This window comes from Melozone crissalis, unplaced genomic scaffold, assembly GCF_028551555.1.
Source record: "Melozone crissalis strain CALT ecotype California unplaced genomic scaffold, PUWL_Pcris_2 ptg000005l_1, whole genome shotgun sequence".
NCBI classification, from domain to species: domain Eukaryota; kingdom Metazoa; phylum Chordata; class Aves; order Passeriformes; family Passerellidae; genus Melozone; species Melozone crissalis.
Window position 1 is genome coordinate 58,467,610 of NW_026535783.1, and position 67,377 is coordinate 58,534,986.

The following is a 67,377-nucleotide window of genomic DNA, read 5'->3' on the forward strand; positions in this document are numbered from 1 at the left end:
TCTTTGTGACATTTTCCCCCTTGTTATATTTAGACAAGGAGAAGATGAAGAACTACAAAGCAGTGAAGAAAGATGAGAACCGTAATATGTCATGTTTAGGAACTTGTTTGCTTCACCAGGACATGAAGTACTTCAGTATGACATATGAAATTCGGAGAAAAAAAATATATACAATATATAATATATCTAAAATAACATTTTATTTTTATGTGCAATATCTGCCATTTTCCTTTTCTCTTTGGGTCAATAGAGCCCAAAAACTTTTGAGCCAATCCTGCTTCCAGTGAAGAAAATAGTAAAGAATTCTGTGACTGGAAAATAAATAATAGCATGCCTGCAGAGTATGAAAGTGTGCAGGAAAGTATGAAACTTCATATGCTGTTTAGCAGCAGAGCAGGAGTCACTGCAAGAAAAAGAAACATTAAACCAGGGTTAAGCATTCAATGGACTGAAATGCCATTGCATTAATCTTTATTTATTTGTGTTTATTAGTTGGATGTTCCTTACTTTCCTGCATGCATGTGAAAGCCCTTACTGAAGTTTCCCAATTTTTCAACCATCTCTGCCCTCTGGAATGCTTTGGATTTGCAGCCAGGTCTTTGTTGTGAGTAAGGAGTAGGGTCTGTCTATTATCTTGCGCAGGGAAAAGAGTTGGTGTTCTTTTTAATGAATTAAAATATGTGTTCTCTATTTAAAAAACACAATATATCCTTACTCCCTGTAAACAATCTGACCTTCAGGTGGAATGCAGCCAGAGGGGCTATAAATAGCACCCTTAGTAAGAGAGGAGACAGAAGCATTGAGAATTCAGCTGGCAGTGCTCACACAGAGAAATAGCAGATGAGCCGCCTCTTGATTTTGTTCTCTGAAAAACTCAGGTGCCATGTCTGTAGGAACTTGGCTGAATCTGTGTTAGGCAGGTAAGAATATTTTTCTCCAGCAAACAACAACATGTATTACACAAAATTTTTGTCCCTATGTGTTGCTTCCTCCACCATTTCACAAGTATCCTGCAGTCCTTAGTGTGTTCCCATGGCCACACTCACAGACAGAGAGGCACTACAGGCACTGAAGGCAGCAAGTAGAGGGAAGAGGAGGCCAAGCTTCCCACCCAGGACCCCACTGGTACTCTGTGCCAAGGCCAGGACTCTCGCCAGCTGTTGTGGGTACCAGTCCAGTGACCTACCTATTGCATCATCTTCTTTCATGAAGTGCTTTCTAAACACTTGCAAGGCACACCTTCAGGTATCTTGTGGTTCAATATGAAGAGGAACGCCAATTAGCTTTATTTCTCTTTGCTATAATTTGGTATGGAAAAACTTGATTATGGTGCAAGGTGTGTACTTTTTCGGTATCGTAAAGCCTAACAATTTTAATGAAGAAGCTCCGAGCATGAGACTGCTACAATTTATTTACTCATCAGAACTCTGCAAGTTTGTTCAACAGTCATGAATGTTTTCTCTGTCTCTGGACAGATGTTTGCATCCAGCAGGCTTGTGCATCTTTACAACCATTTCTCCAGAGAGACTCATGTGAAAACATTTTTTTTCACACAGGTATTTTGGGAACTAGCATTTTTTCACACAAGTATGTTTGTATATAAGACAGATGGTGCACATGAATTATACTGACTGCCACCTGCAATTAAATTTTATAAATTTCTCAAGGAATATAAATTAAATCACAGGAAGATCCTCTCCATAGCCTCTGCCCACATATCTCTCTGAACCTGCTGGGACTGTAGAAGCACTGAAGTCCAGAAGGACAGATAACTCAAATATCAGTTCCTGTTATAGTTCTCAGACATGCTGCAAAAACACTGTATGTCCTAGGTTTTATTTCCCAAACTCATTTCAGTGGCATGTAAATGTGGAAGTCCTGCTTCCCTCCTCAAAACCAGGCCCTCTTCTCTTACAATGGAAACAACATCCTTCTCATCAGAATGAAACTGAATAGACAGACCATCAAAGCCGTGTAAAAGCACCAGCTGCCCGGACACATACCAGGACAGCAAAACTATTTACCCCGGGAGCCTTTCAGAGGATTCAGGTCAATTCCATTGTATGTGGAGTTGACTCACGTAACTTTGAGACCTCATTGTCCCTTTCCCTCTCTGCTTCCCTCCTTTTGTTTCATGCCATTGTTTCTAGGTGGACATTAAAATGCTCTGGGACAAAGACCATGTCTTCCTGTGAACTTACACAGAGTAGAGTACAAAGAAGTCCCAGTACCGCGTGGGACTGTGGAGCCCCACACTGCTTTGAGAAAACCACACACATCTAGAGCCAGGCAGCTATGTATGCACACGTGCAAACACCTCGACTTCAGATGCTGGCTATGGTTAACAGTGCTACAGTGTTTACAGTGATGTATCACACCTGTAGCTCACAACATAATTTCAATATCTCTGTTATTTCCTCTATGACTCTAAGGCTTAAGCTACATAGAAGGAGGATCAGACAAGCGGTATAACTTTGTATGTGGAAAACAGGGGGGTCATCCAGAGAAGCTGTGGATGCTGCACTCCTGGAAGTGTCCAAGTCCAGGCTGTATGGGGTTTGAAAGACATGACCCTCAGGTTTCCTTCAAACAAAACCATTCTGTGATTCTATAACACTCCTGTCTCTATTAAAGTAGCTCTTTGAGCTCCTATTTAGCATTCTCTTGTTGAATCTTGCTAGGCTAAAGCAAATTCAGCCTCACTACTATGCTAATTGGTTTCTTCCTGACTGCAATTTAAAAAAAAATTCTTATTATAAAAAGTTCTTCTATGCATTTTTATCACCGCAGATATTTTTCCACGTGGCAATTAAAAATTTGTTTCTCAAATAAAGAATGTTTCATTCTTCTCCAACTCTGTAAGACAAAATGACTTGTCATTTTAAAACCTGTTATATTCCCTTTCCCACACAACAGGTTTAAAGAGTTTGCTTTAATTATACTTATAATGTTTACTTTATACTATTTCTGTCCAGTTCTTCTTGGAAGGGTAAGTTTCTTTCCATGATCTGAAACATGTAAGAAAGAACAGAAAAAATAGAAGAAATATTGAGCCAATATTGAGAGCTGCGAAGCTTTTAGCACTGTAGAGAAATGACTATGTCCTATACTTGTGATTTAAAAAAACAGCCATATTTATTCCTTTCATAATGGCAACATCCTTATCTCTAAAGCACATTTCTCTTTCCTGTATAAAAATGAAGAAAGTAAGACTCAATAAACCTATGTGACATAGCCAAGGATACCCACCAGAGGGGGAGAAGTGGAAACAGGCTTAGGTCTCCTGCTAATCCTTGTGGTATTGAAAATAATTTGTCACTCTGCCATCTAGCTTATGTCTTAAGATTCTCCCCACGAGGGTGAATATACTGTTTCTGAAGTGCCTCCCCAATGAGTGCTTAAAGAAGGGCAAGTGTGATTTCATACATAGGGTGTAAAGCATGCAAGAATGAATCCCTTGACCATAGTGTCAAATTTCCAAGCAGCAGCTTAAAATGTCTTCAGAATTTTTCCTTGCCTTCATGCCTTCATGAAAAGTAAATATTTTTCTTTCTGATATGTACACTTAGCACTTGCAAATGTTTTCATCAGCCACAGGGTGCTGTCTTCTTGCTTGAAAGAAATGATTCAGTCAAAAGTTGTATTTGAGAAATAGTCTATTACTAATAAAGTATATTTCTAAAAGAGCCAGAAATCTTTTTTAAACTCAGACACTCATTACCAGAGGTATGGGAAATCTCTCTATATGCTTGAGAATTTTATCTACTACTTTTTAAATCAAAATGAGGCATCATTTTCAGAAAATAGCTTTCTTCATGCCAAGTTGGAATTTTAAATTCCAAATACTGTAGAGTACTTCTGAGTTTGGGAGAAGGGTCCTTGCCATTGAATTCACACAGACACTCAATCTTCTAGGGAGAAATAAAAGCAAGAAAACATAAATCAAAAGGAAAGAGAAAACCATAAACCTACACCCAGCGATGCTTACTGCAAAGCTGTGGCTTGTCTTGCCTAGCAGATTGTGCCTTACTCAGATCCTGTCTGTCTCATTACTTCTCTCTACCTTGGTTTCCTTGTTTTCTTTCATTCCCCAGGGTGTGACTTCTCTTCTAGTGCTTTGGTCCTCCCCCAGGCTGTGTCTCCCTCGTCTCAGGCACACTCCTTGCTGAGTGCTACATACTTCCTACGCCTTTTTCAGGCTTCTCATTCACAGCCCTCCTCAAGGTGCTCTGGGTAGAGCCATATGGGCAGTGTGGAGGTTATCCTTGAGACCTGCAATACAAACCTGCAGTCATGGTCCTTCCTCAGCTGAAGATGCTGCCTCTGAGGGCCAACATGAGCATGACCAGTAATACTGGTACAGGCTAGGCATGTACAGACTAGGGGATCGAGGACCCATAGAAGCAGCTTGGCAGCTGCCTGGCAAGTCCTTCTGAAGTCTGCTGCTCTTGCAATCTGAATCCATTTTTTAGACAAAGGGGGACAAGCGGGGCTCACCCATCATCTTGGCAGCTGTGCAGCACCAGCAGGGCATGGTGCACCCACACTGTTGGGCTGCCTGCACGCAAAAGACTTTCTGTTCCAGCAGTACTGCCAACATTTCTTCACCTGAGCAAGAGAGTACATTTGTTGGCGCTGCCTAACCCAGTTCAGAGTGGAAGAAACTCAACTGACAGGAGACTCTTTTACGGGAATAAACTCATAGCCACTAAGATTTTCTTGGCAATTTTCTTCAGACTCACAGCCAACACTACCATGATGCACCAGCCTGCTGGTGGAGTGGCTATTTGCCCAAATGATAATGTTAAAGAATCCTGATTTCAAGTAAAAGAGCCATGTGCTCTGTTCACTTCTTGTTAAGAAAGAAATAATTTCTCTACCTCTGTAAACTTCACTGGGATTGTGCTTGTAGTCAAACACCTGAAAATTTTACTATTGGCTGAAAAAGTGTTGCTTAGCTCTTGCTGATCTAAATCTCTTAATTAAATATGATTTTACTGGATGGAATCTGAGGAGTTAAAAGTGCAGTGCAATAAACCAATTGGAATCAAATAAAGAATCGACAAATTATGCAACCTGGACATTTTTAAGAATTACTGTGTTAAGTTTTTTTCCTTAAAGCAGTAGCAAAGCGCTTTGGGAATATTGCAGGTTTGGATTTGATGAATATTTGTTTTAAATTGTAGCTTGGTAAATTTTATGTAAAATCCAGATAAAAAATAATGAAAAATGTACATCTTAGTATCACGCCATATATATATGTATATATAGTCCACTATAACTGCAAGTAAGCACTTTGTACTTTAAAATGAAGTTCTCTAAGTAAAATCATTGCTTATTACGCATCAAATATTATGAGTAAAATTGATGAGTAAAATTGTTATGATAACATATTATGTTGTTGGTATTTTCTGAAACTAAGAACTATCAAGTGACATCTATATTATTCTTCATTTGCTCCAGAATGTTGTTGGTAACATTAATGAGTGATTTTTGGTTATCATAACAATGGATAATTATTTAATTCTGGGGAGAAAAAAAGACAACAGATAAAGGCTTTTCTGTTTCTCTTTTCATTTGTTTGTTTTGTGTGGAGAGGAAGAGTTTAATATGTTGTATTCTGAGCCAAAAATTGTTGTAAAATGATATTGGCACAAATATCTGAAAAATGCCAGAGAAAAACATAGCTTAGGAAAAGAAAGAATAAATATTTTTCAAGAGGAAAGATAATGGGCTTTTATATTTTAAAAATGCACTCTCTGTGGTAGACCTCACTGGCTGTGAGCTCAGTTCTCACATGAGATCAGTTTTCTGACTGGTGTACTTAAATTTAGGAATATAAGTAATACTGTAAACTCTATTCCATCATGCAGCTTTTAAAACACATGGAAATTTCCCTACATGACACACAACTGAGATTCATGGGATTCTGTAGCTATCTCTGGGATAAATGGAGAGGCTGTCTGCACACAATTACTCCCATTTCTTGTCAGTCTCCTGATTGCTGTGACTCAGCTCTCATTAGCCAAGTACATCATCAGAGGACATCATCACAGCTGAAAGGACTTCAGGACTTAGACTCTACTACCACTGTGTTACATTTTCTTAGCTAAAACATGGATCAAAACTGTTTAGAAATGCCATTTGACCACTCAGGACAAACAGATCTCCTGGAGATATTTCTGGGGACTTGTGATTCTGTCACTGGAATTCTCCTTCCTCCTTTATATATTGGGTTTGAGCAATGTCTCAGTGGGACCAGGCTGCCTCCAAGGTGATGTTAGACAAAATCTTATACTACCTTGGCCAGCGAGATTACAGTTCAAGCATTTACACATGTCCCAGACTAAATTTATCTTCAAATTAATCAGACTTTCATAATAAGGGATGCTGCTCTCTGTTTGCAAACAAAACAGCAGGTAGGAGATGCGCACAATTCATCCATGGGCATTTGCATAACTAAAATCCCACCTGTGTAATTGATCTCTCAAGCAAAAAATACACATCTTAATTGCAAAATTGGTATGTTGTTTAGGAATCTAGTACAGTGTACAGTCCTCTCTAAAGCTGACCTGCGTTTGCATCCTGCCTCTTCAAAGCCAGAATGCATCTGCCATTCCTTGTAACAGTGGCTAAGCCCTCAGAGCATTCATTGCACAGCTCGGAGAAAATCTGTGTCCCCAGTGCGTGCCTCTGTGAGCTTGAGTTCACTGGTAAATCACACCCAGACAATGAACAGTGCTAACCCCCCCAAAAAGATAAAAAGCTCTCAAGGTGAGAAGGGGACGCATACGCAGTACAAGGACTCTGAGCAGGGCTTACCACATCAAAAGGAGATATGCTGCAAACGCCACCAGCCTGGACTAAGAGAGCTTAATGGTGTGGCCAGTTAGTGTGTGCTAGTGCCAAGGTGACACAGGGCTGTGTTGTCAGCCACAAAGCTGTGGTTGACCTCATGCAGCCTTACCTGGAGGGGCAGGTTGGGGTCCAGCCCTCCACTGTCCACTCTAACTACCACTTACACAATTCTTATTTAAAGCGCTCATACAGTTGTAAAGTCATTTGCCTTCCTTCTAAGCCTCTACAATAGTAAACCCAAGTAATTCACAACAATTGTACACACTCATCTGACCCACTCTTGATGTTCTTTAGAGGGTGAGAGGAATTGTCTCGAATAACTTATTATTCTCTATAAATTATGTAGGGAATCTAGGGAGAACAGATCACAGAATCACAGAATACAGAATCACAGAATATTCTGGGTTGGAAAGGACTCACAGAAAAAGAGTAGTTTTCTGCATTGCACTTGTGTGAGATAAGTGAGGTGAACGCTACCTCAGTCTTTCAGCTGAGATAAATAGCACAGCATTCTTCTGGACCCTGTGTTAAATAGTACTTATAGCTATATATATATATTAGATATAGTGAACCATAACATAGTACCAAGGATGTACATTATCTGGCAGTTGGTGAGTGGAAGTTGGAATAGAATGGAATGGAATGGATTGTTTCCGTTGGAAGGGATCTACAAAACCATCTCACACAAACCTACAATGCAGTGGCAGGGAAATCAAGGACCTTTTTATTGTTATAAGACCAGTATGAAGTAAAAAGAAGAAAATAGAGTTGTCATGAGGGAGGTAGAGGAATATGTAAAATCGTTGTTGATTGAATAAATAAGTGCATATTCTGCTTGAAAATAAAATTTTCCAATAAGACATTGAACTATGGAAACAGAAGAAACTTACAAGATTTTGATACAGTTTAGTTTTCTAGAACTTGGATATTTCTGGAAGCAGGGCAGGGTTTGTGAATAAGCTTTTCTACCTAACATTGACCTTTGAATATTTAGTTTTGAATGTTATCTTTGACATTTGGCCTCCTAATTGTGACAAATACGAAAGCAATCTGTTAGTCAAACATAAAACAAATCAAAGTGGCCAAAGCATCCATGTAGAAGAAAAGGCATTCTGATTTAGGGTCATAATTCTGCAATGATCATGACTGATATCTCTGTTTTCAAAAGGCACTTAACAACAACAGAAATAACTTTTTCCTGTGGAATGAAAGAATAATAATAGAAATATCTTGAGAGAGATGTTAAACATATGAAGATCACTTACTGAGGTTTCAGAGATATATAACAAAATACAAGCATCTCACCATCTGGAAATGGCTCTTGAGGTAATTACCAGAAAGCAAGAACTACAGAGAAACAATAGCAACAAAATATTCAATGACTCGGAAAAATGACAGATCCTTTTTCTTCATCTCTCCTGAGGAGTGATCCCAAACACCAAACCACTAGGTGTAAAGAATCTGAAATATTTTGGATAAAATGTAATTCTGACTACTTTCCATCCTGTGTGGTACCTAAATAGAAGATCCAGATTTGTATCTTAAACCCTTACTGAGGAAGGAAGAACTGTGTTAAAACTGTGCATTCAGAGTGTCGCTGTGGATATGAGTAGGGAATTAGGCATTTCCTAAATATTCAAAATATTTTATCTGAGTTCATCTTCACCAGGTCAGCTGGGTCTGAAGGAATACATCAGCTGTATGAGTAAAGGTTGAAGAATACATCAGCTGTACGAGTAAAGTATTAAGCCATGGTTTAATTCAGGCCACACAATTGCTGAGGCGCAACCGAGGGCACAGCTTGCACAACTCGGAGTTGACACCCCAACAGGCGATGTTAAAAAGGCAATGTGTTGAAAAAAACTGAAGGGACTTTGGGACTTTATGGATTCTAGAGGACTATGAGCTGGGAGAGACACCAAGGTCGTGAAGGGTGATATGAGAGAGTGGGAGGTGAACTTGCTGCTGTGCTAGGAACTTCATCTGTTAGTCCTGAGCTTCTCTTGGAATGGAAAAAACTTGACTTGGGGGGATGGCACACTTTTATGATTTGACAGGTACTTGCACTTAATGAAAAACATCAGATAGAAAACTTTGTCATAGCCTGCTTAATAAATAATTTGTGGGTTTTGTAATTTTTTTCACCACAAAGAGAAAGGTATTTTGCCTAGTTTGTGAATTCTTAAACTGATAGCTTTGGGAGGAAGTGCATCTGATGATGAATAAAACGAAACCATTTTATGATCCTATGACGTTTCTTAATATTATATCACATACAGCTTTTGTGAGCTTATTCTTAGTCCTTAATGGAAACAGAATTTGCTTTCAAGGAACCAGTAATGGAGCCAGAATTTGCTTTCAAGGTGTGGAAGTCCACAGGATAAAATGTCACAACTAGAACAACTAATAACCTGAGATTTCTTAGGATTTCCTCATCCAAAAAGCAGCCAGACCTCATTTGGCTGAGCCTATAGATGAGGACAAATTCACAGAAATCAAGTGGGAGCAGGACTGAACAACTTTTTACAGAGTCATTTAGATTACATAGCCTGCTTGGACAGAAAAAATTGAGCAGTTTAAGAAATCACAGAACATCTACATGTTATCCAGAAGTTAAACACTTCAGAAGGAGAAGGTGGTTAAAAATCTTGGTATGAAGTTATATGACATGGAGAGAGACTGTTTACCAGAGCATGCAGTGACAGAATACGGAGGAATGGATTCAAACTGAAGGAAGGTTTTGATTAGATATTAGGAAGAAATTTACTGTGAGGGTGGTGAGGCAGTGGCACAGGTTGCCCAGAGAAGGTGTGGATGCCCCATCCCTGTAATTGTTCAGGGCCAGGCTGGATGGAGCTCTGAGTAACCTGGGATACTGGAAAGTGTCCCTTTTGAACTGGATGACCTCTAAGGTTCCTCCCAAATGAAGCCATTTTGTGATCCTACGACGTTTATAAATATTATAGCACACACAGCTTTTGTGAGCTTATTCTTAGTCCTTAATAATAGCAGCAGAAATTAAGGAAAACAACAGTGTCACACACTCAGTGCAGCACTGAAGTACTAAGTACCAAATACAATAAATCTGCAGCCGCAAATAGGTTGTGGACATGTAGGTTCGACTCTGAGATTTTTCTCTAAATCTTACAGCACAGGTGCTAAGCAAGATGCTATTTAACAATGATGAAACAAAAGTTTTAAACTCTGAGAATTTGGTAATGAATCTGAATATCTACTACATTACTTGAGAGTTACGTTAATGGTACTTTGCTTTAGCCAACAGATCTATCTCTTGGTGGCCTTCCTGGTGTGGGCTCTCTAGGACACAATGTAATTTTGCCTATAACAACAATATTTGTACAATGCTTTGGAAGAAAAAATATCTAGACCTCCCAAAGTTTGGTTTGTTACTAACTTTCTTCGTCATTCTACTGCAATTCCTTATTGCAAAATCAAGATATTTTGCAAAGCTTTTTGGCTAGGAGTGTACCACATATCCATAGAGACAGACATAAAAGTAGGATAGCCAAAACCATTGAAAAACATTTAGAAGCTACATCTTAGATATGTTAGATATCCTGATAATTATACTGGTGACATTTGACACACTGGTAAATACAATTTATATAATAATATTATTTTGCAGAAAGAATATAAGCTTCATATATTCTTAAAGAAAAAAACTTGGCAAACTGTCTTAAAGAAAACATTTTAGGCCATGTTTGATAGTATTTGCTGAAAGGACTCTGGATTTTTGAATTACCTCTGTATCTCTCATGTGTTCTGTATTTCCTCTCAAATGAAAACAGCCCAATTATGTAAATCTACACACACAGATGCAAACTATTCAAGGTTGTCTTCATAAACTTTTGAACCCTTCTGGCATCTAAAAAGGAACACAATCACAAAAGAATTTAAAAGAATTATTAGAATCATTTATCAGAATAGGGGAGCAAGTACTAGCAAACAATAAGCTGTCTTTAGTGTTTTCCAAAGATGCAAACCTAGTTCACAATTCCACATTGCAAGTATTTCTGAGACTTCCAATATGATACCCAAGGACTGTGATTAATGTCATGTGCCTGTTTATTTTTCCCCTGAGAACCTGAAAGAGTAAAAAAAAGATCACAACTAAACAAAAGCATATCAATAACAGGAAACTGTTGGTGAGAAATACCCCGATCTTCCTGTAAATTCACGTCACCACATTCCCCAGGGACAAAGGTGCGTGAACAGCATGGTAAATAATTATGATTTAATATGAGGCCTTGCTATGCTGTTTACAGTTTAACAACAAAAAGGAATTGTTTCTCAAGGCGCAAAATAAGCAAATAATAGAAACACATATCAATATAATCAGGAAATGATGATGTTATGTCTGGGTCAGCTGCTGAAAACAGATTGCAATCTATCAAAGTATCAACCTGATATCCCTGTGCAGCCCAGAGAAACATCAGTGATGGGAGAGAGTCTTTCCCTGGTTTACATGCCAATTATCTAATTTTGATTGTTTTATGAAAGTGCTGGGGTCTTGCAGAAGATTCTCTATGGCTATTTTTGCTTTCTGATGTTTAGGGAATTTGACACTTGTATTTGCAGAGGAATTCCTTGCATTTTGCGTAATAAAAACTGAAAATAAAACAGGAGAAGGATAGAATGGAAGGAACAGTAATAGCTGGTCTCTTTTGAGGACATTATTTTGTTGAATCTAGCCAGCAATAATGAGAAAAAATTACACCGGAGAAGCAAACCCACTTTCAGCAGACACCACTTAAGATTCTTAGGTTCTTATTAAAAATATATTTTAATGAGAAATAAAAAACCCCATAGGATCTCAGAGTTCAGTAATATTTTTCCCTCAGAAATATTTTCAGGGATGCCAAGGCAAAATCAGCTGTGTAGAGGTTAAATAGAACAATTTATCTTTGATCAGAGGACCAATATTGACAGTAGAGGCCTCAAGCATTTAAGCATGCATTCAACCCTTAGATACAGAAAAAAAAAAAATTTCAGACCCTGCTGGTCAGATTTTAAAGTTAAGCAGGGTCAGGTAAGGTCAAAGCTTGAACTGGAAAACATCAAGAATTTTCTTAGTGTTGCCTGAAATAGCACTGATGACTGGAGAGACCTTCCTCTATCACTCAGGGATGAAATAAAGCATCAAGACTTGAAGTCTGTCAGGTACCAGCTTCTAGGATTGCAAACATTCCTTAAAGCTTCCAAGCACAATTAATATTTGAAAAACTCTGGGGTTTTTTTGCCTTTATCCAGACTATTTTCCTTAAAAGTATGCTGGAGCTTAGGATCTACGTAAATGTCAGCTTCTGCTGAAGGAATCACTGTGTGCACGCCTGCCATGAATAAGAAGCCTAGGAAGTAAGCAGCATGCTTTGCACAGCTGCATTAATTCTCCTGGAATTAAAGCATATGTTTTATCATAGCCACTGCAGAATGAAGCCACAGTCAATTTTGTTTGGCTGTGCCTGCTTGCCTTATCCAAACAGATGATTTCTACACTGTTGTCAGAATAATGTCAGTCATCTTAACAGGTGCTTGCACTTTTATCTGTACTCTGCATCACATTCCTTGAAGAGAAGGCTGGCAGAAACAAATAGGTTTTCTGAGAGTAAATAAGAGAACAATGGACAATAGGAGCTGTTTTATACTGCTGGGTGTAAACAAGAACAACCTAGTTCACATGAAATGAAAAACACTGTTTATCAAGATGTATGTCAGTGGCTGGCAGGTGGCAGGTGATATTTGGGATCTGAAAATGCATTAGAGCAGGCCACAGACACTGAGTTTGTTTTAAAAAGGCACTTCTGGGGTTGGATGGAGAGAACAGTACAGATCAGGTTAGTTTTGTAAACCAGAGTAAGAAAAAGACCATTTATGTATTTCTAGAAAACTCAAGACATGTAATTCTAAAGTTTCCAAATAGACTATTTCAAATGATCTTTTGAAATGGCACTTCAGGACAATCAATTGTCATTACTGTTTTCCAAATACCAGATTAGGAAAAGGACATCACTTTAAAAGACATTAAGCTAGTTGTCAGATAGGGTGTCTCTTTTCCCTATAAGTCAGACAGGATGCTTAAAAAGTATATAAGGAACAAGAGAAAACATCTCTGTCCTCTCCAAGCTTTTATCTCTTCTCTCCCCAGCTGCCTTCCTGTATACTCTCAGATCCCAGCCTCTGGTTCTGTTGGAAGACATGGCTGGATAAGAAGAGAAAGAGAGGAAGGGAAACATTTGCCAGAGTTGGATGGGAAGAGGAGGTGTTGTTGGCAATGGAGCTGCTATTTTTGGCTGATGACTTCCTAAAGATATTCTTTCAATTGATACAAGGATTAAAAATCAAAGTTAAAAGATGTGTTTAAGATAAAGCTCAGTTAAAGGTAAGTAAAAAAGTTGTAAGGCTTCTTCTTTCCCTTACTATCCCTTGACAAAGAAGAAATCAGTTTTGTTGTGATAAAATGGGCAAACTCATTTTCACTTGCCTATATGCAAGCATACTCTGTTGCACTGTGCTTGCTTTTCAGCACTGCTGAAAATGAAATAAACGTTATATTAATGGATCTAATAAAATACTTAATTTCACCACACTTTCTTTCCCAAATTATATCCAAAATACTCCACATGAGTTTGCTCCCTAATTGAAAGATAAAATCATTCTCACCATCCTACAAGAATATAACTAAGACTCAGACACTTCAGAGTTAACTGCTTATTTGACTATCCTTGGTGTGTCCAGAAAAATGATAATAAACAATGATGCCATAACTTTAATCCAAACATTATTCTCCATTGTTGCAAGAACAATGTGACTGCCTTGCATGCTTCCTAAGAATGTCTTAAAACATATAGTGAGTTTTACCTATGTACCAAAACAGGTCTGATAATTAGACAGAGGCTGCATATATTTTCCCATTTACATTTGAAGAAGACAAGGTAAGAACAGGGGATGAGTCATCAGAAATATCAGGAATGAATCACATTCACACTGGAAAATTAATCTAAGATTTTGATCTCTTGATAAGAAGAGTGTGTAATATTTCCAAATGTAACAAAATATTTGCAGACAAATAAACTTAACTTACTGTCTCCCTGTATCAGCAAGTGAAGTTTGTAAAAGCCACTTACAAAATATTGTATCTGAATTTCTGTATATTTTTCATATTACTTTTGCTGTTGCTTGTAACATTAATAAGACAAAGAGAAAGTGAGGAACTAGAAAGAGAAAAATAATTAAACTCCAGCATGCTATGTTACTCAGCTCACTGGAATATACCTTTCTCACCATGGTTACAAACAGCAACATGAACTCAAATGCTCAGATGGTATAAATCATCATTGCTACAATCACTGAAGCAGAACTGAGGCAATTTCTGTCTCAGCTGGACTTGGGATCCAGTTAGTCTGTTGTAAGTTTTCACAAGTTCTCTGTGGAAAAGCAAATTACTGTAATGCTCAAATTCCAGTGATTAACTAATGGACATCCATCTCTAAGTCTCAATGGTCTCCAAGGCATCTCTTTTCACAATTCAGAAGTTTTCTCTGCCCGATACTGCAGCGGTGTCTGCCACATTGGTGCTAGCATGTGCCTATCCTTGCTAGCCAGCACAGGCAAGATTACAGAGCTACTCTGTGATTTCACAGATGGAAATAACTGGTGACTTTGTGGTTTCTTTGGCAACACTGACATTTAATTGCAAGTCTTTCCACTGAAAATGAACATAATGAAGGAAGCGTTAAACATTTAATTTGATCATTCAAAACAGCAGCAACTGGGGAATATTAAGTTTCGAGACAGGGACAAAATGTTAAGATGATTGATTAAAATGTGTACAAATCCTAACTCCATCTCCTAGACAGGCGAACAAGATGTTAACTTTTTAAAAACAACTGGCCATGAAGCAGTTTGTTTTGGAACTGGAAGGAGGTGCTGAATGCTTACCTCAGGTAAGAAGACTGGAAGCACAAAGGAAATTCTTTCTGCTGGAGGATAGAGGGCTTAGCCATGCACACTCTGCATTGTGATTCTGTCAAAGGAGAAGAATAACAGAAGAAGTAAATTTCTCCCTTTGTTATTACTTCCCTCTTGATTACTGCTACACAGATGGGGGAATATTCTATAAAGAAGATTAAATATAAGGGAAAGTAGTGTTCTCAATGGGTCTATTTCTGAAGTTATGCTGCATTCAAAGAAGGCTGAGCAGCTGCGAAATATAGTTCCTAGGCTACGCATAACAGAAAAATTCCTGTTTGACTGTCAGACAGAGGATTAAAGCTACCTCCTCAAGCAAACCCAAATGTTAAGGACATTTTTACAATAGATGGATTTTGATTGTCAGAGCAACAGGTATTTGTGTAGCATTGTGTTTAAGGGGAAAAGACTGCAACACAACATGACTCAAATGTCAGCTGTCAAATGACTAATCCTGTTTTTTCTGTATGAAAAATGGTATTCACACAAAGGAAGGCAATGGACTGCTTTCTTTCAAAACTCCAAATTCTTTAATAACTACAACAACAACAACAACAACAACAACAACAACAACAACAACAACAAAATCTATCTTGAGCTATTAAGCATTACACTTTCTGAGAATCAGTGATACAGACCTGAAAACAAAGTTAGGAATGGGATGGAAAAAATTACAGATACACATAAAATATAAAATACACAGTTATGTGGGTCTGATGCTGCTGTCATTGTCAGCAGTGTTTTCAAACACTGGAGTTCAACTAGATTCAGTGGTGTCACATCACTAGGGCTGAGGATGGAGCAGGAGTCCCTGCAGGCAGTCTTCTCTTCAGAAAACAGCTAGGTAAGTACTTAGTCCTGAGATCTCATTGCAAGAATTGAATTAGATTGGCTCTGTCACTCTTAATGAGAAAATCGGGATAATACTGCGAAAATAAAGCTTTCGTAATTTTAGAGTGTTTTGGTCAACGTCTGCCACAAAGGGTTCTCAATAATCACACTAGATCAACAGTGGCAGAAGATGCAAAATGGCATAGATCAGTGTGCTGTGAATACAGAGTGCAGTGGAGATACATATCTGTTTTTCTAATATGTTGGGTAAAAAGAGAAAGGAAGCCAAAATAAACCAGACATGCTGTGTTTAAAAGCTAAAGCGTTTGCAGAAGAAGCATGGGCCAGAGTATGTAACAGTAAAAGTATTGTTCTGTGCAAAGAATACAAATGGACAGCCTCAGAAAATCACCCTTCATTGTGAGCACAAAAAAAATGGAGAGAGAATCTCTCTTTTGAGGGAGAACAAGAATTGACAATTTGCAATTGGCAGTTTGGGCTTCTGTCTGTGAAGTAATTTTAAGGTCTCTGGATTATCCTAGCTTTAGGGGAAACACTGACAGACTGTAAAAATAAATGGTCAATGAAACCTCTTCTGTAATTCATTACGACACTCTTCTTTCTAGCATCTCCATCCCAGTCACACACCTACCACCTGCAGAGCAGACAGCAAGGGAGACACTTTTCCCCTTCTCTTTCCTTTCCACATTTTTTCCTTTTCTGCCAACATTCCTTTCTCTGTCTTCTTTATCCACCTCCCACAATCTTTTCTAGGTCTCCCCAACAGAAGTTGGACTGACCACCAGAATCCAGGCTACCTCTGTTTTGAAGCAACTCATCTCAGTGAAGAATTTCTACTTTGAAACTCCCTGCAGAGTGGGCATATCTTTAAAGAAGCCTGGATATAATTTAGAAAGTAATACTGCCACTCCACATATCTGGCCCTATTTTTGCTCTCAAAGCCAACTCAGACACATTTATACGATGCCATGGTTCAGTAAGTTGCCATGGTCTCCCAGCCCAGCTACTGCTTTCAAACACCATATCACCAGACCCACTCTTCAACAAGAGCACAGGTTTTGCTAGTGCTGATAGTACCCCAGGGGCAGTGGGAAAGCAAGGATGTAGCCTGCCTTGATGAGATCTGCCATTTTTAAACTGTTGAAGAGAAAAATAATTCCCATTCTAGCCTGAAGCACCTGGTGAAGAACAACAGCACTACACAGATCTGAGATGACCAGCAAAGCTTCTCTGGAAAGAGAAACGAACTCTCACAACATTTCATTTTAAAATTTTGCACTGAAAGCAGTGCAGATGAATCCTGCTGACACCTGTGGCTCCTCAGGGCCTAAATGCATATTTCTTCTTCTACAAGCAGACCTAGGTGAACACAAGTCATCAACATCTTTAGATGATTGTTGCCATCTGTGTCTTTTGTATTGAGCCTTCCTACCTAAATAACACCAAGAAAACAAACTTTCATCAGTGATCAGTCTAAAAGAGGTATACAGGATTAGCACAAGGTCTGACAGCTGGACAAAAAGCACAGGGTCACTGGATTACCAATATTGGAGGCCCTGTCTGAGGGGTGTCTGGGTACATGTGCAATAATTGTGGGACTATTTGCAGGTCCAATGGGTGAACAAATGGTCAGTTTTATGGATGACTTATACACCAGATAGGGAAGACAGTAGAAGTCCAGTACCTCCTATAGATTAGTCTACAAGCATATGACCTGGAGTAGTGAAAACACTTGATAAAATGAAGTAGGTACCATGGACACCATTTACAGCAGGGGAGGCCTGTGGCTGGTTTCAGAGTGCATCTTTCTCTCTCCCAGTTGCCACAGGGCCACCCAAACCCCTGAAACATTCTTTGGTAGTAACAGCACAGAGTGAACTGGCTCCAGTTCAGTTGGTCTGGACAATGGAGTGGGATACAGGACTGCTTCCAAAATGTAATCTCAGAGTTGAAATACCACACACCAGAACAAAGTGTTCACACCAGATTTGTTATGGCAGTGAGAGATCAGCCAGACAGGATGAGTCTAACATACCCAAAGTGTCAAGACATTGCTTTACAAATCCACACTGTCTTTCTTAATGAAATTAATGGATTAAAAATGAAAGCAATCTTTCTCTTCTTCATATAAGAAACTGTTGTGGCTGGGAGACACCAGGAAACCTGGCTGCATGACAAGTTAGCCAGAGAACAACAAAAACTGAAGATATGTCAGAACTTTTTCCTGCTGTCTGTAAAAATTACAGCCATTAAGAATCCACTTCTACTGGTGACCAAGTCATCTCGAGACCTCCCATGACTCCATGTTTCTATGAGTACTAAATTAAAAATTTTTTATTAAATTCCAGCTCTGTGAAGCTCAATGCAAATGTTTTTGATAGGGCTAGCAGGCCTTTAGGTCAGTAATACTATTTATCTTTCTGTTCAAGGCCATACATCACTGAATTTTTGTTATCTGCTTCATCACGTACAGTAGCTTTGATGATCTTTCCAACTTCTCTTCACTCAAAAACTCTCCTGTACTTTTTCACATACATCAGATAAGAATCTGATGCAATGCTCCCAAGCAGCAGAGCACCAAGTCAACAGCCCAGCCTTCAAATCCTATTCTTCCAAACTCTGTGGCAAAACTTACACTATATATATAAAATATTAACCTTGTTAATCATTACAGTAACACTATAACAAAGCATTAAAAACCTACATACAGGCTGCCTTTGCAGTCCTGGTCATCATATCACACCTAGGTCCACCATTTCACTCTTTTCTCGTTGTTTATCAGACCCATTTCCTAAACTATTGAGCTGTGACTGTTTTTAAACTGCCCAGGCAGGGAGGAGTACACTACTTGTATTACCCCAGACAATTAAATAACAATGATGCAGCAAAAGAGAATTGGCAGGGAGTTCTCAAGAAAAGTTGCAATGAGGCAACTTGTTTAGAGATGAGAAAACTAAAAGAACAAGTTCTAAAAGGTGCATGAAATTAACAACATAATTATAGGGGTTAAAGAGCTAAAATAGTGATTTTAATACAGTGTGTACACAGGCTCTAAGTTGGAATAAATGTGGTAAACGCTGCTGAGACACAAGGCCAATGCCAGCCATGCTCCTCACATGAGGCATGGGGAGCATAGTTATTAATCCAGTGTTTCCATTGGTCTCATCCATCACTGAGAGGTTGCTATCAGAAAGCCAAAGAAATTTCCAGAGAAATCTGGAGCCTCTGGAGAGCAGCATGGTGGTAGCCATCTCCCTTGCCAGATGTTGCAGCTGTCCCCTCCTTTGCCAGGATTGAGGTGTATGGATTTCTCTTGGATTTGACAGTCTGGTCCACTGTGTAAGAGCCAGAGCACCTGAAGCTATGAGAGGAAAGTGTAAGACAAAGCCTTTCTGTGACCAAATTTGAGTGGCTATACATTATTCTGTTCACCTCTGTTTCTGAAAGGTGGTTTCAAACCAGCAAAGGAGGAGGAGGAGAAAGCTGAAAACAACCGTGAGGGTACTGAGAACTTAACTTGCTGGAAGAGGCTAGATTGACAAGGCAGGTTTGTCCAGCCAGGGCTGATGGGAAAAAGAGTGCTAGCTACAAATACATTGAGGAAAATGTCAGTACATAGAGTTTGCATGTCAGCACATAGAGTTTTTTTGATTCAAAAGTAATGTTGGCAAAAATGAGATATCAATGGCCCATAAAGAACTTCAGCTGAAAATCTGGAGTTTTCATTCATGTTCAGGGGAGGCTTTGCAAAAATTGCATTAGGTAAAGGACAGGGATAAGTCCAAGCCATCTGAATGCTTTTAAGATACAGTTCAATAACTGAGTAACAGCGATTATTACATGAGGTAATGTTTGCAGTAGCTGGAAGGTCTCATTTAATAATACAGGTGGTTCCTTCTATCCTATGTTATTATCACCAACAGCCAACATTGTTCTGTAACCATGGCTAACAGAAAAAAAGGGCAGGATCACATTTCTCCTAATGCGAGTGCTTTAGTAAGAACAAAACAGTCAAAATTGTCAAGGCTGTGAAAATAGCTAGCATGAGCCAGAGGTTGTTTAGCCAGTGCAGCAGCATCTCTGCAAGACAGGAATCCCATCCAGATATCAACAGAGGGTATTGATTTAGACAAAGAGACAGTTTTCTGTATAGCAATGGTATGAACTTACTACAACTGCAGTTTAATAAGTAATCCAAAAAGCAAAGCCATACAACATACATTTACAAATGCAATTTTTAATACAGGCAGCAGGAATGAGTTATGAGAGTATCAGAGCAGGAGAGCTAGAAAGACACCACTCTCTTATAGTGATGCTAAAGACAGCATATGAACAACATCCTCCACCACATCAATAACAGTGGCACTGGACAGTTCTCACTGATCCAGGATGAGTTAGTCTTGCTGGAAGAATCCAAACCATTTGCACAGGGAATTGAGAAAAACAGATTGGTGTGGAGAAATATAAGTGTTTTTCCTATAGAAAAAGTGTCTAACCAAAGGAGACTGGGTATAAACAACAGTCATGAAGGTTCTGATTTGCAGAAGTGGTATAAAAACCTGCTAAAGCCAAAAAGCACGAGTGAACTGCACAAATCAGTGCAGAAAAAAAAGCCCCCAAACTCAAAACTGTAGGAAAGTGGGTTTTTTTCCTATTTAACTACTTTTATTTAGCATTCTGACATACTGCTTGTAATTGAGCTGCTTCACTCTCTGATTCCTATACAACCTCTAATTCAGCCATTTAACGGAATGAGATTATATTTTTTACAAAAACCTGAGAACCTAAATTCTTCAAATATCTTGAGAAAGACCATACACAACTGCCCTGGAAGTGAAGCCCTCTCCAGGGAGTCGCTTTATCTGTTTCAGTGTACTGAAGCCAGGGGCATGAAAGAATTTTCTTTAGCAGCATCCCTTTGAGCTCCTCTGCCTCCTTTGACCTGTACAAAAGCTGCATTCTCGTCTCCTCCCTGTGCAAAGATAACTTGCATAGTTTTGCTGTAGCTGCTGTTTTTTTCTTTGCTGGGCTTTTGGCTGACTGACAGTTGATTTGCTTTGGTAGACAGGAATGAAGGTCTGTTTCAAGACTCCCAGTCCTGAAAGATTATCTCTGAGGAAAGATTATCACTTTTGGATTTGGATATTTTAAATAGGTAACAAAGAAAGAAATTACCTGAGACTTTTGTACAGATTTTCAGAAGAGAGGACACTAAACTGCAACACTTAACACTGAACTTGGGACAAAGAAAGGTTCCTTTTAAGGCCAGTGTGAAAATTCAGACTCTTTCACAGACATAAATCAGTAAACACCTGGGATAAAGAACCACATTTTCCACATAGTGAAGCAATCAAAAATAATACAAGCTAAGGATTCTGCATTGTTTCCTGCACTTCCCTAATTTGTTTTAAAAATAATTGATTGATTTCAATAATACTTAATAAGCATGCTACTATACTAGTTATTATATTCTGTAAATTAAGTAAATGTGTTGCTAGAAAATAACAACACTTTGATCTTTAATTAGGAGAGATCACAGGGTGAGTGCCCTGTGTTTGCTAGCATTTACCTTACAGGGGATCAGGCAGATTCTGTGCCATCCCATCATAATATGCACTCATGCTTCTTTGTCTCTTCTAAAACTCTAAAGCCTTTATTAGCGCAATTGAGCAGCCATGACAATTAAGTCATGAATGTAAGGACAGCAAATGAGGACAGCAGATCCTTCACTGCACAGCCTGAAGATGTGCACAGCTGCAATCTGATGTAATTGAGCCTTACCACCCACAGAGGAAAAAAGGAGTATGAGCAAACCTTTATCTTATGAATAGCTTAAGGGAGAAAAGTCTGCTTTATGGCCTGCTTACATGGCTGTGATTTTTCTCTTGCACTGATAACACTACAGTGGGGATCTCCATTGGGCTGGCCTCTTAATAGCTTGATCTCAAAGGCACACTACAGCTGTGCAGGTAAAGGGCAACACTCCCCAACAGGGTAATTTAGCCAATTTCTTCTCTGAGTTCTCCAAACCTCTTCCTCACAGTAACAGTTGCAGCCTCCTGTGCTGACTGCTGTGTTGAGTTTCTCAGACTATGCCATTGTAGCAGAAAAAGATAATTATATTTTCCTGGATGACCTATGCCCGAGTCAATCTTAGAGCTCTCCCATATTGCTCACTCAACATCAGGAGAGGAGCAAGAGGTGAGCACTCATTCTGTGATATCCTGGAAGGGACAAGAATAATACCTGAAGCAGGCTAAGAGGTATTGGTTGGAGGCATGGGGAAGAAAGGAAGCATTTTGATCCCTAGTGAATGCCTATGTCTTCCTCCAGCTTAATCAAGAGCACAGAGCTTTGCCTTGCTTTAAGGTTACAATTTAGGATCTGCCACATCACAATAAATCCCAGTGGCACAGCATAAACTATAATTGTGATCTACTGAGTACTTCCCATCCTGCATGCGCATGAATATCTTTTTCAGATACCTACTGTTTTCAAAATTGTTAATGTGGTTTAGAAACATGCATAGGCCAGGATACCACAGTAACTTGTGGGGTGCACCAAGGCGCTTTTAGGAAACCTATTATTGTTGTGAATGTGATGCTGAGAGCTGACAACTGCCATTGACTTCAGTAAAAGTTTTTAGTCTAATTTGCAAATGTAGAGCCTATCAATCTTAAGAGAAGAGCATGAGAAGAGCATAGCTTTGTAGAACATAGACTTGTAATTTAAATTACCAGAACAATAATGTGAGAGATTAATTTTGAATGATGACTTTAAATATACTCTTTACTAAAAAAAAAATATTTTATAAAAAAATGCTCTTTTAAAAATTCGATTGTATTAATGAATCATTGGAAGCTTAGAATTTAGAAGTTAAATACTGTTTGATCCCATCTAAATTAAAAGCTCCTTCACTTTTCCCAGAAGCTCTATTTCAACATTTTTATTTATAAGGCACTATTTACTTAAGGAGTTATTAGAAGAAAAAAGGACTCCCTCTAGTGTCATTGCAGCCAATATCTTTGGGGATTTGTATGGACCACTGAAAGCTTGTGCTTACTTTTGATGAGACAACAGAGCATACATACACGACTACTTTGTATCTGTGATATTAAGAAGCTTTGCTCCACTACTCTGCACCTCCATTCGGGAAATTGAACTTCAGTGTTTTCCACCTGACACAGTGTAGCCAGTGTTCAATCTTTCCCATTATATTTATCCAGGCATACCTGCTAAGTGTTTGTAACTTACCCACAATGGCAATTTCAGCATAATTTAACCAAATTCAAAGAAATAGGATAGAAGTAGCTTCAAAACATGTTGAGACATTTGGTGGTGGATTTTTGTTTGTTTATTCTTGGTTTTGATTTTTTCCCCCCTAATTGTCTGAAATCCTATGGGAACCCTAAGAAAATCTTGTCTGCAGCAGCAATTTGGAAAGAGTATTATTAATTGAAAATTAAATAGGAACTAATCTTTAAAGTTGTTTCCAGTACCACTTGAAAATCCTGTCTTCTCAGTGGAACCTTTTTCCAACCAAATAAAATAAAAAGAAACTAAAATAAAAAGAAACTGTTATACTGGCTGTCAGATGCAAACAAGCAGATCTCCATCATTATTAGGAAAGGATTGGTCAACTAGTTGCATGATTTTACACATTTGTACAGAACTATTCAGCACTGAGATCAACTACTGGGTATGCAGCTGGCATAGAGAAACCATTCCATGACTGGAATTTTTTGTAGGCAACAAATCCTGGTGTTCCTTTAAGACATAATAAATTCCTTGAATAATATATGCTAAATATTATAAAAATGGGAAAAATTTAAAACCCCCAAATCACAGACATATGGGAAAAGCAGAAATAAAAAAGGAAGAAGATTGGTGGTGCTTAGCAATGACGAAGGTACAGTTTAACAGGAATAGAATTTATCCAAATCTTTAACACTTTACTTTAGAAACTTATGTTCCACTAAAAGCAAGTATGACCCATGGTAGGAAAATCCTGAATGACTTAAGAAAATGTGCCTTAAAGCTATAGCCAGGTAGGCATTGCTGAAGATATGACCTTTCTCTTTTCAGAAGTCTCAATGTTTGTTTTAAATGTCCATGAAGATTTCTGAGTCACAGCACCACAGAACAGTTGAGGTGGGAAGGTACGTCTGGAGCCTGCCCAGACCAACCCCTCTGTTCCAAGGGCCACTGCCAGATGTTGCTCAGGGCTGTGCCCTCTCAAGTTTTGGCTGTGAATAAAGAGGGACACCCTGCCTGAGCAACCTGTTCTAGTGCTTTATTCCAAGCATGAAGAGGATTTTTTTGTATTTAAATGCAATTTCCTTTATTTCAGTTTGGGCTTAATTGTGCTTGTACTTTCCCTGGACATCTGTAACAATCCTACCCCCTCTTTTCACATGATCCCATCACCTGTTCATAGATATTGACAGAATAATGGATTAGATTCCCCTGAATTTCCTCTTCTCTGGACTGAACCATCCCAGCTCTGTCAGTCCCTTCTCAGAGTCAATTGGCCTCAGAGTCAATTGCCTTTCTTTGGACAAAAGGCAAATTTTAAATGAGCATACAAAAAAGATTATTTTGTTTAAGGAAAGTATTAGTTCAGTGATTCCTGCCGTTACTAACTAGAGACTGATGAAATTTTTGCCACTCTACTGGTTGCTCTAATGTGAAATAGATTACCTAAAATAACTGCATCATATTCCCAAATTTCATCCTATACCATGAATCATGAGGTATTAAAAAAAATGTCTCATTCATGTTTTTTCATATCCACAAAGTTTTTGTAGCTCAGCCCAGCGACATTGTTTATTTATTTTTCCTTCTCTGAACTCAGATCTTCAGTGGTGCTCTGGTCCAGCACAGACGTGCCCCCTGCTTGCACAGTGTCTTCCTGTACGTGTCTTGCCAGTTGTGCATGTGATACCAGAGCCCTCATGCTCCCTATCTCGCTGTCTTTGCGTTTAGCCCCAAAACCCCTGTCATGTATGGGACACTCCTTTACCTGCCTTGTGCCCCTCATTCAAGCACCTGGCTGCAGTATTTTTTGACTACTACTTCTCAAGACCCACAGGGCAAGTGATGCTGTCCCTTCTGAGGAATAATCCAATGACTTTCCCTGCAAACTTCACTGCACAGGGTAGGGATAAGCTAAGTGAGACCTGTGTAACTCAGGTAAATGATGCAAAGGCAAAACTTTCCCCCAGGCTTCCCTGTTGCAGCACAGGAGTTTGTTGATGCACATCTGGAGATCTGCTCTTCCAGTATCAGTCATACCATAAATTGTTATCCCACATTAAATCCTCTTTCTGACCTTCTTGTTCACATCTCAAATAAATGCTTTTTGCAATACCTTCTCCAGGTTTTCACAAATCTTCTCTGAATGCCAGTCTGAATTGAATGAAGTTTATCAGGCCTCTGCCTTTGAGATTTTTAATAAAGTTTTAAAGTGATATTTAGCGGAAGATCCCTCTCCATGATTTCCATCTGGTCACAGATTCCCCCTGCTGTCACATACATTATTCTAAAACTGTAAAGATAGCAAAGCTGGCCAAAATTTTCTAAGAAAAATCTAGACTAAATGTTGATTGCAAACCTCAAAGGAAGAGAAGAACCAGACAGCTGACCCAGAAAAGATATTCATGCCATCACCATTTTTTCTTCTTTTTTTTTTTTTTTTCAGTTTTGGTATCTCAGTTACTTACTCTGCTTGCTTAGTGTCATATTTCAGGTCAGAGATTCCAGTCCTATGTGTAAGGGAGTAACAAGTTAAAAAAACAACCGACCTGTTGAGACACATTGCAATGCACCCCGCTAGCTGATAAAATCGCAGAAAATTTTATGACTGCAAGGCAGTTCCTGGCACGGATCATTTATGTAACTTAAGGCATGTCTGCATATTTGAATTAAGTGTGGTAAAGGCTTCTAAATGACTGGCTGAAATGTGCTCTTTAAAAACGTTTCCTAATGTGACGCTTTGTGCTTTTAAGCACAGGACTGCAGTGAGGAGGTGTGAACTGTGTATTTTTTCTAATTTAGGACCTGTACTTGTTATAATCAGACCTTATCACTATAACTAGCTTGGAGGACGTTGTAACCTGGTAGGGGTTAGCCTCTTCTCCCGGGAAACAGGATGAGAGGACATGGTCTTAAGCTGTGCCAGGAGAGGTACGGGATGGACATTAGGAGGAATTTCTTCTCAGAAAGGGTGATTAACATAGGAATGGGGTGCCAAGGGAGATGGTGGAGTCACCTTTTCTTGAAGGTGTTGTAGGAAAGGCTGGATGTGGCAGTCAGCGCCATGGTAGAGATGTAATGGTAGTGTTCACTCAGATTGGCCACAGTTTCAGAGGTCTTTCCAGCCTAATTGATTCTACGATCATCTCAGCTTCTGAAACCAACTTGTTTGATCTACTTGTAACATGTTTCCTTGCTAAAGCAGTGTCATGCGCTTCTTTATGGACAAGAATGCAAACACTATGAGGGATGGAGATGCTCCAGCCAGCAGACGGGAAGGTTTGGGATACCTCAGAGCAGCCTCTCACTGCGACAGGCAGGCCATGGAGACACAGGGTGCGCAGTGGGTGAGTACTGACAACAGCTGTAACCCACATCAGTGGGACAGCAGGTCCCACCCGAAGCACGCACTAACCCACAGCCGTGAGGGGCGCTCGAGACTATGGGGAAACACTGCCCCATCTCCCGTCCCAGGCCGGTGCTCCTGGAGCGGGGGCGGGCCGGCGCAGGGACTGCGCTGTGAGGGAGGGCGGGAAGGAGGGGAGGAGGGCGGAGGCCGTCCCGGGCGGCGGGCGGGAAGCAGGGGCCGGGGCTGTGACACTCCCCGCCGCTCCCCAGGGCTGCGCTGCGGCTCCACCGCTGCCCGCTCTGGGGGAGCACAGCTGGGCCGCGGCTCCGGCATGGCCGGCGCGGCCACCGCGCTGCTGCGGCCGGCGCTGCTGGTGCTGCTGCTGGCCTCCGGCCGGCCCGCTCTCGCAGGTAGGGCCGTGGCGGGGGCCGGAAGGCACCTGCGACCGCGAGGAAGGGGCGGCCCTGCCGCAGCTCCGGCGTCCGGGCTGCTCGTAGCGCTGGAGCGACTTGTCGCCAGTGTTCCCGCGAAAGCAGCAGCCCGACGGGGAGTGGCGCTGCCCCGGCCCGGTGGGGCGGCGTGGCCCCCGTGCTCGGGCCAGCTGCCGCCGCAGCCCCTTGGCCGGGAGCGGGGACGGCGGGCGGGCGGCGCTGGCGGCGCACAGGTGGTGGGACGGCGGGCATTTTGTGAGGGCGTGGTGTCCTCTCGCCCTAGAGTGAAGGCCGGGCTGTCCGCTCGGATGTGAGCCCGCCTTGTGCCTGCCTCCCCTCCTGCTGCAGAGACGCTGAGACTTGACATAGCTAGACTTCCTAATAAAAACGTGGATGCTTTGCAAGCAATGTAGATGTAAACTTTTTCCCTCCACCTCCTATCATAATTTTAGTATGTCATAAGGAAAATTGCTGAGGTAGAAACAGGAATATTCCGTGCAATTCCTTCCCTGCTCCGTGCGTGGGAACTAGTAGTCCCGATGATAAGTATCAGCCAGGAGCTGCAGGTATCTGGGTTTTAGCATACAGCTTCGGCTGCCTTGTGCCTGGCTTTTCAAGACAGGCCAGGCACCTCACCAGCAGTGATGCTACATTAAGGTGCGCGTCTTGGGCAGTCATCAAAACCATTGGAACAACCAAAAGTAATCTGCATATTCTGTTACTTCTTGAGATGTAACTTGAAGTACGTTGCAATTTGAGCTTAAAAGAGTGGTAGTAAAGTTTATTACTTACATATATTTTAAAAACTATTGAATGAGTATGCAGTTGAAGAAGTGTGGTTTTTCATCCACCTTCTGTTCCTCACTGCAATCCCATATGAGACAAACCAATCGCTGTAACTTTCTTTAGAAATGTCAAATGGTCAGTTTCTGTGGTTGTGTGGCATCTCTTTCACTAGCTGAGAAGACACGTTAGAAATGAACTAATATTTGATTGTAACCTTAAAAAATAGTTTTTACCTCAGAAGTTAATGAAGAGATTAATGAAAGGATTAAGTTCAGATCCTGTAAATGAAATACACTAATCTTTTCTTTCCATGAGAGAATTTCAGTGATGGAGCTCTAAGTGACGTCCATCAGTTTTGTGAGTGAAGACCCTGCAGCCAGAGTGGATGGAGGAGTTTTTTTATTCCTCATAGAGATGTCTCAGACACACCAAGGATGTCAGAAGATTTGAGTGCCGCTGAAATGGCAACCTCTAGTAGTAGTAGCATTGTCTTAAATGACATGACAAAGGGTTTTGTGGATATTACTGATAGTGGTGTTAGGCCAATCAGTGCTTTATGGCTTGTTGTTAGAGTAGTGTCGTCGGTCCCTGGCGCTGCCGGGAGTGCAAGCAAAGCCAGATGACACATTTCCAAACCACCTGGTAGGGACACAAGCCTGCTGCTTCTATGTGCACCAACCTGTGATGCTCTGCTTGAGCTGCCTTCAAGCTGAGATTTGCTAGGCCATGTGGACTGACTTCACCACCAGAGGAGAGCTTGTTTAAATCCAGCTCTCTTCATTTACTCCAGGTGCTGTTACAGCTATAACCTCACTCAGAGGCAATCTAGCAAAAGAGTCGAAGGCTGGGAAGGAAAAAATCCATGAGCTTCTTATACGCAGTGCACTGAAATTAGGTTTTAAGTGACTTTCTCAACTCTTCAGTTTTCAGTGAGTTTCTATAATAAAACTAGAAAATAACATCAGCACTGTTCATTTCACATTCAGTGCTTTAACTACAGGACTGTCCTTTATCTGGAAGTCATAGAATGCTTTGGTTTGGAAGGGACCTTTAAACATTGGTTCTGGTGTGTAAAGCATTTGTAGGTGCAGCATAGGGATATTCTTCATTGTGTCTGTTTTAGGTGAGTGTAAGAGGCTTACACACTCTGGTAGTGTTTGATTTACCCTCAAAATGTCACTAGATTTTACACTGAGAAAATGTGAATCAACCCTAAGAATTCCCTTTTGAATAATTGTTATATTTAGCCTTAAAGGGCATTCCCAATGAATCTGGCATCTTCCTTTTCCACTCCATTTTTCCTGTGTCTGTACATGCTGTTGATATCATCTGCTATCAGTTTAGATAAGCTGACAAAAATTGGAGGAATGTTGTTTCATTGTGAAGTGTCCTCTTTTGATTCTTTGGAGGTTTTTTTCACCTCTCATTTTGCTGCATTACTTTTGCTATTTGTCCTTGTAACAAAGCTTCATTAACCCAACTCCTGTGGGTTGAGATATCAGGACTATGTTTTGGAGAGTGTAAGATTTGTAAGCAAACCATATTATGTATTCCGTGGTAGTGGTGATGTTTTTCAATCTCAGCAGTAGAATTTGATCTTACCTGTGATGCAGCAAGTAATGTGTGAAGGAAAAAAATATTAAAAATATGGTTTTGCTAGCTGTAAAAGAAATCATGCCAAGGCACTATAGGTGATTCAAAATCTTGTTAACTGGTGGATCAGTGCCTACCTGCCCCACCTTCAGTGATGGTTTCTGACTCTGAGGAGTTTTATGGAAGGCAGAAGATTTAACTTAAATTTCTTTTTTTTCTTTCCAGAAAATTTGTTTATAATATAAATATCAAACTGTTGCCCATGGTACCCTGCAAAACATTGACTTCACAGCTTCATTCTAGTTATTCTAAATTGCACTGAGTAATCCATATTCTCTCTGCTTTTTCTTCCCCCAAAATCCAATATATGAATTTAGCATAATATAAAAAAATATAATTATTTAACCTATTTCCTGTCTTATTAGTTAGTCCGTATTTATACTGGGGATTTCTCTCTAGTTATGTTATTCCACTACTTGCTTTAAAGAGGAGGTCTTTATTTACCCCACAGAATAACATTTTTATGTACAACAATAGGGCCTCTCAGTTTATAAATTTAAGCTAAATCCTGCAAGGTATATGTGAGCTTTTTGATGAATGCTTCTTTTAAACTAGAAGCAAACTGCAGGGAAAGCATTCCTTTTTGTTCCATTTGGGATCAGTTTTTCTAGGCACAGCGGTGACTCTTTCTTTGGAAGAAACAGGTGTATTTCAGTAATGTAAAGATCTTTCCTGTGTTTCTCTCGGTATTTAATATAACTTGATATTACATTGTTGCTGGCTGTGAGTTGTGCTGAAATCTTGTCCTTGGGAAAGCTAGGTAGAATTCTTATATATCCTGTAGCAAATTTTTAGATACTATTATTGATTGTTATTTCATGAATGAGCTACTAAATTAGGTCTTTGATTTGGTACTCTGCACAGAATCCAGTTCAGAGTCAAAGTCACACTATATAGGAGCTGTCAGAATGTATTAGATTAAGCAAGGGGACAGCTAATGTAGGAACTGGAACATTTAAACCCCAAAAGTACTCTGCAGTAATGCTTGATTTTAAAATGAAGCAGAATGAAGCTAAAAACTGCAAAATAAATATTTAACTGGTGGTGTTCTTACAAGCTGTATCCAAACACAGCTAAAAGCATCATAAACTTTGGCAGATGGAATTTGAAAATAGATATGTCTGGAAAAAAAAAAAGGTCAAAGATCAGCTTGAAGGAATCAAATCTTTTACTAAATCCTCCTTAAGTACGACAAGAACAAAAACCCTGCAGAGGGTCCATGCAGCCAGTTGATTAAGTTACTAGTATAAAAGAGGCACTCAGAAAGGGCATGGCTGCTGCAGAGAAGCTAAACTAAGTGGCATTTACTGCTAATTGGGAAGATCCCAAACTGAAATTCCTTTTTGGGCTGATGGAAGGGGAGGAGAGGGGTTGACCTAAAAGAACTTGGTGATGAAATAACTTGCTTACTAAGGGTAATATCTGATCTCATGCTTAAACTGCCTGGTACCTGAAGCCTGGATGGTGGCAGATTTTATCCTTATATTTAAATAATATTTACAGGGGACTGTAAGCCTGACATCCATAACTCAAATTTGTAGGTATTGTAACAAAGAATAAAAGATGCACAAGTGAGATGGATCAATTTTGAAGGAGTCTATAAGATCTCTTTAAAGAGTTCCTTACAAACCCCTTGGAGTTTTCTTGATGGAGGTGGCAAGGTGGCCAAGATTTAGAGTTTCAAAAGACTTTTTATAAAGTTTGCTGCCAAAGGCTTTTTAGCATTCATTGGAGTGCAGGGCTTTGTATATTAAGTAATTGATTAAATAGGAGGAGTGGTAGATGATTGATATTTTTTTTTATGTGTCAGAGGGAAGTTACCAGCAGAATTTTGGAGGATTTGGTCTTTGGATCTGTTGTGTTGTTCAAAATAGCAATAATGGGAATGGTAAAAGCAGTGAGCAGTGACATGAAAACTCTTGCTGATGGTACTGTTCCTCAGGGCAGAAAAGAGGGGAGAAGATGATGAAGGAGGCTTGTTCAGATTTGAGTGAGTGGCCACCAGGATGGTGGGGTGTGGTTGGAAGTTGCATACAGGAAACAAGAGGAACACCCCACATTAAACTCCTCTTGGAAACACCCCACATTAAAGTCTTCTTGATCAGGCCTAGCTGCGAGCCTAGCCCTCCTCCTAGCCTTCATAGCCAAAGCTCCCCTATACAGCCTACACCTGTGTCTGCCTAAAGCCCACGTAGAAGCCCCCATTGCTGGCTCCATGCTGCTAGCAGCCCTTATGCCTGGAAGAGAGGAATGAAAACATCTGAAAATGTCACAGGTGGCAGGAGACCTGTGGGTCTTATCTGCAGAGATGACATAGATTGTCTCTGATGGAGATGTAAGAGCATGTTGTAGATGAACAAGTGTCCAAAGAGAAACTAGAGGAATACTTAATAGAGAAATTCTGTTGCAACTCCAAAATAGACTGGGTGTGACAAGCTCAGGAAAAGACCTGAAACAAAGACACAAAAATTAAGGAGTATTTGAAAAAAATTATTCAGTATAATTACATGGTTCTTACCATTCCAGTCATCACTCTTGGAGATAAGAAAACAGGCCTGTATTCATCCCTTGTCAATTCTGGTATGGCCATTGGCCTCTTATTAAACTGCTTGAACAGGTGAATTTGATATGTGAAATTTATTTTCATTTGTACGTGAATAAGTGTCTAGAAAATAATATAAATTGTTTACATATATATGGGTATGATTGAGAACGACAGATTTTTTTTTTTGTGTGTGTGTGTGTGATTGAGTTTCCTATTTATTTTCCTTTATTTCTTTCAGTATCATTTTATGGTAGTAGCTTTGTGGAGCTGAACATGGCAGAGGCATCCCATCAGACATCCTTACAGTTGCAGTTTCGAACAAGCCAGCCACAGGGACTGCTTCTTCTTGCAGCTGGGAAGACCGATTATTGTTTAATGGAGCTGTGCTCAGGATATGTACAGGTATGCTTTGTAACTGTAGCTGAAAATTATGCGTAGCCTGTGCTTATCAGAGTTTTTCTTGAGGCTGTTATCTATAACAAGTTATCTAAACAAGTTGCTGTTCTGAGAAATTGAAAAGTCACTTAATATAATTGATAATTTTATGGCTTTTATTTCTTACAGTTATATATCTATAGCCTTTGAGATCTCTAGATCTTAAAATTAAGATCATTGTGTTCAAAGCATGAGGTTCAGCAGAGACAACATTTCAGATTTGATGATGATGTTAGCATTACAGAAAATGCTTGGATCTGAGTAATTGTATTTCTGCAAGGTAAGTTTTTGAAAGATCACTTTCATTTGGGCTCTCAGGAGCTGTTGTTTCTAGCAGAATTGCAGTGGAGTCCATTGCTTCTTCTGCAGTTATTCAAACATCTGTGATGACAAGTAAACCTATACAGAATTTTATTGGGATTTTATTTTTTCAAATCTATTTTGTAAATTATATGGTTAGTGTGAAAATACATGAAAATTAATATATTAACTATGTCTTAATGTATGATTGTGAAAAAGATAATTGTGGATTTTTATACTTAAAATTCTGTCTCTTGCAGTTGAGAATTAACTTTGGTGCGGGAGAACGAGTACTGCATTCTCAGCAAAGATCTCAGCTGAATGATTTGGCTTGGCACCTGGTTGAACTACATCATGAACATGATAATGTCACATTGGTAATTGATAAACATGATAGAACTAGTGTAAAAATGCCCGGAATTCTTTATGAATTAAACATTGATTATGGATTCTACATAGGTGGTCCTGGTAAACTTGATGTTCCCTACCTTGCTGGAGCACTACCCAGTTTCCGAGGATGTATTGATGGTGTGTCATTCAATCAGTTAGACATTCTGATGCCTCTGAGACCTTCTCCTGGCTTCAAAAACATCCATGAAGTTTCAGTGGGGTGCAGTGATGAATTCTTTGCAGGTGAAGAAGAACCTATTAGTTTCTTCAGTTCCAGGTCCTATATTTCTTTCCCATCATGGAATGTCGACAACGAGGGAATCTTCGAGTATGCTTTACAAACCTCAGCTGCACGTGGCTTGCTGCTTTACCAGCCTGGGCAAGAAGGAGATTTCATTGCAATGGAAATGGAAGATGGTTTAATTAAAGCTTATGTTGGAAAACATGGTAGTACAACCCATCTTTCTTCTTATAGGTCAGTCGATGATAGTCGTTGGCACTACATCAAACTGAAATTTACTGCAGAATATTTGCAGCTAACACTGGATGAAGAAACTGTGAAAAAGTCTTTACGTCCCCAGAGCAAGCTGCCCCTTCTGAAGGGATCCTTCTTTGTAGGTGGCGTAGATGACAGCATACGATCAGAAGCGATGAAGTTAATCTCAGTATCTGGGAAGTACACCAAAGGAGGATCCTTCAAAGGCTGCTTAAGGAACCTGAAAGCCAACTCAGAAAAGAAATCACTGAAGAATGTTCTAGTAACTAAGGACATTTCAGCTGGATGTGAACTGCCAAGTTCTTTTAAAGCAAATCTTTCTTTAGAGACGGCTGAAAAGAACCCTCCTGTGAAAGCAGCTCCTGTATTTGCTATTTCCCATGAAAGCTCGATTTCTCTGGGCAAGGAAGACAAATGCCACCTTTTAGTTCTGAGTAACTTGATTGTGCTAGAGGGTGAAAAAGCTTCACTTGAATCTAAGCATATTAAAATTAACTTAGACTTTCAGAAATTAGGAATTAATCAGTCACAAATTCTTTTTGATATAAAGAAACCACCCTCTCATGGACACTTGAAACTGAATGTTGAACCATTGCAGGAGGTAAATACATTTACTATGCAGGATGTGTGGCAAGGGAAGATTCTGTATGTTCATGATGGCTCTGAGGACACTTCTGATTATTTTAATTTCTCCATTTCTGCCAGCAGTGAGAAGACTGTGCCTCCATATTTGCAAGGAAATGAGCAGCATAGGTTTAGCATTACTGTTACTCCAGTAAATGATGCACCTGAGATCATACTTCCTGAGGGAAACTTGCTTCTTCTCTTAGAGAACTCAAAGAAACGTTTGACTAATGACCTGATAAAGGTTCTAGATGAAGATACCGATTCTGTGGGTCTCAGACTTTCAGTGCTTGGAAATCTGAATGCAGATGCAGGATTTTTAGAAAATTCAAGGCATCCTGGAAAAGCTATCACTACTTTTTCTAATGAGGATTTAGACAAAGGCACTGTTTTTTTTGTTCACACAGGTGTCAGGAACTCAAGGATAGTTTTCAGGGCAAGTGATGGTGAGAAGGTGAGCAACACTGTCGTGTTACGTGTCATGGCAGTTCCTTTGGATTACAGAGTTGTCAACAACTCAGGAATAAATCTCCTCCAAGGTGTTACAGCTCTTATAGGACCTAGGCATCTGGCAGTTGAAACAAATGCTGTCCTCCAGGAACTGGAGATACGGTATGAGATCACAGAGCCACCTCACTTTGGTCAGGTCCAAAGGCAGCGTTCAAGGGGAGTATGGAAGCAAGTCAGCTCTTTTTCTCAGCGCTCTCTTCAGCACAATTGGGTGAGATACTGTAGCACTTTTAAAGACATTCAGCTGGAAAACATTACTGACCAATTTAAGTTCAAAGTTAGCGTAGGAAACAAAATCAGTGAAGAGCACACATTTCCAATCAGAGTGAAATGGTTAAGATACAAACTATTGAAACATGCTCCTCTAGAAATGGAAAAACCAAAAAAGAAGTACTTGAATTCTGATAATCTGTTTGCTGTGATTGCAGATCTAGAAATACCTGAAGATGAGCTTCATTTCAAACTTCTGTCCCTACCAAAGAATGGACAGATACTGCTCAATGACCAGCCTTTGAAAGAAGGTTCAGTCTTTAGCCAAAAAGATATTACTGATCAAAAAGTGGCATATGAATTAATCAGCCAGTACCATGAAGGGTTTGATTCATTTAGATTTCTCATTTCTACAATGTATCTGGATTCAAATTTCTATGACTTTGAAGTCTACATCAAATCAGATTTCAGAAACATTATTTTGACTAACAATGGCCTTAATGTTGTTGAAGGGGAAGGAGAATTAATAACAAGCACAAAACTATTTGTGCAAACACCAGATAATAAAACTATCCAATATGAAGTTATACAGTTTCCTAAGCATGGGAAATTAAAACTTACTAATTTTTCTGGTTCATTCGAGAATAATGACAATCTTACAACTTTCACTAATAAAGATATAACTGATAAGTGCCTTATGTATGTGCATGATGATTCTGAGACCATGTTTGATGAACTTCTTGTCAGAGCTTCCAGCAAAGAGTCAGGAAAGGGGGCAAACTTTGATCCAGAAGTAGAACCTTTGTCAGTAGAAGTCAGATTCTATATTTCCGTCCAGCTGAAGAATGATGAGAAGCCAGTTCGTGTAGTTGATAAGATATTTGACGTAGTGAGAAATGGGCAGCGATTATTAACTTTGGCAGATCTTTGCTATCGTGATCCTGATTCTGATTTTGATGATGGACAGTTGCTATATACTAGACGTGGTATTTCCAATGGGGACTTGGTGCTAACAAATGATACTTTGCATAGACTCTACCAATTCAAACAAGTGGACCTGGAACAAAAGCAAGTCCTGTTTATACACCATGGTGCAGATTTTGGGCGTTTCGTGCTTTTTGTGACAGATGGCAAGCACTATACTTCCTTGCTTCTGGAAGTTAATGCCACCGATCCTTATGTTAAGTTGGTAAATAATACAGGATTGTTGGTTCAAAAAGGGACAGAAGAAACTGTTTCAACAGCTAACCTCAGTGCTACTACAAACCAAGACATAAGAAATGATCATGAGCTTACATACAAGATACTCTCTTTCCCAAAGTACGGAAGAATATATGTGAATAATGTGTTAAAGGATTCCTTTACTCAGCTTGATCTGATAAAGGGACGTGTGACCTACAGACATGATGACAGCAACAACCTTATTGACACCTTTAACTTTACAGTCCATGCTGGAGATGTCCATCTGGATGCTGGACTGCAGGTTCGCGTGTACTCGGAAAGTCATCAGCAGCCACCAAGGATTGTGAACATAAACAGTCTCTTGGTTGAAGAAGGAAAACCAGTTAAAATCAGTAAAGGAAAACTGCAAGTAGGTTAACTGTGTTGTCCGTTCCTCCAATCTTGTAGTAAGTTTTCCTCAGTTTTTTTAGCCGTTGGCAGTGTCTTTAGTTTGTGTCTTGTCTTCTTTAACTCCATTTGATTACCACTAATATGACTGCATTCTGGGTGCTTAGTTCAGGAGAAACTGACACTAGCAAGCTTCCATTTTTAGGAAGGAAAATGGATCACGTTAAAGAAAATATGGGCCATAGTTTTTGACTCTCTTACATATTGGTGCATAGGAAAATGATCATTTGGAGATTCTGCATGTATGTTTTTGTTTTAGGTGTGACAGTTATTTGTACTCCATGTAATTGGTCGTAATTGAGCTGATGGGAAATGCCAAGGAAGAAAGAGTTTTTTTTGATTTAATTTGGAGCTAGCCCAGTTAAAATTGCTTGAGAGTGACATCCAAAATTTAAAAAAAATAAGTCACAAGCCCGAGGCCACTTCTGTTTGATTAATTCTTCTCTGCCCAATTTTTGTGTGTAGCCTTCCAGGAGCCACCGCGAGAGGGCTCTGGCTGCATGTTGCTGAAATCCTGAATTCCTTGTTTCAGGCAGGGATCTGTAGATGTGAGGCCAGTAGTTAATTATGTAGTACATTTCTTTTAAAAGCTTACAAAACATATTTGGCGTTGCAAAATGGCTCCCATGCAACCTCTGTTTAACATGTGTCTGCTTAAAGCATTGTATTGTTTTGGGAACTGTGTAACTCAACTAAATGCCAGTTTAGTTAGGTAGACAATCCCAGAATTTAAAGTGAAAAATTCAGAAGAGAATTATAGAATTTCTCCCACTTCCATTTGAATAATTTTGGGATATGTTCTTGAATTAAAGGTTGTTCATGAAAATAGTCCTCCATCTGAGATTGTGTTCACAGTGAGACAGCTTCCAGTCCATGGATACATTCGGAAGTTTTCCTCGGAAGAAAGTTATCTCAGTTCTGACCAAAGGCCAGCTTTGAGCTTCACACAGCAAGATGTCGACGAGGGCAAAGTTCAGTATGTGCAGACAGTTTCTGACTGTCTTTCTGACCATTTTTTTCTGGATGTGACCAATGGTGTCAGAACAGTGAGTGGAATAGAGATCTCTGTAGACATCATCCCCAGAATGATTCCACTGGAAGTACAGAACTTTACAGTATTTGAAGGGGGCTCAAAAGCCCTGGTGGAAGACTATCTAAAAATTTCTAGTAGACACTTTGCAGGACTCAGCTGTGAATTCATTTTAACTGAGCAGCCAAAACATGGGTATGTTGAAAACTCTCGTGTCCCTGGAATAAAGTTAGCCACATTTACCAGAAAACAGGTAATGTCTTTAGATCTTCTTAGACATAGTGTTGATTAATTATTTGCTTTGCTGAAAGCTGTGAGATTTTGTGAAAGGTAGTGAGACACAGGAGTTTGAGCTTTATTCTGGCCTTGAGTTAAAGACCTTTCTGTTTTTTCTGTCTGGTCATTTGGAGTGGGGAGGGAGGCTGCCTTGTAGTGGTGAGCCACATCACTTCCTTGATGGCACTATTGGCACAGACTAATGTACTATAGCCACAGTAGACTGATGGGCCACTCACATTCAGGCAGAGTTGTAGATATTCTGGAAATGTGAGACTTTGGGTGCATTTTGAAAAGACCAGAGGAAGTGCTATGTAGAGTGAACAAGTAGAAAAGTGGGGAAAAAAGTAATTTTTTTAGGTAATTTCTTTGCTCACAGATAGCCACTATATGTGCAATGTGCTAATTTTCAGTAATTTAGCTCCAAGAAGCAAGATGGTATCATAGGTCACCATCTACTACTAGCACTGTGTTCAGTTTATAGATTCCAGGAAACATTGTTAAATATAGTGGGGTTGGATTTCCATTTTTCCTTCAGGAGGAAGGAAAGAATACCAAGACTGGCAAGATATTCTGACTAGAGGAATGGACAGATGAGCAGTAAAATTTACTGTTGTGAATGGAGCAAAGATAGAGGTACAATCATATTACATCATAGACAAAATGTTCATACAATAAATACAGAGAGCCACGACTAGGATGTTTTTCAATGTGACATTTGTTTTCTTCTAGCCTCTTTAGTTTTTCAGCTTGTTATATTTTTTAGGTGGAACAAGAATTAATCTACTATGTTCATGATGACAGTGAAGAACTGATGGACAGTTTTACTGTGATAGTTAATAACACGGAATTATGGAAACAGAGTTTGCCCCGAACTGTGTTTGTGACTGTTACTGCAGTAAATGATGAGGCTCCTGTTGTAAAAGTAAACAAAATTCTTCAGGTATGTTTGTCAACCTTTTGAAGTGTTAAAATAATTCCATTAATTCTGATGCCATTTAATGCAGCTTCATTAACAGACTTGTGTCTGGTAGGATAGTCAGTATAATAGGTAGTAGTCCTTGGGTTTAGAGAAATTAATGCTAATGAAAGGAGGCAATACATAGGTTATTTGTATTTAGGAAGATTTTAGACATGGAGAACTGTTTTGGCTGTTGTAAAGATTATCTTGATGGCTGAATGAGCATTCTTTTAATCTTAAAGTTATGTGAAGTCTCTTGGACTGATGTAGGGCATGTGAAGGTGGATGGCTTGCACCTGGATGTTTGTTATATTTTTGTGTTGTTTGCTGAGGTGTCTTGAGGGCTGTTAATGAACATGTAACTTAGAAAAGTACCAAAAATAGTGATGAGAAGGAGAATGCCAACTTTTCACTATTGTATTTGCTCAGCCTTCCAACCCTATGCCTCTTGCCGTGAAGTGCACTGAAGGGTCAGACCTGCTGAAGTACATTCTACTGCCTGCTCTTGTCCAGATATGCCAGTAGAATGGGAAAAGAGAGAATTTTTTATGTGTTGGGTATCCCTTAAACAAAGCAGGAGTGGTTCCCTTTTAAAAAGTTGCAAATTATATAATGCAGTCTGTGGAAATCTAGGGTCATCAAAATATTGGTCCAATCACTGAAGCTATCACTTTACAATATCACAGTGTGATACTGTGAGCTAAGAAAAAACACGTTAACTTTTTTTAACTGCCTTCCCCCCAGAAAATCCTGAAGAAAAATTTTAAGTTACCTTTATCTAAAGCTACCTTTAGCTCTTAATGACCATAGCTGACTTTTTAATCTACAGATCTTTGAAAAGTTACCTACCACTACAGAAGTGACTAGTGTCACTTCAGTTTCAATGCGTTTTTAGATTGATTAATTAATTTGTTTATGTATAGTATTTAAACCAGGATTTATTTGTATAGTATTTGTTTGTGTTATGATAGCAGTCAGTAATGAGAACCATTTTAGTAAGAACACTGTGCCCAGAAAGCTCCCCACATGTAAAGACTTTTAATCTGAGATCTGATGAGTAAAAGCAAATTAAGTGACTCCAAAAATCAGGATGAAATGAACATGGTCAGCTAAGTGGTCACAGTAAACCAGCTGGAAGTCATCAACGTGGAGAAGGTATTTAGGAATAGGCTTGAAAGAAGATAAGCAGGATATTTTGAAGCTGCAGTCATTCCCAGTGCTCTGTGTTGCAGTTTATAAATGGATGGTACCAAAACATGCATGTAGTTAATTGTGTATTGAAGAGGGAAAGTGTATTACTCTAAAGATGATGGTAACCTTGTGTTGTATATTTCACATCTTTTCATATGAGAAAATACATAATTTTTAAATTAGCTGAAGTGTAAGTATTGTACAGCTTCACAGTGGAAGGCAGATAATCTGCAGATGCCCACAACAGAAGATAGCCTGCCCTGTGCAGAGACTGCTGACAGAAGGGCAGACTGCACTGACACGTTTGGGTGGCACAGAGCAAAATCTTCCCAGGTTTAAGTAACCACAGTGGCACTCTACAGACATCAGCACAGCATGCAGCAGTCTTTGTCTAGTCGGAGAAGAGAGCACCATGTTCAGCCAAGTTTTTTGGGGTCTCTGTTCTGGTGCATTGCTGACAATAAAGTGTTGGCATTGAGCTGCTGGAATTGCAGTCTGTTAAACAGATCTAAGGCTGTGTAGTGCACTGCAATGCAGCTTATGGATTTTTCTAAAAATATCTGTGAATCTAGGCTTCCCAAGAGCAGGATTAACAAAGCTTCACCTACCCAGAGCTGGTCCTGTCTGCTGGGGAGGCAGTCTGTGTACTAGAACCAGGATGCTGCATTTGTGCCTGTGGTTCTGCTAATCATGCAAAAGCTATTGTTGAAAAATCAAGTTTATATCTGTTGTGAGGGGCTACCATTATGTACACATATGGTGGATTCATGTGCAATCTAAAACAAATTTGGCAGTCAGTTTATCTGATGGGAGGAAAATGCTGAGATGAATCTTCCTCGAATCAAACTTGCACATCCTCAGTGGATGGAAGAAAATGGGGTTTTCTTAGTCCTCCTAAATACTGAGATGAGATTGGCATTCCTGTGTAGGGTGATGGTGGCTGGCTCCATGTTCAGCCAAACAGTCTGTGCTCCTCAAGAACATTGCTAGTGTTAGATACTGAATGATAGACAATGTTGCTTTTAAAAACTCAGTAGCTCTTTTATCTGTTTTGTAGGGTTGGAAATGTACAAAAGTATAAAATGACTGACCACTACTGTGAAAACAGGAGTCTGCTAGAACTGTTGGAGTTGACTGAAGTTTAGGACCTCAGAAATTTTGCAGATCAGAATATAAAGAGTCAGAAAGAAATGCTGAATGATTGAAAATACAGGCTAGGTTATGAGATCTGCTGCTGAGAAGTAGCTTATGTGATGAAGTACATGTCAAGAGGTGAAGAGGCCAGTGATGTTGGTGTGGGCATGTGGAAGTTAATTTACACCTTTGGGCTTCTGTCCAAACCCAAGAAGCTTTTGGGTGTGTGCACACATGCTGAATGAGTCTAACTCTAGCTTCCTCACTTCAGAGACAGCCATAACAACCCTTCTTCAAACAGCCTTGTCTGTTGCTATCAATGTTATGAGCACCATGAGGGGAGTTTCAGAGTGACAGACATCCAACCATTTTGGGAATTTTTCTCTGTTTTATTTCTAGGAAGCAGAAGTCAATGAGGGTTTAAAGTGTTTCGGTTTTTTGTTTTTTGTTTTTTTTCCTGGCTCAGAATTTATGACATAACATCTGAGATGCAGAAAATTTTACTGTCCTGAGAACTTCTGTAATCCATTTAATTTAAATACTTTCCATTGCAACAAATTTGTGAGATGTATTTTTATTTAGAAACTTAATTTATTGGTAATTTAGGTATAGTTTCTTAAAATTTCCACAGGTTCTATGGACTTCTTTTTTTCTGAAATGGGAATGGGTAAAGGCAAAAGGATATTTTGAAGAAAATCACTATTCTGGCATTATGTGCTGCAATTATACGTGTTTAAATACATGGGTGGCAATGCTATGAAATTACTGTATTCTCCTGTTGCCACAAGAGGGCTATATTTTCCTAGAATTATTTTTTTTTTTAAAAAAAGCACAAATTTAAACTGCTTATTTTTGTTGTTTTCTCTAAATTGCTCTCTACAGTGTTAAAATGTGAATACAGACTGTCTGGTAGAATATGTAGCATGCAAGAGATACTGATGAGCTGAATCCTGTAAGTAGAGCAGAATAAATTATTTTACATCAGCAAGGTCATGAACCTTTTTTTGGACTATGCCTGTGGAATATGTTAGGCACATGAAAAATCAGTGTCATGCTACATCATGGAGGTTCAGATACAGTTTTCATGGTGCTCTTCAAGGAGATTTTGATCTCAGATATGAAAAATAATATGCTTGTAACACTCTGCTGTGTTCTCAGTGTTTGCTTCCCTGTGGTTTTTTTCAGCTCTTAGATCTTTCATTCTTCAAGGATCATGTTGCAGGCCATGTATAGTACTTTAAAAAGAATTAAGTGGTAGTGTGCTGAGACAACAGAATTAAATATTGACATTATAGAAAAAATGGTTTTCTATAATTAGAAATTTTAATTCTTTTTTCCTTTAGTAAGGAAAATAACTTGAAAGTTAGTGAGTCATTTGTAATAACGTGTCCATTATAATTTTATTTCTTTGTATATTCTATATGTGACCTTTTATTTTCTTCATAGAATAATTACGCAAGTACTACTGAGACAAATTAAAAGGTCTCAGTACAAAAAGTGATGTGCTTATTTGGTGCCACTCACTAAGTCACCCTGTGCTGTTAGTTGTAATTCTGTGCCGTAAGTGTAATTCTTTATCAAATTTAATATTTGTAATTACATTACAGCAAAATACATATTTCAGGGAAGAAAATAGCTATTTGTTAGTTGAAAGGTATTTTTCATTATAAATTTACTTTTCAAACGTCTTCTGATTAGAAAAAAAATCAAACTTCATTTTAGTATCTCTTTTTCCATGGCATATATTTTGTGACACAATGTAGGATGAAATCTTTCCTCTGTTGAAGTGTGGTGGCAAAAATTTCAGTCTCTTAAAAGGTTTTATTTCATGGTTCATGTTAAAAAATGGAATTAATGCTTAGTGAATTGTGATTGATGATTTTTGGCTTTGGTAGAGATAAAATGCTCTTTGTTAAGGATCATGTGTCCCCTTCAACCATTTGGTGGGATGTTACTACCTAGAAAGACAGGGAGGAATGATGCAGTGTGTTTTGAAGCTCAAGCTGAGGTATTTAAAGGTTTAGGCTCTTAAGATTTTACGCTATGTTACAAATTGTGTATGAAAATAATTGATATTGATGTAGTGAATATTTTAGAAATTTCACTTCATGTTGAGATAAATATGTATTGTTCTTTGTTAGCACTTCTGTCTATATTTCCAGATATATACAGCAGAAATGAAGAACAAAATAGGCCATTGCTCATCCTTTCCAAACAAGAAATTACCCAGTCAGATAGGAATGAAACCCAGAGGGGAAGTCCTTTCTACTTGAAATAAGGGACCTTAAAGATCATCTAACTCCCCCTGCTGTGGGCCGGAACACCTCCCACTAGACCAGGCTGCTTGAAGACTTATCCAGCCTGGCTTTGAGCACTGCCAGAATTTGGGAATCCACAACCTCCTTGGGCAACCTGTTTCAGTATCTCACCACCCTCACAGTAAAGAATTTTATCCTAATACCTCACTGAATTTCCCCTCTTTCAGTGTGTACCCATTCCTCCTTGCCCTGTCACTCCAGTTCCTGTCAGAGAATCCCTCTCCAGCTTCCCTGTAGGCCCCCTCAGGTACTGGAAGGTGTCTCTGAGGTCCCCAAACAATCCTCTCTTCTCCAGGCTGAACAGCCCCCATTTTCTCAGCCTGACTTCATAGAAGGGGTGCTCCAGTTCTTTTATTGATCTCGTGGCTCTCCTCTGAAATTAGACTTAGAATGTGCTCCAGCTTTAGGTTTACCAGAAGTAAATAATGGTTTTTATACCATCTTTCTAAAAACTAGTTAACTATTTTTCTGCAATTGTAACCTGGTAAATGGTAGGCAGCTGTTGGAGACATTGGTTGTTTCATCTCCGTGAGTGCTCTGAGTGTCTCTGGGTTTTTTAGTGCTCTAAAAAAGGGCCTCTGGTGCATTTGGCTAGAAGAAAATAGTGCAGCTACAAGAACTGTTCCATTGTATTAGTTTATGCTGTCCCCAGGCTGTTTTTCTTTCATCTTTTCTGCTGGTGAAAGTAGAACATATTCAGTGTCTTACCTGCTGTGAAATACATGACACTAATATTCATGTGTATTTGTTGGAAAGCAGTTCCTTTACTCAGTTATCATAATACAATTTTTGTTATGTTTCTGAGAATTTAGAGCACTTGTACTCCAACTGTCTGAAACTCTTAACTGATGTAGGGTGTGTTTGCTTGTATTATTTCAAGGTCTTGTATTTTGCAGACTATTTGCCAGGATGAGCTATGCCAGTCTGTGATTAGAGATTTGGATGGACAGTTAGGAAACCTGTTATAGCTCCGAGTGTTGCACAGCACAAATCTTTATTCTTTCTTTTTCTTGGAGTCACGTGTCATCCATCCCTGTCCCTTGTCTCCTGTTGTTCCAATCTTCTTTTGTATACATTTTCTTACTTTATTTATTTTTAAAATTATTTTTGCTTTTCTAGGTCTGGGTGGGTTCAGTCACAGAAATAACTGTTGATGACCTCTGTGCAGAAGACAAGGACTCCTCACCATCAGAACTGGTGTATTCTATTACTCCACCTAGCAATGGACACTTGGCTCTGAAGTCTTCTCCAAACAAGAGCATCCTAGCTTTTACCCAGACTCACATAATTAAAGGGCAGCTGGTATTTGTACACAATGGTATGTGATTTCAAAAATACCACATCTGATACCAGAATATACTATTCAGTATATTTGTGTTTATAATCCATTAAAGATCCCATTGTAACGTCACAAAGATCTTGGAACACTGGTTATGTGAAGTATTTATACACTGGTTATACATTATCTCTAAAACTAAACAAGATGTCTGATGTCTATTTAAATGTGTGCTCACTGAGAAACCTTGATGTTCTTGTGGTTCATTAGATAGCATCCTTCTTTCTGAAAGTTTTGCAGTAGGGGAACATTTCCATGCACATTTCTCCTTTCAGAGATAGGAAATCCATTTTTTTGACTACTGTGATCGAAAATTTCCTGAAGCCTTTCTGTCTTGTGACAGTGCAGAGCTGTTCATGGACCAACAGTCTCACAGATACCTGGCATAGTGCAGTGATAGATGATGAAGTTACGGTTCATCTGTGTGATGTCAGTGTCCCTTTCAGGTTCTGAAAGAATTAAGCTTTAAACATTGACTCTTTCTCTTATTGTCCAGAGCTAGAGATCAGGGATTTATTTTCATTTGGGAGAATGTGTGGGGAATAAAAGAAGTTGGGGCAGCTTCATGCATCCTTGAGTGGCAGTAATGGGAAGCCACAGGAAAGAACTTCCCAGTGGGGTTCCAGCCAGAAGAGGTAGGGCTTTCACAGGGTGATAGCTACCTATTTTCTGCTCCAGCTGTATTACTACTTCCCTCAGTTGAAAGAAGAAAGGAGTTGCTACAGAAGGAATAAGTCATTGTTTTGGGATGGAGGTAGAAGAGATACACTGCTCTTCTGCCAGCCTTGAGGCAGGCTGCGCTCCCTTGGGTGCAGAAGTCACTCCAGATTTGTGCTGTGTCTTCATGAGGCTGAAGTATTGCGCCTTATGATGCACTGTCTGGCAAGGTGCATATGTATTGCTGAAATTGCTTTACAATCAGTTGCTGGTGAGCTGTAAGTATCCTGCTCAAATAATTTGGTCAGGAAGTAAAAGGTCAAGAGCATGATAAAAGTGAGCCAAGCTATTTAAATTGTTCCAAGGGAGACTTGGACATGTAAGAAGCCCTATGATTGTAGGACAGTGGTAAGTGTGGGGAAATTAATCTGCTCTGTGTTCCAGAAAGGGTAAATGCACATATGTAGTCCTAGAGAGTGAATCTTGATTAATAAAAGTGAAAAGAACAGAAAATTTCATTTTCCAATCAGTGGTAGTAATTTTTCCAATGAGTGTAGAGTAAATTTGCAACATAAAATTACCTGGGTTGTGTGTCAGATCTTGCAGCTGCTCTGGCTTTGTTGTCTGCTCAACCTTATGGCCTCCAGTGCTTCACGAAGTACTCTGATCATTTCGCTTCTTTGTGTTTCTTGGTCAGTGGTTTTCCTCTCTCCTTCATCTTGACCTGTTGCTGGAAATGTAGTTGTTACTCCCATCTTATTGCCTCTAGCCTTACCTGGGGCCTTTCTTTATACCTGGGGCCTTTCCTTATGTTGTTGCTGTCATTCAATTTTTTATCCCTTTTCTCTGTGTTTCCTCTGTTCCTTGTCACCAGTCTTAGGTGTGTGCTGGCTACTTTGTCTCCTTTGGGAAGTACCCTACTCTTCCTACTCATTTCACCCCTTTCCAAAAGCACAGGTTCTTCTTGGCTGAGGCAGCTCTTCCATCCTCCAGCTACTCCTCATGGCAGTATACAGTTTTTAAACCTGTACGTGGCCATGACTCTTCATTCTCAGTGTGTTTTTTACTGCCAATGAAAGTACTTTGCTTTTATGCCCCTAAATTAGACCTCTCAATTTTCCCTTCACATTGCTCAGCCTTATGAGTTACATTTTGCTGCTTATTCTGTGGTGTGAGTTGCAAATCTTCCTCTTTTTCTCATGTTTTCCCTTGGATTTTTGTTTCTTTCTTCCATAATCTCGGATTGTTCTATCGCCAGTGTAAATGCAAAACTAGAACACACTTTTCCTTTTCTGTACCCCTCTTTCAGCGTAAGAATTCCTTCTCTTTTTCACTCTTGTTTCACTCTAGGGTTCTCCTCTCTCACTTTTGCAGTATGGGCCCTGCCCTTAAACCCTCACAGTATTTTTCTTAGGGGCAGTAATAAATTGAACTCTTGTTGCTGGTGAAGTCTTTGTGCTTGTCAGTACAGCTTTTACAAACCCTCTTTCTGGTGTCCTTTTAATCACCTCTGATCAGACTCATTTTAAAAAATTAATTGTGATAAAATGATAAATATTCCAGCCAACCAGAACTTCAAGATGCAGTTCTGTTCCTGACTGCTGATGACAAAACGTCTATGTCAATCAAGCAGTTGACCTGCCTTAGCCAAAAAAGCAAGAGAGGCTGCATAAGCAGGTTCATTTGGGGTTATTTTTCAACTCAGTAGAAATAGTAGACTACTCAGATGCTTTTTTGAATCAGCAACTGGTTCTTTTTTGTTAGAATATATAATAAAATAAAAAAGTCTAAAATAAAAGCAATATGATCAGATCTTCCATAGCTTCTTCAGCTGCCTGGCTAATATAAGAGCATTTCCTAGGTCTATTTTTAACTGTAAACTCAGAACACACATTTGATTCTTCTGATACGTTGATTTATAGTTAGGCAAAGTATGATGATCATTACATGAAAGTATGTGGTACTCTCTGGCTTTTAGTATCTGTATTCTTGTAGCAATATCTTATGGCTAAATTGGGCAAAGCAAATACGAGAGCGTGGTAATTCTTTGCAGCAGTTAATGTTTCTCTTTTTTTTTGGTCTTTATACCTAATTGAATAACATGGAGAACCTCTGCTTAAAAGCAGCCTGTCAGTTCTGAGATATGTATTTTTACAGGAATCCACTCAGACTCTTGGAGGTATTTTGCTATTGCTTGTGCCAAAGTACATACAGGTCCTAAGATTAAAGGGAAAAATGTGCGTTTATTATGAGTACACATAACCTCTGAAATAGTTTAAGCTATGACAACATACCTTCTTCTGCGAAGCTGAGGTTCAGCGAAGAGGCTAAGGAAACAACCCAAGAGTTTATTCAGACCTTAAAATATAAAACAAAATGAAAGAACATTCAAGTTACCTTTCTCCCCAAATTCCTTCTTTGCCAAAACGTGATTGCCTAGGTGCTTTGGACCCTCCTAAGACATAAATGGAGTTGAAAATTTTGGAGTAATTTTCTCCCCAAGTTTAAGATTTCAGCTCCACCATGTCAGTGAAGAAAGACAAGGGGGCACTCTTGCTGATTTTCATCTTAGGGGTGTCTGGCTTTCACTGAAAACAACAGCCAGTAGTTCTCCCTGGGGAATGTGTTAATTGCATTTTCAATTTATTTAATTCTAATTAAGATACAAAGGCTCTGATAAAAAGTTGCTTTCAGGATGATCTTGGATATATTGCTAAGGAAACTTCTCTGTCTGCTTATCTGGAAGTCACTTTGACTGTCACACTGATACCCCCAAGACTTTGATTGTTGAGATGGAACCCCTTTCTCATCTGGTGGCTCCAGTCAACCTTGCTTGACTGTCTACATACCCAACACTCACACAGTCAAACAAGGTTTCCTCACTGACTTCACTTCAGGTTTCCCTTAGCAGAATCTCAGGTGCCTCTGTCCTTAATTTAATTATTGTGCAACTACAGAGTAACGGCTCTGGCTGGGAGCCCATGACAGGGGACCCTGACCAAAAGGCTTTGCAGTCTAAGCCACGAAAGTCTGAAGTCCTCAGCTCCTGCCATGTCTCTGAGTGTTGGTCCCCTGGCAGCAGGTCCCAGTGCCCTTTGTTATGCAAAGGCTCAGCAGTTCAGGGCTGCTTGCCTTGGGCTCCTGCCACCCAGAGCTCAACCTGCACAGCTCCACTGCAGCTGCACCCAGAGCTACCTGCCCTGAATGTGTTCCTCAACAATATTTCACGGTAGCCAAGAGTGAAAGGTGTCCAGTGTATGTTTGTTTTTTGTGTGACAGAGTAATATAAGAATACATTTATGGTTTTGATTTCCACAGGAGCAATGTCTGGAGGCTTCAACTTTCAGGTGACAGATGGTTTGAACTTTGCACCCCGACAGATTTTTAGCATCACAGCTCAGATGCTGGTCATTAGCCTTGAAGTGAACAAAGGGCTCGGAGTCTTTCCAGGTAGGTTTTTTGAGATGATCATTATTTTGTCCACTTGAAAATATTGCCTAATAGAGAGTTATTTGTCAGATAATTAACTGACTAAACTATGGAAAACTAGCTGGGAATATTTATGTGTGTTTTTTAAAAAAGGGTTAATGTTTTCTCAAACAGCATACTGCTTTTTTGCTTTGCAGTCTTTAACCTTTTGATATGTGCATGCTTGGAGTCATAGAAACTGGCAGTGAAATGTTCAACTACAATGTGATAATAACACTGTCTGCCTAAACTCTGGAGATTTCCTGTTTAGGTTTGTGTAAAATCTCTGTAGTCCATTCAGATATTTAGAGATTTAGAAGGTTGTGATAGTGTCTTGTAAAAGCAATAGAGGAATGAAGATTGTGGCCATGAGATTCTGAATACCACGTGTAAATTTTCCAGATTGCTAGTTCACTTTTCTTTTGTTTTAAATGAATTATAGACAGCAGCACAGACTCACTGAGGAATCAGAAGGCTGGAAAACTTTGATTCATATTTGTAGCTAGTTGATTCAGCAGCTGAGTATTTTTTAATGAAATCATACCATTGAAGGAGTTGATGTGCTAAGAGGTCTCATCAGAGCCATTTATTCCTTTGCATTGGCAAGAGTAATCCCTCATTGAGTTAGGAATCTAACATTTATTGCAGGATTAAAGGAGAAATAAAGATTAGTTTTCTCTCAGTAGTATCTTGCATCACACTTTTGTTTGTGATGCCTTCTTTTTTGTTTCTCTGAATGTGATCTGTAGAATCAGAGAGATACTAAGAATTGGCAGAGTTCCAGAGGTTGTAATCTGTACCTTGATTTATTAGTTGGATATCGAAGAGGAGCACTTTATCTTCTTACACTTCCTGAATATAAGGTGCATAAACAAAGGTTTGCAGCAAAAGCCCCTTAAACACAGGCAACAAAAAATGAGATTGTAGCAGCATGATCTTCTAATTCAGTCAATGTAAATGGGATTCGCATAAATCCATTTACAAAGCTTATCAACCTGCAATTTTGGTGTGTAAGGTTGCCTTGGGCACAGGGATTTACTGGAATTCTATCTTAAGCCAATGATAATTGCAAGAAAAGTATGCCTAATACTTCCATAGAAGGCAAAGTCTTTAGGCTGTCAATCAGTTCTTCCGTTTACAAAATACAGTATTTCTTTCAGCACTGCAAACTGTATTCGTCCAAGATTGCACTTTTTTCCTTGCATTCTCACTTACTTTGGGTTAGCAAAATTCCTTTTAGATGTTATAAAGTGTTACTAGATTTTTCACATGTTCTTTTTATGGTATTTTTTAGAGACATTCTGGAGCTGTATGGCTTTCAGCTGTACTTTGCCATCATGAAATGACTATTACAACAACTAGGGTGCCAAATGGTTACTATATATAAAAACAACAGCCAGTGTCCTGTTAAATTTTATAGCCCTACTAAGAAGGGATCATTTTGAGCCAGCTTGAGAAATCTTCTCTCTGGGGTAGTAAAAATTGAATTATTTTGAAGAATTTACCATGTCTTTGTGATGGGGTGTAAACTATTCTCTAAAGCATATTGTTCTGCAATTTTATAAGAGCATGAACTGCTTTTTTTTGTGTTGGCTATACCAGATCTGTTTATATGATTCATAGATTTTTTCTGTTTTAACAGAAGCTTGTTTTATTCAGCATAGTCAGAAAATTGACTGCTAGATATATTAGCTTTTTCTACTGCATGCTAGATATGTACAATGGAAGGATTTTCTTCTTCAGGAAGGCAATTGCTCAAAAAAGAAATAAGCTGAGTTTCTCTGAGGAGAGTTAAGCCTGACTTGTAGTTAATTGGAAGCAGAGCTGTCAAATCATTCTTGATGAGATGATGAGATGATTTATAACTCTTCAGCAGTGGTAGGGAGAATGCTCATGCCAAAGGATTTTCCAAATCTTAAATGTAGGCACTAAAAATGTGTAACAAAATTACGAGGCACCAACATTATGCTGTTGCACTCTACTTGAATTGATTAGCTTGGCCTTATTCAGTGTCACCTGTTCTTGTTGTGTGTCTTCCTCCTCTGTCTGTTCCTGTCCCCTGTGTTTGGGTGGGGTTTTTGTGATCTCTCCTTCTGTGATTGGGAACACACAGGCAGTGTTCTCACTTCATTTTCTTTCACCCAGTCTGCTGGCTGGCAAATAACCTTCCTCTCCCTGTTGAGGTGTCTGACCTGAGAACTACTGTGAGTGCCAGGGAAGTTCTCAACTCTCAAGTGAGAAGTGGATGAAGGAGAAGGTTAAGTTTGGGGAGGATGCTAATTTACAGAAAGGCATGATAGACTATGTTGTCTCTGTCTCTAGACTGTATTTCAGCCTGTGGAGTTCAGTGAGAGAGGTCAGGTCTGCTAGGAATTGAGGGAGTTTTGTGACAGATGCCCTTGCTCCCCATCGCCATTCTCTGTGATGGCAGTGGTGTGGTACCCTGGTATGGTCAAGAAAAATTGTAGCAGATGACAGATGGTTTGAACTTTGCACTCTGACAGATTTTTAGCATTACAGCTCAGATGCTGGTCATCATCACTATGCTGTGACCATGTTTTAGAGTTAGTCTGTTAAGGCAATAAGGCCTGATTTGCATAACTAGTTGGTTATGCAAATAACTGTGTTTGCAGGTTTATGTGGTCTGATTAACTGTTGTGCTAAGTTGTACATTCTTGGCCACATCTGCTGTATGCAAAAGGTCATGGTTCCCTCCCTTCCTGTCACAGGGAAAAAAAGGAAAAGAAGGGAGAGGTAGGAGACTTCTTGAATTAAATATTGTCTGGGAGAATTTTTCTCAACCTGAGAGACTCCTTCACTTTTCAAAACAGTGGGCACACAGAATGGGAAGGTAAAAATGGGAAAACAGGAAGAGACAGAAGATCTTATAACAGCTCTGTTTCAAAGCAGTTGTTATTTGAACCGGAGCACAAGCAGATGTGAACAATCAGGCTCCTGGTATTAATAATGGCTTTAAAAGCATCCCTATTCTTCACTGTCCTTGCAATGTTTTTTCCTTCTGAATATTATGGCATATAGATGTATATAATACATGTGTTATTTTGTGTTATTCTTGTAAGAGATAGATTGATAATTCAGATTTCAAGTATATTTAATACCATATAGTCTTTGAAATTATGTATTGAAACCTATAAACCTTGTTGCTCAAGGAGAAGATAAAATGTGAAAATGGAGGCAGAAGTGGGGATACAGGGGGAATAGGATGATGGGAATCTTGCTCCTCTAAAATGATCATTGAGCTTAAATTTTAGTTTGCCGACTGTGTACCTTGAAACTGCATTAAAAAGAAGCCAAATTTTTTTTTTCTTTTAGGCAATTACTAGCTAGGAAATTATTGCCCCAGCTGTGTCAAAAATTGTCTTGCTTTGACTAATTCCAGAAAGCTCTTTATAATCTTTAGGACAGAAGATAGTAACCTTAGTAAGGTTAGCGTTGTGCTATGTATTAAAAGAATTTTGTTACCACTCAGTTTCCATCTATTTTAATAAATAATGCATTATTTCAGTTCAGGCTGTTACTTCTGTTACATGGTGTTCTTCCTAGTTTGTTTAATTCAGTACTTATGTTTTAATTTTATTAATGAAAATCCGATTTCATATTGATAAAGTGTACTTTTGTTAATAATTGATTTTGGTTTATGTGTTCATTAGAAACTTTGTTGTTTTGAGTCTTCTCTGAGTCAAATCACATGTCTTCTGTGGCAACTGGGAATACCAAAAACATTGGAGTTTGAATTTGGTTCTAGACATGTGATATAGAAACAGAACTTCTTACACGTGCTCTGATCTATACTTCAGGTAGTTTTTGCAGAAGCCAGTATTTAGCGATTACATGTGCTGAAGAAAACTGCATTTTTAAAATGTGGGTACATCCTACTGTGATAGGCTTTTTAATTGAAAAAGCTGTTGAAGAGTTGTAACCAGAAGGTATCTAGAAAAAGAGTAACCCTGCTGATCTTATAAAATGTTATTAAAATGGTAAGTAGAATACCTGGGTGAGAGTGTGAGTTGTGCATGCAAAACTTAGACTTTTAGAAAAAAATCTGTTGTAAATCTTGTTCCTATACTTCACATTTTTTAGGTTCCAGGAAACCTATTTCACAGCATGATCTGAAAGCTGTAACCAATGATGTGACCAGTGCAGGAAACAGAACTATAACTTTTGTGATTGTAACTTCCCCAAAACTTGGAAGGCTGATCAGAGTAGATTCTGATGATACCACTCAGGAAATCTTCAGTTTTACACAGTCTATGGTAAGCATTTAATTTATAACAGCTAGTTGAGGGGTAGATTGTTACTACAGAGAGCATCTCAGTTGCTCATTCTTTGTGTGATCCATTTATATCTGTTAAGTAACCAGATATGTGACCCATCAGTGCAATCACCAAGATTTGCTATGTCATTAAATATCTGGCGTCTAGTAATGAACACAAGAGGAACCTTTGTTCCCTTCTGCTTGGATACTAGCAGGGTCTTGGCAATTCCCACTGTTTTGCTTGTAAGACTGTTTGTCAAGAAGAGCTGTTCTGGTGCCATTAACCAGCAGTCAGAGGTTGGAAGCTTTTAGTTTTTGGCAGAAGAAGCAGCCTTTTTCTCTATGAAAAGTCCAAGTATCAGATCTGTTTCAGCTGTACAAAGTCCTCATGGCTGTCCCCAAGATGACTTTTATTGACTGTATTGGCTGTGGTACTAAATGTGTGAAGTATCTTAACTGTGATACAGGCTCTCTTACTGAATGACTAAAACGTGGCAGCTTATGTAACTCGATGGAAAAATTCTTCTGCAAAACAAATTACTTGTCTGTGTGCAGAATTTGAATATAACTATCTCTAGCATACATTAAGCTATTCTCAGAAAATTAAAGGGAGTGAGATAAAAGAGGGTCAATCTTCTGACTTTGCTCATGGAAAAACGTATTTTTGCAGATTTAAAATGCTATTTGATTGAGTATATGAAGGAATAAGAAAATCTAATGGCCAGAATTTGAACTTGGGCAGTAAAACCTGGAAAAAGGACAACATTTTTATTTGTTGTCACCAGGCTTTGAAACAACCTGACCAAGGATGGTTGTAGAATGGGTCTCCACCTGGACTTTATAAATCAAGATGAACACAGAATGGTTTTCATGAAAAACATGTTGTAATCCTGTTATACCATTGGTCTTGTTTCAGAAGTTGCTGAGTTTTGTCTTGTTTGATGAAAGCAATGAACTGTATAATGACACTTTACCCTTCTGATCCCAAAATATGTGATTTTTTTGAGTATTAAATGAAACAATTAAGCATGTTAGACAGAAAATATTTCAGCTAAGGTTTTGAAGTGTCACTCCTTTTGCCTGTGGATGTGACCATTATGTGTGTTTATTGGACAGTACCATGTCAGAACATGTCACTTATTCTCTGTAGCTTTAGTTTTTAGTAATGTATAGCTAACTTTCCTTTTAACTTTGTAAACTGCGAAAGGTTTTGGGCTGAAATAATATGTATGCTTTTCTTGTCTGTTGGAGATATTTCTATTGGCCATTTTAATTTCAAAAAAGTAGAGCTGAATGACTTCTTGCAGGTGGAATTCAAGTATCCAAACAAGATTGCTGTTTATTCTGGTAGAGGGTGAGATGTAACAGAGAGAGAAAGGGATCCTAAATAAGCTTTCATTTCAGTGTGTTGTAATCACAGGGAGTTAAATATGAGTGAAGAAAATGGCATTTATGTTACAAACATTGTACATTGTCCATGTAATGGAGACTAAAGCATTTAGTTTCTGTTTGGTAATAAGCTTGAAAACTGATTTGAATTGAAAAACATTTTGCATTAGTGTAGGTCTGTGGGTATTCATTGACTTAATTCTGTGTTGAGGAACTTGAAATTTCACTTTGGAAAAGTAGTTACTCCTTTTGCTGGGGTGCTGAACTCTTCTGTATTCGCTGTGGTTTGTTGCTTTGTTGCCAAAGGGGAAAAAAAACCAGCAAAAAGAAACAGAAATTACTATTGCATTCCAAGGCATTTTTCTTGAACAGATGTTGTTCAGCTAATATAAGAAATTTTTTTGCACATTAAACACTCTTGAGTAACTCAGGAGTTTTTCAACATAATGTTTGAGTTTTGTTTTTCTCTGCAGTACTTTCTGTGATACCTTAGAAGTATTTTCATCTCACAGCAAACCACAGCTTCTTCATTATATAGAGTCATTGCAGAGGTAAACACAGAAATCCTCACCAATTGCATTCAGTTCTTAGACAGACATTAGAATGGATTTGCAGTCAAAAAACTGCAAAACAACCAGCCAATTAAGATGGATAATAAACACTGCTGAATTTAAAGGATTTGTATTATCCTTTATTTGTTACAAAAATTTGCTGTCCTCAGCTTGAAGTCCTAAAAAGGTTTTTGGAAAGTTACCCTGAGCTAACATACTCTTCTGCTATTATTTTTTTTTGTTTTTCCTATAATAGCCATTAAGAATTAAATCAGTATAGAAAAAGCAGAAACCTGGAGATGTGCATAAAGAATTTTATCACATTAGTCTAAATTTTTTAGAGAAAAATTGGGATGTTTTTGGGGCTGCTGAGAAAACTGACCTTGAAAGGTCAGTTTGCCTAGTGATCTCAGTGGGGGCTGTTGCAGTAATTTCAGGATTCAATCTCTCTGTATTTACACCTCAGATTCTATACTTTTAAACTTCATCTCTGATAACACCAGGGGGGTTTTGGTTTCTTTTTTCACATCTTTCAAGCATGTATGATAGAAATGTGTACTAATGAGTCCCTTTAAGGTGTTTGCAGGGTGTGAGGACTATGTTAAAATAGTAAATTTAAAAGCAGCACCATCTCAGACAGGAATCTCTCAGGCAGTTACAAACTAACATGTGCAGGTCTGGTCAGTGGTTGCCTGGGAACTTGCCAAGGATTTAATGGGTGTAGCTGTCATTTCTCCAGGGCAGTGAATGAATTATCAAGCAGACCAGATGCTGAATCTACTGGATAAGATTCAATAAGTAGTCTAGTCTTGCTATCATTAGGAATTCTATTACAGTTCCAATGTATTATAGTATTGATCATAAAATTCAGGTATAGTTCCAGCTGGTGAGAAATAATCTGAAAATGCTGCCTTTTGCTTTGGGGTCTAAAGAGATAAAATGGTTTTATCTTACATGTGCATTTGTTTCTCTGGAGATGTACTGCAGTATCTTGCAATACTTTGAAGCTTGATTACTTACAGTGGACTGATTAGATTCCTTGAGTGTGACAATCTGCAAGGTCAGTGCAGGCAGGGAGAGGACAAACCAGATTCCTTCTCATCTTTTAGGAATCCCTGTCTTGCTGTGATGTAGAAATTTTCCACTGTGTAGTTCCATCACCTTTTTGCTTGTAAGTGAGAGTAACTATCAGTGGTCATTGCACTTCCTTCAGGTTTTCTTAGTCTCTTATCAAGTGTCTTTTGCCATTTGAAGGAAATAACTACATCAAAGTCCTTCTTCAGCTTTCAGCCTTTCATATTCTTTTTCAGGACAAATAATCCAGCCCTGCTAGTGTCCTTGCAAAGAAAACCCAAGACATTGATACTTTAATTTACTAAAAATACAGTCCATCTGACACATGATCACCATTACTAGTTTGAGGCAGTTTCTCAGTGTTATGTATCTCTTTGCTCTTCATGTAAGGCTTTTACTAAAAATTCATGCCCAGTAACATTTCATTACTTTCATGTGTTTATCTGGCAACACAGAGTCCATCTTAAGAGAAAGAGAAATGCGGGATAATCTCAGTGTACATACAAACTGGATTGATGGGCTGAGGCCAGTGGAGTGAAGTTCAACAAGGCCAAGTGCCAGATCCTGCCCTTGGGTCACAACAGCCCCAGGCAGCTCCACAGGCTGGGGCAGAGTGGCTGGAAAGGACCTGGGGGTGCTGTGACAGCAGCTGAACATGAGCCAGGCTGTGCCCAGGTGGCCAAGAAGGCCAATGGCATCCTGGCCTGGATCAGCAATGCTGTGGCCAGCAGGGCCAGGGCAGGGATTGTCCCCCTGTGCTGGGCCCTGCTGAGGCCACACCTCCAGTGCTGTGTCCAGGGCTGGGCCCTCAGTGCAGGAAAGGCCCTGAGGGGCTGGAGAGAGTCCAGAGAAGGGCAATGGAGCTGGGGCAGGGTCTGGGGCACAAGTGCTGTGAGGAGCAGCTGAGGGAGCTGGGGGTGTTTGTCCTGGAGAAAAGGAGGCTCAGGGGGGACCTCATCACTCTCTACAGCTGCCTGAAAGGAGGCTGTGGCCAGGTGGGAGTTGGCCTCAATCTGCCCAAGTAACAAGTATTAGGATGAGAGGACATGGCCACAGTCTGTGCCAGGGTGGGTTTAAATGGAATAGCAGGACACTTTTCTTCATGTGAAACACAGCTGAGTATTTACTGCCCAGAAAAGTGGTTGAATCACGAACTGGATATTTTAAAAGACATGGAACTTGGGACATGATTTAGTGGTGGATTTTGCAGTTCTGGATTAACAGTTGGGTTTGATCTTTCAGCTCTTTTGCAACCTAAACAATTCTATGATTCTGTATACTCTGTGCGTGGACTAAGGTACAAAGGTCTTTTTGAACAATGTTCTCAAGATACTTTTTCTGTCCTTAATGCTTTTCTGCTTATAATTACCTTGCTCTTACACATATGTCTACTTTTTACCTGGAACAGGTTGATGAAGGTGTGATCATGTATGAACACTTACATGCTGAGTCAGCTGCCTGGAGTGCAGAAGATTTCTTTACATTTACTGTATCCTCTCCACCATCTGCTCTGGATATCCAGAGGTTCCATGTTGTCATTTCATATGAAATTGACAGGCATGATCAGAATAGTCATCTTCTAGCAAATACAGGTAAAAATGCTTCACTGTTTTGGCTCAGAATTGTTTTGGATCTGTCAGAGGTCCATTGAAGAATGGAGGAAAAACAAAAATTTCTTTCTCTTCAGTAAGCAGTGACCAGAATACTTCTGAAACAGAAAGTACTGTAGGGTAGTAGCTTGGAGTGCTGCGTTCACTGCACCTTTAGAAATGAAATAGATACATAGGTTTGATGCTTCCTGCTGCTGTAGAAGATATTTTGTTTTCTGTAATGGTAGGTGGAAAACACTATCAGAAGCCTTGAGATACTTGTATTTCTTTAATCTTAGTGTATGCATCAGCCAAAAATACTGTCTTTCATATCTGATTGTACTTTACAAGTAGTGGTAATATATTTTTAGCCATGACATGGAAATCAAGGATACCACAAAGGATAGAGATTTTTGAGCGTCATCAGTGTTTAATATGTAGTTTCTGAAATAGTGCAACTATAAAATGTTCAGTTTCTAAGATTCTCTTTTCATTTCTGCCAGGTGCCATAGTCCAGGAAGGAGGTAGAGTAGTAATCAACAAAACAAATCTAGATGCTTCAAACCTATTGATTAAGCTACCTGATGTACACCGCTCCATGTATGAAGTCTGGTATCAGGTTGTGTCTTTACCCCAACATGGCATGATTGTTGTTGGAGAACGAAACGTTACCAAAGAAAAGCCTAACTTCTCCCAATATGTACTGGACAAATTTGGAATTATGTACATACATGATAATTCTGAATCTCTATATGACAATTTCACTTTTGCTGTTTGGTTGAACCTGAAGAGCAAGCCTGCTACAAAGCCCCATAGTGAAGTTGTAGAGGAGATGTTTAATATCACTGTTTTCCCAGTGAATGACCAATCTCCAGAACTGAAGACTAGAAGACTGCACTTGAAAGTCCTGCAGGGAGATGTGTCAGTGCTGGGGGCAGAGAATCTGAAAGTTGAAGACTTAGATAATGCTCCAGCTGAGCTGAAATACACCATTGTTAGCAACCCCAATAATGGTTACTTAGCAATGAAAAGCAATCTCAGTGTCTCTATAAAAGATTTCACACAAGCTGATGTTGACAGTGGTAAAGTGTGGTTTGTACAGGATGGAAGTTCGTCTTCGGGGGTGTTTTATTTCAGTGTGACTGATGGTAAACATCGCCCTTTATACAAACTGTTCAGTATTGAAGTCGTACCAATTGCTCTCGTCCTTGTCAACCTTACCAATGTTGCACTGCCACAGGGCCAGACATCAGTCACTATTACTGACGTGCAGCTTTCAGCTGTCACAAATGGTAAAAGCACTAAAATTATATATGAAATAACTCAACCACTCAAATATGGGCACCTCATGATTGGAAATGAGCAAGTTACTAAATTTGAGCAGGCAGATTTGTACTCAGGAAGGCTCTCTTACCACCTGACAAATCTTACTGCTTCCAGTGATGTACTGGAGTTTATGCTTTTTACTGCAGAAGGCAATCTAACAGGACAAGTGCTGAACATCACAGCGAAGCCTTTAGTACAAATTGTATCTGACCTGCAGATTTCAAATCAAGCAGCTTATAAATTTGGAAGCAGTGACCTGGATGCTTCTGAGCTAGCCAATTTGACAAACAGCAATCCTAGATTTGAAGTGATGGTGCCCCCCTCTCATGGGAGGATTGTTAAGAAAAGGTTTGTGAATGATGCAGTGTTTGAGGATATTCAGACGTTCACCCAGGCTGACATTGATAGTGGTGTTTTGCTTCTAGACGTAGACACAAATATGACGGGCATCAATCTGTTGAACGACTCATTTACATTTATACTCAGGGCAGATGCTGTACAGCCTGCTGTTGGCTGTTTTCAGTATTCCATTGTGCCACACAGTCCTCCACTTGTGCAGGGTTTTACAACAGAAGTGCTTTTTCTAACCAGCATGACCACTGTCAAGGCTCACTCTACCTCAAAGGATGAGGCACTAGTCTCCTCACAGAATGAAGAGCCTGCAATAGCACCACAGAAGACTGAACCAACCATGTGGCCAGGGCAGAATCATTGGGGAGACCTACATGAGGAAGGTCCATTGCTAAATCAGGCCATGGGAACAAGTGCATCTGTCGAGTTGAAGATGACAAACCAGGTTAATGCCAGGAGTCACAGAGAGCAGGCAGGTGAAAGCAGCCCTTGGTATATTATTATCCCCCTTGGCCTGGTGTCTGTCCTACTCATTATTGCTGTTACTTCTGTGTGCATTTTGTTAGTGTGTCAGAAGAAAGAGAAGACAAAACCTTTAGTCAAAAGTCAAGCAGATGCAATCCTCAGTAGTGCAGATCGATGTCTGGAACGGAGTTTGACTGTGCCCTCTGTCACAGTGACTCCTCTTCTGAAGGGGGCTGAGAGGAGTACAGCCTCTACATTTGTGGCAGTAAAACATGAGCTGCTGCTTCCTACAGTGGCTTCTCCAGCTACAGAAAGGTATCTGAAAAACAGTTTATTAAATCTTGATCCTGAAATGATCCAATATTGTCGAAAAACAAACCCAGCTTTGAAGCACAATCAGTACTGGGTATAGTTAGGCCAGGTTTGGTCATGCTAATTGATGTCGTATGGAAAAGTGAATATATATTGTTGACATATAATTTGCTCTTTATTACACTCATTTATTATAGGTTAAATGATACACTGTGTGTTAGATGAAATCTAAATACTGTGAACCTGTCAAATAATAATAACAAAAATCCTACTGATTACAGTGGCCATGACAGAAGATTTGCAGTTGGTATGTCAGCAAAATTCTCACTTAATTTAATGGGGAATTTGGCCTTGTGGATTTTGAGTGCACCCCATGTATGCAGTATTTTTTATTTCCCATGAAAGGTAAAATAGAATGTTCTGTCATGGATTATATATTTTTATGGAATTGTTGGGCTTTTCTTTAACTGATTTTGCTATAAAGGTCTTTTATTCCTTCTGAGTCACTACTTCTCTTTGAAGAACAAATTGTTTCAATAAGTAATTTTTCCATGATGCTAATTTCAATAATTTCAGTAATTTTAACCTGAAGGCTGTTCAGAGGCCAGTAGTTAAGAAACAAAACTGCATATTTTGACAGGTCACTAAACTTGATATCCAGAATTCAATTCAGCAACAACAGTACAGCAGTGAATAAGGATTCTGGTGGAATACTGTGAGATATTGTTGGGTTTTGTTTTGGTTTATTTTTTCCTGATTTTGTACTGAACTTTAGTGTCTGAAAACTGCTAAAATATATCCTTTAACTCTACTCCATATGGCAAAGATTGAGTATCTGTCAGTCAGCCTGTCTGCTCAATTACCTTTAGGCTTAGATTATATCTGGATGTGCATAAAATTTCCTGCTCCTGAGAAAGGGGTAAATTCTGCTTCCAGTGAAGCAAACACAACCTTCTCTGGAATCTATGTACTCAAGCAGATGGCAGTAGAATCAAGGCCTGGGCTGCAGGCTGCATACTGTCATGGATCCCGAAGCTATTGACAGAAGCAATCCTGCAAGGTAGCATGTATCCTCTTTGGAAGTTTCACAGTTTACCCCTCATGTTCCAGAACACTGAACAAATATGCCGTATGCACTGCTACCAAGTACTGTGTACTCCAGCTTTGCTCTGGTGATAAAGTGTGCAATAATTTCTGTGCAAAGGGAATATTTCACTCTTTTTGAAAATCCAAGCTCAGTAGTGATGTGCAGTCTCTAGTTAAGGCCCAATTTTATTTCCACTGAGAAAAAATAGTATAATTTCTGTTGACTACAAAGAATGAACTGCCTTCAAGGGAATGGCACTGTGATAATAACCAGTCTCTTATTAACAATCTCTTATGAACTTCTCATCTACTTTTCACCTTTAAATTGCTACAGGTTCCATCCAGTGTCTTTGTAAAAACTCTGTTCTCAGCAGTCTCAGCACTGCACCCAGTCAGTAAACACTGGACTATCATTTTTATTTAGGCCTAATTTTATATACCGTTTTCACTTTTATAGAATAGATTTGCTGACCTCAAGATCCTTGGTGCTGTTCATCTCATACTACTTTGTTTTAGATGCTGTTTAAAATTTTTGATGATTAAGTGTTTCTGTCATTTATAGGTTCTAGTTATGGGAAATTTCACCCACAAGGTGGGCCAGATGTAAAGTGTGCTTACTGCTGTGTTCTGGGAGCTGATCACAAGAGCAGTGGGGGTAGTCCTCACCTGTTCCACCTCTGCCATGGGCAGACATGGTTGTGGTGCATTTTTAGAGGCCACTCCAAGAAGAGTAGTCCATGTCAGTGGAAAGTATACAAGCCATGTCTTCAGCTGATCAAGTTATTAGAGTACTTGCCACTAAAGGTATGAACCCTTCATAAGCTGAAACTAAATGTATTAGAACCTTGTTACACAGTTTTTAACATTTGTCATTACTCTGTCTTCCCTGATGCCAGTGTGGAGTTCAAGCCTGTGATCAGTGTGAAGGGCTGTGGGTGTTTGGTGTTGCAGCTGGATCTCACTGTAGATCTGTGTCGTGGACCTTTTCTGCTTTCCCAGAGGAGGTCTCTGGGACTGTTCTGAGCAGCTCTCAGCCAGAGGTGGTGTTGCCAACCACCACAGGGACACCCCTGCACCCTCTGTGGAGGTACAGCCATATGTCTCTTGCTATTTCCTGGGATCCCTTCTACCAACACTGAGCAGACACCAGCTTCCTCCAGATCCCTGCTGTCAGGTGCAGCCTGCCTCCAATGCCTTCTAGACAGTAGCAGCAACCTGATCCCTTTACACTTTCTCCTAGTCTCCTTTAGAGGACTAAAGAGCTTTAATCTCAGCACTTTTGTAACCCGTGAAGAAGCCTGCTTCGCATTTTTCTAGTTCTGGGACCTTCCTGTCAAGAGCAAAACACACCTCATGCTCCAAATCCTTTCAAGCGGTGCACCTACACTTTGATACCAAAATAGTGCACTGCTGAAAACTCCTGAAGTCTGGTGACAAAATCCACACTGTCAGCTTGTGACAGGGTGAACAAATATACAGAAATTAAATGTGTACTTTATGAGATTTTGATAAGTGTATCAGTGTAAAGACAGCTGTGCCTTAATTTGTGGTGTTTAGTGTGTGGTGGAGATGGAACATAAGGCTGATATAGTGCTGGTGATGTAAAAAATGAGACTGTGACATAATAATTAAAAAAAACTGTGATTCAGTTATAACTCTGCAATTCAATGGGCATTCTTGAGTTCGAGCATTTGCATGGTAGGAGAGAAAAGCACTATATAAGAACATCAAAAAAAGTGGTGGAATTTGTGCTGGCTCTTTTGGCTTTAGCATAAGGGGCTGAAATCTTGCTCTGTTTCCAAAATGGTTTTGGTTGACAAGAGATGTTCATTTCCAGTAGATTAGCCATTATGGGATTATATCTTGTGCATTTTGTTCAATTTTTACAGCATTGAGGTTTTTTTTTTCAGCTTTGCTTTTGTTTTTATAGTTAAAATCAGCCTAAATACCTAATTAGTCAGGGAAGTGTGCCAGCATTCAGTTTTCTTCCTCAGTTTTTGCTGCTGTGAGACAACTGTGCCAAAGTGCCTGCCATAATATGGAATGTTTTGATGAAAACTTTTTATGAATGTAAGTTTATTGTTAATCAGTGATTACTTGGTTTAATGCAAAATGCAGAGACAATATTGTAACTGATAACTGCATAAGAATTTAGCTTTAAAATCCCATCCTGAATCCTAGGTTAAAAAATCCCAAAATTAAGAACTCTGATTATGTTACACTTTCCCTGTGGACAGTGCAGAATAGTCTTTGGCAGAGGATGATTTATCTTGTTCATACATGGATATGTAATATAGATAAATTTGCTTTGGCTTAGCTAGGTTTATCTTGTTCATACATGGATATGTAATATAGATAAATTTGCTCTGGCTTAGCTAGTCTAGGTTTGAGATGGTAAAAACTAACTGGGATGAATCCCATACTGGGTTTCCTAAACTACAATCAGTCTAAAAAATACAAAAAAAACCTACCCCATTTTGTGGTTATGGGTCCTTTTGAGATTCTAGGAACACACATATTTTGTGGTCAGAATCTGGGTTGAATATTTTGGTTGTTTCCCTTGCCCTTGAAATTGTGTGGGTTTTTTAGTGGAGATGGGGTTTCTGAAGGATTCCCCTTTTTACCAAATGGAGTTATAAACTGCAACATGAAAGTGCCTTGAAAACATATATTAAATCAATAAACTTTTTGTTTATAATCCATGCTTATAATTGTGCTTTTTATAAAGACCTCTGAAGTGCAGAGACAGAAAAGAATCCCATTGCCAGTAACAGCGTTCTTCTGAGTTTTCTAGTGTTGTATTTTTTAAATTGCACATATGTGCGCTGTGCTGTGCCCAGTGCCTCTCAGTGTGTGTGGCTGGAAAAGGAGACACTTCTCACTGTGCACCTAACCTGGCCATGTCCAGCACTGGCAGGAACGTAACATCAAAATAAATGCATTGATTTGAAGTTGTTCTAACAGGACTGCCCTGGGTTTATTTCAGAAAGATTTTCTGTTATTTAACTGCATCTGATTTTAAAATATCAGGTTCTTAAATACATTAATGTTAATACATTAATGCTGTTTCTTCTTTGATTTTCATCTTGATTGAAAGTACCCCCTCACTCCAGCCTCGCTCCAAATGCACTGTTGAACCGCATTCTTTTTCTCAATCAGAACTTAGCTGGTTTGTAGTTGTTCTTGTAAACTGAGGTAAGGAACTTCCTCTTGAGACATCAGAAATGCTGGTGGCTCTGGGGAGCAGCTCTCTGTACACCATGCATTAGTGCCCTGTGCACAGAAATCTGTCCGCAGTAATGACCGATTACTGTGTCCCCCTCCTACACCTCAGAAAATACTGGTTTGGAAAGAAGAGAAAATAGGACAGAAATGGTCATAAACCCTTTACATTCTCCTTTTATTTACATATGGATGAGTGCCAGGTACAACTTTTGCTGCAGGTACAACTTTTTTCTGCAATTCCAAATTCAGCAGAGAGTCTACTTACGTGGCCTCCAATCTGCTTTGCACCACTTTTTTCGAGTCAGTCCTTGTGATGCTATGTTGAAATACATTCTGTGAATATTTTTATACAGGCTGAAAATAATTGTCCTGGCATATTCAATGGAAACTGTATTAATTTATCTTCACTCATTTCAAGCTAAGTAATTCCTGCCAGAGCTTGCATATCCCAAACGCAGTCCCAGAACAAAATGTTCTTTCATTGCAACTGCTGAAATCTATATTTTCACATCAATTTGTAGGGAGATTCTGCATGGTGAAATGCTTGCTGTACATGATCATTTCCTCATTTCCAGTCTTTCTGCTTGGTTGTTTCTGTGGGAATGCTTTGTACATGCTGGTAGGCACTGCTAGACGTGAAGTTATTTGCAGTTTGAGGTTTTAGCTGTGAAGCATTTGCATGGCTTCACAGTGAGAGGGGCATTACTTCACATAAATTTGTTGGAGAAAAACAAAGGAGGAGCAGATTGAGAATTGGGATGGGAGTGTCAAAACTCCTTGCAAGAGCACAGGCAATAGATCTGAATAAATTTATGCAATGTAAAACGTGTGACTGATCACACGTGGTGGAGTGATTTGCTCCAGCTCATACACTTCATCTTGCATAGGTACAAGATGTGGTGCATGAAAGCACATTGGTGAGAAAATTTTTGAGAGAATAAAAAATAAGTAATCAAAAGCTTGCTTTTCATATACAAGTATAGACATTGAAGTACTTATCAATGAAATTGAATCTCTTAGGGAGAGGCATGTAGGAAGTTGTTTTGAGACATGCAAAGCCCCTAGAAAGCTGCTTTGCTGGCAGTGAGTGCTGAGGAAGGAGCTGGTTAGAGAGGCAGGGAGAGATAGGAGGATTACAGAGGCAAGTTTTCTGGGATTAGATGGAGTTTCTAAAAATGGGAAGGTCGTTTGGAAGCAGATCCATGGGTTTGTTTGAAAGGCAGAGGTGATGTGCTGGGCTGTGCCTTAGGCAAGCAGGCTATGATCCGCCACACTGCCTGGGAAAGGAAAGTGTCTAGGTGAGTTTTGCTCCTACTAGAAGGGAGAGTCCTGCTTAGGGACGGGCGTCAAGAAATAGAAGCTCAGTTTGCCTTTTCTTTTATTCCTTCTGTAGCTGGAAAGAGCTGTTATTTCTATTAGAAATAAAGAATGTATGACATGAACATTCTGAATTTTGACTTAAGAGGGTTTTTTCAAGAAGTCTAGTTGTGGAATTCATCAGATCAGATCACTAAAATCCTTCTTTAAATACCCACTTCCCAGACTGGCTGAGTTAAGTTGCCTAGAATGTAATTCAGATGTTAGGTCTGTTGGCATGAATGTTACCTTAAAAATAGAGTTGCAGTGTTCCTAGTGTCTTGGTCAAAGTGCAGAAAGGAACAGGATGGACTTGCTTTGGATTTTGACTGATTATATTAATTGGAAGCAATTAACAATTAATGTTAAATCTAGCAATGTGCAAATACAAGAGGTATTTATAAGCAAGGCAGCAGAGGTCTTGATTTTGAGCACTGAGCTAACTACACAGACAAACATGGACCTGAGCTTAATCCTTGAAGAAATGAACGTATCTGGAGAGCTGATCACATTTACACATGGTTGCACAAAATACTGTTGAAAAGCAGCACAGGGATAAGATTAGATCAGGTGTAAAAGTAAGCAGGAGTGGGGTGAATCAACTAGAACAAAGAACTGCCTTCTTCATTAACCATCTGAGCAAGATATTGACTCAATCTGTATTAGCCATGTAAAGTCCTATACACTTCTAAGAATGCTGCAGTATAATCATCAGTGAGTGCCCGTTTTCCTTCCTGAAGTCATCTTGTTGCTGGTTGCAGCACTTAGGTTCATTTAGTCTTCTCTATGGGCTGATTCTGGGATCCAGAGACATCTCCTTGGTTCTCATCATGGAATCTGCCCTCAGAAGACAAGTACTTCTGTGCATGCCATTCAAGAACAAGGAGGGAGGTAATGGTTGTTCACCACTGATCTCTGTAATGGTCTACTCTAATCTGAACCCACAATTTTAACTTAAAGGCACTTCAAATCCATTTCCATTTTATTAGTTCCCCGGAAAGCCTGAAAGGTTGTAAAATGGTGGGTTCATGATGCCTCTGTGTGACTCCACAGCTCAGGAAGCAACAGCTTGTTCCCTCAACACCAAGCTCAGCTTGTGCTGTGCTTGGCAGACCTTGGACATTTAGCAGCCTATTCATGTCCCACTAGGCTGCTGCACAGACAGAGGGCAAGAGCCTTCACTCATGCAGGTCAGGGCAGCCTCTCTGCACTCCTCCTGCTGTCAGAGAGAGGCCCTCTTTTGCATCTTCAGTGCAGCTGCAGAGGAAGAATTTGCTCTCAGGGGCTGTCAGGCAGTGGAACCCTGACCTAGTTTCACAGATGTCCTACTGCCACCCTGCTGGGGAGTTCTCAGGCTGGCAGCTGTAATCAGAGGGCAGTGCTTTGCTAAGAAACACCTCAGTAGTGCTCTGCTTTAGAGTTTTATCTTCCTTAAAAAAACCCCAACAAACCAACCTCTTTTGAGAAACACAAACACAGAAGAAGAATATGTAAACACACACACACACACACACACACACACACACACACACACATACATATATATATATAGACATATGAATTAAAAAAAATATATATTATAAATCAGACTCTCTGTCAGATATTAGAATAGTTGTAAACAGTGCATCTCCTTCCAGGCACTTGTGCTACAAGCTGTATAGGATGGATGTACATACTAAATGCAATTTTGCCCAT

General features: G+C 39.4%; 1 protein-coding gene across 1 annotated transcript; it reads left to right on the top strand.

Moving 5' to 3' along the window:
- Positions 1 to 31,051: 31,051 nt before the first annotated feature.
- Positions 31,052 to 60,275, top strand: LOC128945801 (chondroitin sulfate proteoglycan 4-like). The gene is made up of 10 exons (XM_054289672.1): positions 31,052 to 31,100; positions 31,956 to 32,119; positions 32,713 to 36,273; positions 37,124 to 37,594; positions 38,384 to 38,560; positions 44,341 to 44,539; positions 48,533 to 48,664; positions 52,784 to 52,956; positions 57,381 to 57,564; positions 58,065 to 60,275. Exons 1-10 carry the CDS (start codon positions 31,052 to 31,054, stop codon positions 60,113 to 60,115), a joined length of 7,161 nt encoding a protein of 2,386 aa, XP_054145647.1. The 3' UTR covers positions 60,116 to 60,275.
- The last annotated feature ends 7,102 nt before the right edge of the window (positions 60,276 to 67,377 follow it).

Excerpts from the sequence above, each read along its gene's own strand:
- LOC128945801 (XM_054289672.1), top strand. The coding sequence starts at position 31,052 with ATGGGAATGGTAAAAGCAGTGAGCAGTGACATGAAAACTCTTGCTGAT. Across the intron at positions 38,561-44,340 it reads AAGTAAACAAAATTCTTCAG|GTCTGGGTGGGTTCAGTCAC; the intron begins GTATGTTTGTCA and ends TTGCTTTTCTAG. Across the intron at positions 48,665-52,783 it reads AGGGCTCGGAGTCTTTCCAG|GTTCCAGGAAACCTATTTCA; the intron begins GTAGGTTTTTTG and ends CACATTTTTTAG.